General features: G+C 47.3%; 1 long non-coding RNA gene across 2 annotated transcripts; it reads left to right on the plus strand.

Annotated features, from left to right (window-relative positions):
* The first annotated feature begins 26,607 nt into the window (after window positions 1-26,607).
* On the plus strand, window positions 26,608-55,135 carry LOC139233988 (uncharacterized). Of its 2 annotated transcripts, none has more exons than XR_011588249.1 (3): window positions 26,608-26,888; window positions 53,973-54,129; window positions 54,378-55,135. It is a non-coding gene; the product is annotated as an uncharacterized lncRNA (long non-coding RNA). The 2 variants fall into 2 exon arrangements; XR_011588250.1 differs by lacking the exon at window positions 26,608-26,888 and adding an exon at window positions 53,459-53,841.
* The last annotated feature ends 16,954 nt before the right edge of the window (window positions 55,136-72,089 follow it).

Genomic DNA, 72,089 nt, shown 5'->3' on the forward strand with positions numbered 1-72,089 from the left:
AGGGTGGGGCTAACAAATCCAGAGTCCCCTGGATGTCAAGGGACATACAGGGTAAGATAAAGAATAAAAGGGAAGCTTATGACAGATACCGAGAACTCAATACTGCAGAAACTCTCGAGGAGTATACGAAGTGCAGGGATGTAATTAAAAAAGATATCAGGAAAGCAAAGAGAGAGCATGAAAGAATGTTGGCAAGTAAAATCAGGGAAAACCCAAAGATATTTTATAAATATATTAAGAGCAAGAGGATAACTAGAGAAAGAGTGGGACCTATTAGAGACCATAAAGGAAATCTGTGTGTGGAGGCAGAAGATGTGGGTATGCTTCTTAATGAATACTTTGTATTTGTTTTCACAAATGAAAGGGGTAATGCAGACTTTGCACTGTGGGAGGAGGAGTATGAAATATTAGACAAGATAAATATAGTGAGAGAGGAAGTATTAAGGGACTTAGCAGCTTTGAAAGTGGATAAATCCCCAGGCCTAGATGAAATGTATCCCAGGCTGTTAAGAGAAGCAAAAGAGGAAATAGCAGAGGCTCTGACAATCATTTTCCAGTCCTCTCTGGCTACAGGTGTGGTGCCAGAGGACTGGAGGACTACTACTGTGGTATCTTCATTTAAAAAGGGCGAAAGGGAGAATGGGATAGACCGGGTAATTACAGGCCAATGGCAAAATTATTGGAAAAAATCCTGAGGGACAGGATAAATCTTCATTTGGAAAGAGATGGATTAATCAAGGAAGTCAACATAGATTTGTTAAGGAAAGGTCATGTCTGACTAACTTGATTGAACTTTTCGAGGAGGTAACCAGAAGGTCGATGAGGGCAGTGCATATGATGTAGTGTATATGGACTTTAGCAAAGCTTTCAATAAGGTTCCACATGGCAGACTGGTCAAGAAAGTAAAAGCCTATGGGATCCAGGGCAACGTGGCAAGTTGGATCCAAAATTGGCTCAGAGGCAGGAAGCAAAGGGTAGTGGAAGCTGGGTATTTTTGTGACTGGAAGGCTGTATCCAGTGGGGTTCTGCAGTGCTCAGTTCTGGGTACCTTGTTTTTTGTGGTATATATCAATGACTTGGACTTGAATGTTGGGGGTATGATTAAGAAGTTTGCAGATGACACTAAAATAGGCTGTGCAGTTGATAATGAAAAGAAAGCTGCAGATTGCAGGAAGATATCAATGTACTGGTCAGGTGGGCAGAACAATGGCAAATGGAATTCAATCCAAATAAGTGTGAGGTAGTGCATTTGGGCAGGTCTAACAAGGCAAGGGAATACAAATTAAAAGGTACGACACTGAAAAGTGCAGCAGAATAAAGAGGCCTTGGAGTAAAGGTCCACAGATCCCTGAAGGTAGCAGGCTGGGTAGATAAAGTGGTTAAGAAATCATATGGAATACTTGCCTTTATAAGTTGAGGCATGGAATACAAGAGCAAGAACGTCATGCTTGAACTGTATAAAACACTGCATAGGCCACAGCTGGAGTACTGCATGCAGTTCTGGTCACCACATTACAGGAAAGGTGTGATTTCACTGGAAGGAGTGCAGAGAAGATTTACAAGAATGTTGCCTGGACTGGAGAATTTTGGCTATGAGGAAAGATTGGAGATGCTGGGTCTGTTTTCTTTGGAACAGAGGAGACTGAGGGGAGACCTGATTGAGGTGTATAAAATTATGAGGAGCCTGGATAGAGTTAGGGTTAGGATTAGGGTTAGCGTGGATAGGAAGGACCTGTTTCTCTTGGCAGAGGGGTCAACAACCAGGGGGCATAGATTTAAAGTAATTAGGGGGAGGTTTAGAGGAGATATGTGGAAATTTCTTCATTCAGAGGGTGATGGAGGTCTGGAACTCACTGCCTGAAAGTGTGATAGAGGCAGAAAGCCTTACCACATTTAAAAAACACTTGGATGTGCACTTGAAGTGCCGTAACCTACAGGGCTAGGGACAAAGAGCTGGAAGGTAGGATTAGTCTGGATAGCTCTTGGTCGGCTGGTGCGGACACGATGGGCCGAAATGGCCTCCTTCATGCTGTAAATTTCTATGATTCTGGGTGGCTTGCTGCATAGATGTGAAAAGTTTTTTAAGTATGTAGGGAGTGCTGCTGGAAGCTTACAAGAGGTTGAATGGCAAATGAAGGTCTTTGAGAAAACAGAATAATATGGTGAATACTCAACATCAGGCAACATCTGGGAGAGAAAAACAAGAATTCATGTCTCAGGTTGAGCTGAGCATTTCTAGCATTTTATGCTGTCATTCCAGATTTTTAGCATCAGCTCACGAGGAGGACACAGAAAAGGAGTACACAGAAGAGGAGGAAGCAGAAGAGGAGGAAGCAAAATATCCTTTGTGGCCGGGATATCTGGGATGGACTCAGAGATCACAACCCCAATTTCCCTTTCAACATTTGTCCCAAATCTTATCTTCCCTCTGTTACTGACATCAGAACATCGTCCTGGTCACGACGCTGAAATAAAAGCTACCACAAAGCAAACTTTCCAGTCCACCTATATACGTCTATCCATCCAATATAACAACAAGAAATCAATTCTGTTAGTGAGTGTCTTGTGTGTGCCTTTGCCTATCCTACTGATGTCACACAGTGCTACCCCAGTGGCTGAAGCATTGCTGGTGGAAGCCTGTTGACTTTCAGTGGGAGCACGGCAAATGTGCTTGCTGGTTGACCTTGAAGTGCTTGTGGCTGGGAGTCTCAAATAAATATTCTGTTTTTGTTCTTCTTCACTCTCCACTCCCTCTTCTTGGCCACCTATTGGCTGGGCAGGCTGCATCCTTGTGTGTGTGAAATGAGAAAGGCACAAGGGTGGAGTTGTGTTGATGGGAGGGCGGGAAAGCATGAGGTGCATGCCAGAAGAAGGACACCAGCCCTGCCGCTGGCCAAGGGCTCAGCCATGCCCCTGCCAAGAATGGCGTGCACCGTCTCCTCCAAGTGGGTGAGATGAGGCTAGGAATGGGAGATGTGCCTCGTGTTTGCTGCATATTGTTGATAAGTGAGTGATTGGAGGTGTGGATCATGCATTGAGCAATGTGTGAGGCTTGTGATATAGTTGGTAGGAGATGGCTTTTGAAGATGCATTCACTGGCCTTGACCAGTGGTCTGAGGTCATGAAGCTTCTTTGGGCACTGGAGCCAGGGGCCACACTGCTGGCAGTGACGGTCTCGGTGATGTAATCCCACATCATTCTTTCTGGAGGACCTCCTGGCCCCTGTGAGTAGAGGGCCAGTCTTGCAGTGTTGACCCCCTGAATAAAGCTGGAATGCTGCATGGATTGTGGATTGCTGAGCCATATGTGTTAGTGCTGAGGCATTATTCCAATTTTTTGAGGTTAGGAAGGGAATTCAGTTTTTAGAGCTGAATATTCACATTTGGAACTTATTTTTAATGTTAAATTTTTTTTTGAAGGCAGGATGGGCTTTAAACTGCATTATCTCACTTCATTTTAATTTGTATTGCTTCAGTGTGCACGGTTCCTTAATTCTCAGGCCTCTTCATTACACACAATTCCTTGTGTGTTCCACAGCCTCGATTCCAACATCACACTCCTCTGCCTGGCTGAACTTGTTCTTACATTGAACAACTTCTCCTTTGACTTCTCTCACTTCCTCCAAATTAAAGGTGTCACTATGGGAACCTGCATGGGTCCCAGCTATGCCTGCCTTTTCGTGGGATATGTAAAACATTCTTTGTTCCAGTCCTTCCCAGGTCCCCTCCCTCACCTCTTTTCCTCGTACATTAATGACTATCAGTGCAGTTTCCTGCTCTCGCCCGAAATGGAAAATTTCAGCAACTTTGCTTTAAATTTCCACCCCTCCCTCTTCTTCACATGGTCCATCCCCGACTCTTCCCTTTCCTTCATTGACTTCTCTGTCTCCATTTCTGGGGAAAGGCTAGCGACAAACATCCACTATAAGGTCACCAACTCCCATAGCTACCTGGACTACTCTTCCTCCCACCCCTTTTCCTGTAAGGACTCTCTTCCATTCTCCCAGTTTCTCTGTCTCAGCTGCATCTATTCTGATGATGCCACCTTCCATTCTAGTGCTTTCGATGTGTCTTTTTCCTCAGCCGAGGATTCCCTTCCACCATGGTTGACAGGGCCTTTGACTGTATCCGTTCCATTTCTGATCTCATCTCTTCCAGAACCATGACAGGGTTCCCCTTGTCCTCACCTTCCAAGCACCAGCCCCCACATTCAAAGGATCACTCGCTGCCATTTCCGCCACCTCCAGCGTGATCCCACCACCAAACAAGTTTTCCCCCACCTCTCCACTTTCAGCATTCCGAAGGGGCTGTTCCATCTGAGACACTCTGATCCACTCTTGCATCACCCCCAACATCCCCTCCCCTTCCCATGGCACTTTCCCCCCAACACCTGTCCTTTCAATTCCTCCCTTCTCACTATCCAGGGCCCCAAACACACCTTTCAGGTTAAACAGCGATTTACTTGTACTCCTTTCAATTTAGTTTACTGTATTCGCTGCTCACATTGGTGAAACAATTTTAATTCTCCGTTTACTCCCATTCTGATCTCTCTGTCCTCGTCTCCTCCACTCCTCCAATGAAGCTCGAGGAACAACACCCCATCTTTCAATTAGGCACTTTAAGTCTTTTGGACTCAACATTGAGTTCAACAATCTCAGGTCATAAACATTGTTCGCATGTTTTCAGACATGAAAATGCTGTTCATCTAATGACTCCTGCCTTCCAATCTATCACAGACCTTCCCTTTTGTTCTTTCCTCCCCTCCCCCTTTCCCTGCCTGTGCACTTGCTTAAACCTATTACATCTCTAAACTTTTCCAGTTCTGACAAAAGGTCACCAGCCTGAACCGTTGGTCTGGATTTTTCCGGTCCTTTGCGTTCCGGGTTTCGCCGTGGAGCAGTGTGAAATGGGGCACAAGGTCTTCTGCATTCGGTCGTGATCCTCGGGTCGGGTTTTGCAGCAGCGTTTAACAGAACCGCCGGGAAGAGCTGTGCTGGCCTTTCGTTGCAACACTGTCCAAGTTTTAACTCGAACCTGACCCATATGCCTGGAATCGCGCACCAACAGCTGTGAGGAAGGTAAAGTGCTGTAAAGGTAAGTGCGAGTGTTTGTTCTTTTAATGTTTTTAGCAATTTGTGTTGTGTGGCGTGGGCAATGTTTTGGGAATGTTTTAGTGTTTTTTTTAAAAAGGTCCCTGTTGTGTATGGAGAAAGAGTCAGACTCAACACTGTGAGCTCAAAGTGTGAACGTGGTCTTTTATTGCAGGTCTCCAGAGTGCCTCTCCAACCTGTGAAGCCTCCTTAAATACCTGTGCTCCCAAGGGATTATGGGATCCCTTGGGACTCCAGGGGATGAGCCTTCTGGTCGCTGTACAGAGTAAATACAAGTTCACATATATAATACTCCCCCCCCAAAGTCAATAGTGTAACTATGTACAATGTGAGTCGATCTGGGGCCCTTCTTGCCCTGGTTGATCGTCTCGGTGTGAAAGCTGGTGTTGTTGAATCATTTGTTGGGCCCTCGCAGAGCTGCTGTGCAGTTGGCTTTGCTGGGCTGCCTGGTGTGTTGGGCCCTGCAGGGCTGCTGTGGATGATGGATTCTGCTTAGTGGTCAACCGTGGTGCCGGTTGCCACTGGTGTGTATGCTGGGGGATCAAAAAAGGTAGGGTCCAAGGTGGATTGCTCAAGATAGTCTGTGAATCTGAGTTTGATTTGGTCCAAGTGTTTCCGGTGAATGAGTCCATTTGAAAGTTTGACCTGAAACACCCTGCTCCCCTCTTTGGCCATGACAATGCCAAGAAGCCACTTGTCCATAATTTAATACAAATACAGGATCATTAATTTCAATCTCGCGTGACATATTTGCGCTATCATTGTATGCACTTTGTTGAAGCCACCTGCTCTCTACCTGTTCATGTAGATCAGGGTGAACTAATGAGAGCCTTGTCTTAAGTGCTCTTTTCATGAGCAGTTCAGCAGGTGGGATCCCAATGAGTGAATGGAGTCTCATGCGGTAGCTAAGCAGGACTCGGGATAGGCGAGTTTGCACTGAACCTTCAGTTAAGCTTTTCAAGCCTTGCTTGATGGTTTGCACTGCTCTCTCTGCCTGACCATTGGACGCTGGTTTAAACGGGGCAGATGTGATATGTTTGATCCCATTAGGGGTCATGAATTCTTTGAACTCAGCACTGATAAAACATGGCCCGTTGTCGCTCACCAGTACATCAGGTAGGCCGTGTGTGGCAAACAAAACCCGCAGGCTTTCGGTAGTGGCAGCGGACGTGCTAGCCGACATTATCTCACATTCAATCCACTTGGAGTACACGTCTACAACCACAAGGACGGGCCTGCATAGTCGACGTGTATCCTACACCACAGTTTGGAGGGCCAAGACCATAAACTTAGTGGCGCCTCCCTGGGTACATTGCTTAACTGCGAGCATGTATTACATCTGTGAACGCAGGACTCTAAGTCCGCATCGATACCGGGCCACCACACGTGGGATCTGGCTATCGCTTTCATCATTATGATGCCTGGGTGGGTACTGTGGAGGCCATTGATGAAGGTGTCTCTGCCCTTCTTGGGGACCACTACTCGATTGCCCCACAGAAGGCAGTCTGCCTGAGTAGACATTTCATCTTTACGCCGCTGGAACGGCTTTATCTCTTCCTGCATTTCCACTGGGACACTGGACCAGCTCCTGTGAAGCACACAGCTTTTGACTAGAGATAATAAGGGGTCCTGGCTTGTCCAGATTTTGGTCTGCCGGGCAGTGATGGGTGATTGCTCACTCTGAAATGCTTCCATAACCATGGCTAGATCTGTGGGCTGCGCCATTTCTACCTCCGTGGTGGGCAATGGCAGCCTACTGAGAGCATCGATGCAGTTTTCTGTGTGTGGCCTGTGGGGGATGGCGTAATTATGTGCAGACAACGTGAGTGCCCATCTCTGGATGCAGGCCGATGCATTGATATTTATCCCTTTACTCTCGGAGAACAAGGATATAAGTGGCTTATGGTCAGTTTCCAATTCAAATTTTAGCCTAAACAGGCATTGATGCATTTTCTTTACCCCATAAACACACGCTAACGCTTCTTTCTCAATCATGCTGTAGGCTCTCTCAGCCTTAGACAGACTCCTAGATACATAAGCAACCGGTTGCATTTTCCCGAAATTATTAGCTTGTTGCAATACACACCCGACGTTATATGACGACGCATCACATGCTAGTACCAAACGCTTACATGAATCATACAACACAAGCAATTTGTTTGAGCATAACAATTTTCTCGCTTTTACAAAGGCATTTTCATTGCTTTTGCCTCAAACCCATTCATCCCCTTTCGTAGTAAGACATGTATTGGTTCTAGCAGGGTGCTGAGACCCGCTAAGAAGTTACCAAAGTAGTTCAGGAGTTCCAGAAACGACCGCAGCTCCATCACGTTCTGTGGCCTTGGCGCGTTCTCGATTGCCTCCGTCTTCGCGTTGGTGGGCCTGATGCCGTCCGCCGCAATCCTCCTTCCCAGGAACTCCACTTCAGGCACCAGGAAAATGCACTTTGAGCGCTTTAACCCGAGCCCCACGCGGTTGAGTTGACTAGGAACCTCCTCCAGGTTCAGCAGATGCTCGACTGTGTTCCGACCTGTGACCAAGATGTCGTCCTGGAAGACCACGGTGTGCGGGACCTACTTCAGTAAGCTTTCCCTGTTTCTCTGGAATATTGCCGCCACCGATTGGATTCCAAACCGGCATCTGTCATAAACAAAAAGACCTATGTGCATGTTGATGCAGGTGAGGGCCTTCGATGATTCCTCTAGTTCCTGCGTCATGTAGGCTGAAGTCAGATCCAACTTCGTGCACGTCATTCCTCCCGCCAGCGTGGCAAAGAAGTTGTTGGCCTTTGGTAGTGGGTATTGGTCCTGCAGGAAGAAACGATTGATAATTACTTTGTAATCGCCACAGATTCTGACGGTGCCGTCTCCCTTGAGGACTGGGACGATAGGACTGGCCCACCCGTTGAACTCGATCGAGGAAATTATGTCCTCTCTTTGCAGCCAGTCTAGCTCAATCTCTACCCTTTCTCTCATCATGTACAGTAATGTTCTCGCCTTTGATGGATAGGTCACGCCCCCGGAATTAGGTGGATCTGCACTTTTGCTCCTTGGAATTTCCTGATGCCTGGTTCGAACAGCGAAGGAAATTTGTTTAAGACCTGGGCACACGAAGTGTCGTCAGTGGGCGATAGCACTCGGACATTGTCCCAGTTCCAGCGTATCTTTCCCAACCAGCTCCTGCCGAGCAGTGTAGGACCATAGCCCGGTACCACCCAGAGTGGTAGCTTGTGCACCGCTCCATCGTAGGAGACCTTTACGGTAGCACTGCCAATTACAGGTATCAGTTCTTTCATTGAAGTTCTTAGTTTCATGCAAACTGGAGTTAAGACTGGCCTTGAGGCTTTGTTGCACCACAACCTTTCGAAAGTCTTTTTGCCCACGATGGACTGGCTCGCGCCCATGTCCCGCTCCATTGACACTGGGAGTCCATTTAGTTCAACATTCAGCATTATCGGGGGACAATTCGTGGTGAATGTGTGCACCCCATGTACCTCTGCCTCCTCGATCTGAGGCTCTGGTTTGTCGTGATCCTCCGTGGATCTGTCCTCCTCTACAACATGGTGGTTTGCAGGTTTAACAGGCTTTGCAGCTCGCCTGCACACTCGTTGGTGGTGTCCCATTGCTCCACAGCCCTTGCAAACGTACTCTTTGAATCGGCATGAACGGAAACGATGATCACCCCCGCAGCGCCAGCAAAGTGTTAATGGCCTTGCTTTCATCACCCTTGATGGTGGACTCTGAGACATCTGCGGATGTGTAGCTGCAGTTATATGTGACCTGCCCTGTACATTACGATTTGAAAACATCACTTTGTTCACAGTACTTGTAGCAGCACTGAGAGATTGGCTTTGTATTGTCACTGATGGCAATGAATGCCTGGGCTATCGCTATGGTCTTACTCAAGGTTGGGGTCTCTACAGTCAAAAGTTTGCGAAGTATGGTTTCATGGTCAATGCCAAGTATGAAAAAGTCTCTGAGCATGTGCCCCAAAATGTCCTTCAAATTCGCAATGTCCTGCAAGGCGTTTTTGCTCGGCGACATAACTCGCCACTTCCTGGCCTTCAGACCTTTTGTAGGTGTCGAACTGGTACCTTGCCATCAGAACGCTTTCCTTCGGGTTCAAATGCTCTCGCACCAGTGTGCACAAATCGTCATACGATTTCTCCATGGGTTTCACTAGAGTGAGCAGATTCTTCATGAGGCCATAGTGTCATGTATTCAACTATCATTGTAACCTATGTATAAGCTGACCTAAGTTGTACACCTTGAGAACATTGACCACAAGGGGGTGAACTTGTGGGAGACACTCCTAACCTGGACTCTCAGGTATAAAAGGGGAAGCTCCACCCACCTTCATCATTTGAGGTTTTGGTAATAAAGGTAACTGGTCACAGAGTGACCTTCTCTCAAGTATGGGCCTCGTCTGCATTTATACTGTATAATAAGGACATAGCATTGGTGACGAAAAACTGGGATTTAAACCACGTGAGCATGGCCACTAGCAGCACAGAAGAGAGGTACTGTGTTGGTGATGATTGGGACGACTTTATTGAGAGGCTACACCAAAGTTTTGTCACTAAGGAATGGTTGGGACAGGATTCGGCCGACAAACGCAGGGCTCATCTCCTGACGGTTTGCGGATCCAGAACGTACTCCCTGATGAAGGACAAGCTGGCGGACAAGACATTCTAAGAGCTCAGTAAGTTGATCGGGGAACACCTTAAACTGGCGAGCACATGGCGAGTCACCAGTTTTACAGGCACTGGCGGCAAGAAGGGCAAAGCGTTCCTGACTTCGAGGCAGATCTCCGCCGACTGGCGAGCCTATGTAAGTTCACAGATGCATGCAGAGCGGAGATGCTGCGAGACTTTTTTATTGAGGGCATCGGGCACGCTGGGGTTTTCAGGAAACTGATTGAGACCAAAGACTTGACCTTGGAAGCGGCGGCTCTGATAGCCCAGACATTTATCTCAGGGGAGGAAGAGACCAGAATGATGTATGACAAAAATCTTGGCTCAAATGCGGCAAACAACATTATTAACGCAGCACACAGTTCTCTAGGCAGACAAGGGCAATCGGACATGCCCCAGCATGTAGTCGAACCCAAAGGGGGACTTCAACAGAGACAATGGCTAGCTGAAAGGCGATTCATGCCATCGCAATGGACAATGTGGCCAGTAATGGGGCCATCAACACCTGTTAATGGTGCGCTTAAGGACAGTTACAGAGACAGTCAGACGATTGACTGGTAATGGACCTTTTGTTTCCAACAACGGGGCCTCCAGCTCATGCTGAAGGTGTGGAGGCAAACACCCAGCCAGAGCTTTCAGGTATCAGCAATATACCTGCAGAAACTGCAACATCAGCAGTCACTTGGCATGTGTGTGCAGGAAGCCTGCAGCCAGGTTGATGTGCGAGGAGGACGGGCCCGATGTAAGCCCTACGAGGCCAAAGGAATACTGGGGGAAATCGCTGGAAGCTGATGTTCAGCAAGTTCATGTGGAGCACATATACAGTTCATATACCAGGACGTCACCGATAATGATGAAAGTGCTCCTCAATGGCATCCCAGTATTAATGGAGCTAGACATGGGGGCCAACCAGTCCCTGATGAGTATCAAATAGTTCGAAAGGTTGTGGGTGTCCAATGCCAGGAGGCCAAAATTATTGCTGATTGACGCACAGCTACGGACATATACAAAGGAGATCATTCCGGTGCTAGGCAGTGCCACGGTAGTCGTGACCCACAAAGATTCGGAGAATAGGTTGCCACTCTGGATTGTCCCGGGGGACAGTCCCGCACTACTGGGGAAGAGTTGGCTTGCTGTCATGAACTGGAAATGAGGCGATGTCAATGCAATTTCTTCTGTGGAGCGAGTATCATGCTCACAGGTCCTGAACAAATTTGGCTCATTATTTCAACCCGGCATCAGCATTTTCATGGGGGCCAAGGTAGTGATTCACATAAACCCGAATGCCAGGCCAGTACACCACAAGGCCAGAGCAGTGCCGTACGTGATGTGGGAAAAGATAGAATGCGAATTGGACCGCCTGCTGAGGGAAGGCATTATCTCGCCAATCGAATTCAGTGACTGGGGTTGGGTGTGTGTTGCAGCATGTGAATGCCAATGGTCAGTTACAGCCGGAAGCTTATGCCTCCAGAAGTCTGTCCCAGGCAGAAAGGGGCTACAGGATGGTAGAAATGGAAACACTAGCATGTGTATATGCAGTAAAAAAAATGCGCCAGTACCTGTTTGGCAGGAAATTTGAGCTGGAGACAGATCACAAACCCCTAACGTCCCTTTTGGCCAACAACAAGGCAATAAATGCAAATGCATCGGCCCGCATACAGAGGTGGGCACTTACGTTAGTCGCCTATGATTACACAATTCGGCACAGATCGGGCACTGAAAACTGTGCCGATGCACTCAGCAGGCTCCCACTAGCCACCACTGAGGGGGCAACTGAGCATGATGCTGAGATGGTCATGGCTGTTGAAGCTTTCGAAAGCGAAGGCTCTCCTGTGACAGCCTGTCAGATTAAATAAAGACCCACTACTATCTTTAGTTAAGAAATGTGTCCTGAATGGGTACTGGGCAGCCACGTACGGGGCATGCCCTGAGGAATTTAAACCGTTTCTTAGGCGCAAGAATGAACTCTCGATTCAGGCCGATTGTCTACTGTGGGGAAACCGAGTAGTCATGCCCCAGAGGGACAGGGAGGTGTTTATCACAGAACTTCACAATGAGCTCCCGGGCATTGTCATGATGAAGGCAATAGCCAGGTCACACGTTTGGTGACCAGGGATAGATGCAGACCTGGAACTTTGTGTTCGCAGGTGCAACACGTGTGCTCAGCTGGGCAATGCACCCAGGGAAGCCCCCCCTTAACGCCTGGTCCTGGCCCGCCAAGCATGGTCACGCATCCATGTGGACTACGCAGGTCCTTTCATGGGGAAAATTTTTTGGTTGTAGTAGACGCCTACTCCAAATGGATTGAGTGTGCGATTTTAAATTCAAGCACATCCTCTGCCACGGTAGAAAGTCTACGGGCAATGTTCGCCGCCCATGGTCTACCGGATGTCTTGGTCAGCGACAATGGCCCGTGCTTCACAAGCACTGAATTCCAGGACTTCATGGCAGTCAATGGAATCAACCCTGTCAGAACGGCACCGTTCAAGCCGGCCTCAAATGGCCAGGCGGAACGAGCAGTGCAGATAATCAAACAGGGGATGCTCAGAATCCAAGGGGGTTCCCTACAAAGCCGCTTATCACGCCTCCTGTTGGCCAATAGATCCCGACCACACTCGCTCACTGGGGTTCCACCCGCAAGCTGCTAATGAAAAGGACTCTCAAAACCAGGTTATCCCTTATACACCCCACTATGAAAGAAATTGTTGAGAGCAGGCGTCAGTCACAATGTGACTACCATGACAGGAATACGAGGGCCGATGTATTGATGTCAATGACCCTGTTTTTGTCCTTAATTATGCTGCAGGGCCCAAATGGCTTGCAGGCACTGTGATTGCCAAAGAGGGGAATAGGGTTTTGGTAGTTAAACTTACCAATGGACAAATCTGCCGCAAACACGTGGATCAAACTAAAAGGAGGTTCAGCAACCCCATAGAAGAAGCAGAGGAAGAACACGATGTAGAGTTTACTCCATCACAGGTGACCGAACACCGGAACCAAGTGGAGGAGAGCCCAGTCACTGTGGGCAGTCCGGACAGGCCTGAGACACCGCAAACAGCAGACACTCAGGCCAGCACCCAACAATCGAAGCCCCAACTCAGGCGCTCTACAAGGGAGAGTAAACCACCAGAGAGATTTAACCTGTGATCCCAATAAGACTTTGGGGGGGGGGAGGTGATGTCATATATTCAATTATCATTGTAACCCATGTATAAGCTGACCTAAGTTGTACACCTTGAGAACATTGACCATAAAGGAGTGAACTTGTGGGAGACACTCCTTACCTGGACTCTCAGGTATAAAAGGGGAAGCTCCACTCACCTTCATCACTTGAGGTCTTGGTAATAAAGGTAACTGGTCACAGAGTGACCTTCTCTCAAGTATGGGCCTCATGTGCATTTATACTGTATAGTAAGGACATATCACATACATTGGTGCCCCATAGACGGTGAGGAGGATCGCCCTTCATTTGGCAGCGCTCTCTTCCCCATCTAGCTCGTTGGCCACGAAGTATTGGTCAAGTTGCTCCACAAAAGTTTCCCAATCATCTTCCTCCGAGAATTTCTCCAGGATGCCCACTGTTCACTGCATCTTTGGATTCGTTATCTGTATCTCATTGCCAATTGTTGTGTATGGAGAAAGAGTCAGACTGAACACCATGAGCTCAAAGTAAAGTGTGATCTTAGTCTTTTATTGCAGGTCTCCAGAGTGCCTCTCCAACCTGTGAAGCCTCCTTAAATACCTGTGCTCCCAAGGGATTATGGGATCCCTTGGGACTCCAGGGGATGAGCTCTCTGGTGGCTGTACAGAGTAAATACAAGTTTACATATATAACAGTCCCTGCCCCCCGCCAAGGTCTCTCGGAGCGCATACGGCCCGGCATTTAGTTCGCAAGTTTCCCATCTTTGCGCCTCGAAAGTTGTACAACGCCTCCTTTCGCACCGTGCACGCTGGCACAGGGCCGGATGGTGAAAATTCCTTACTAGGGCGCAACCTATTCCCGGTTGGCAACTTTCCCGCACCCCCTCCGTTTTCGCCCCGAAAACAGAAAAGCCTAAAATCCAGCCTGTTAACTTTGTTTATTTCTCTCTCTATAGACGCTCCTACAAGTGAAAACAGTTCCCCCCTATTTACTCTATCAAAACCTCCATAATCTATTAAATCTCCCCTTAACCGCCTCTGCTCCAAAGAGAACAATCTCAGCTTCTCCACGTGACTGAAGTTCCTCATCCCTGGGATCATTCTGATAAATCTCCTCTGCACCCTCTCCCAGGCCTTGACATCCTTCCTAAAGAGTGGTTCCCAGAATAGTAAACAATATTCCAGCTGAGGCCTAACCAGTGATTTATTAAAGTTTAGCATAACTTCCTTGCTTTTGTACTCTATTTATAAATCCCAGGACCCCTTTTGCTTTTTTAACAGCCTTCTCAACTTGTCCTGCCATCTTCAATGGAAATGAATCAGCAGGTGTAGGGTTCAGACACCCCGACGAGTGGCGACTAGAGCTCAAGCTCTAAATCCTGGGTTGACATTCAGCGAGGTACTTGTATCTGCTGGGTGTAGGTGGCCCCCTCCACTCATCAATGGGTTATGGGATCACTAAAACCCTTCTGCTACATAAGTCTAACTGCCCAATTGGCTGGTGTAATCTGATTATGGAAACTACTAGTGTGAAAGCCAGTAGCGGCAATATGCATTCTAATCAAGATGTGCTCCCAAAAATAAAATGCCATGTGCGCTCAGCCGATTTGCCAGTCATGAATCCAATCCCTCAACACATTAAGATCCGCCTGAAGCAGTAGAGCATCGTCTACAGTTCTAACAATTGCACAGATCTTAGAATCATCTGCAGATTATCAGATTGTGCCCCCAATAGCTACATCTAGATCATTAATAAAAATAGTAAACAACAACGGTCCCACAGGACACTATTGGTGACTGGTCTCCAAACAGATCCAAATCCATCTATAACTATTTTCTGCCTACGGTCTTCCAGCCAGTTTTCAATCCAGCTCAATATATTAGAGGCTTCGATTTTTAGAGAAATCTCTTGTGCAGTACCTTGTCAAAAGCTTTTTGGAAGTCTAAATAGACAATGTCTACTCAGCTTCCCTCAGCCAGCATCTTGGTGACTTCTGCAAAAAATATAATCAAACTTGTAAGATGTTACTTCACTTTTGGAAGCCATGTTGGGTGTCTCTAATATGTCGCTCTCTATCTAAATAATCATAGATTGTGTAGAGGTTCCTGGGCCTTCCTCCTACTGGGTTTGTTCCTGCCTATTATGTGCTTAATATACACGCATGGGTAATCATTCAAAGAACTGTATAAAGAATAAAATATAGCATTCATAGTTTGCACACCTACTTTATAAAAAATGCAGGGCAGTCCTAACTTGGTTACACTGATGAGGTTGCTACACTTTTAACGGACTTGGATCACATCTGTGTGTTGCTTTGAGCATTGACGTGCCTTGTACATTACAATGTTCTCCCAGCTGATTTATGCTAAGGCTAGCAACTCTTCTCTTTTTCCAAACTAGCCGTAGTAACACTTCCAGGAAACTTCAGGGCACATGGGGTACACTGAGGCTCTGTCCTCCACCAAAACATACTAGAATCAAAAAATTTTCAAATGGCAAAAAAAAACCTTTCCCCTTTAAGGCACTGCTGCACAATCTTAAATAGTGAAGCACAGGAGACACCACCCGAGAAGCAAGGAGCATCCAACAGCTATTGCTTGTAACCCCAGCAGCTGATTGGAAATATACTGACGTTGAACCTGGAGATTGTAACAAGGCCAATCCAATCTAACAGGACAAAACCCAGTGTGCCCACCTTAGTCTATGCTCAGACCGGAAAATCAATACACAATCTGGTTTTTGAGTAACCTTAACACCACACATTTCCTGCCCCTGCCCAGCTTTGAACTAGTTTAGTGTCAATTCCAGTTGGAGCTAATACCACAAAGGCAACAAGACAAGGCACTGAGAGATACAACACTGGAAATATTACCTACAGAAACAGGGAAGCATCAATAACTCTCTGACATAATTGTGCCAGCAGCTATAACACAAACCTGCTCAGGGACACAGTGCAAAACATTGATACCCTGCAATATATTCAAAAGAGCAATGAAGAAGTGCTTAGTCACTCGAGCTATCAGCACTATCCCAGGCAACAAAAAGAATTCTAATGGTTGCAGAATGAGACATTTAAAAACTTCCTGCTACTAACTCACAAACAGAAGACACACACAAAGACTGAGTGACATGGCAATACTCAACAGATCCTCACAGAACCGCTGCAAGATAAAAGATCAGTGCATCAGGTTTCAGCAACAGAACAAAAGAGACAGGTACCACAAGGATTCATCCTCTCAGTAAAGGCAGCAGGTGCATAGCCTGTCAATTAGGAGGAATACAAAAGAGATGGATAAATATTTGGTTAGGAACAGTACCCCAATATATTATAGAACTCATTAGGAGACAATGGGGCTCAAAATTCAATTAGGCACAAAAATGGGCACGGGAATAGCGATGTGCAACCAGCCTGCGCCCGTTCAAAGTAATGCAGGTAGCACACGGCCTTCGTACTGCCTGCTAATTGCCCAGAGCTGAGCACACTGCTGAGTAACTGAGCGCTGAGCAGGGGCCAAAGTTTGTGCGAGGCTCGCTCTATTTAAAACTAACCTCCAGCTTTTAAAGGCAGTCTGCACTTAAAAGTGAGGTGCATTCTGCATTCAGCAGCTTCTGGAACTGCTTGTGAGGGCAACTCTGTGGGTAATGGCTCAACAGGGCAGAGAAAAGGCACCAAGGTTCCCGGATGCAGCACCAGAGGCCATAGTGCAGGGGGTAGAAAGGGGGAGACAGCTCCTCTACCTGTAGAGGGCCATGAGGCCCTCGAGGCACACAGTGAGAAGGCAGTGGGAGCAGATAGCAGCCACTGGCAGCAGTCTTGGCCCGAGGTCCTGGATCCAGTGGCGAAACAAGTTCAATGACCTCACATGAGTGGTCAAGGTAAGTGAATGCATCTTCAAAAGTCGTCTCCCACCAACTGCACCACTAGCCTCGCACACTGCTCAATGCACCACACAACCATCACTCACCTAACAACAACAACTTGTAGCGCCATTAACATAGTAAAACGTCCCAAGGCACTTCACAGGAATATTAAGAGACAAAAAATGTGACAACGAGCTACTAAGCAGAAATTAGGGCAGGTGACCAAAACCTTGGTTAAAGAGGTAGGTTTTAAGGAGCATCTTAAAGGAGGAAAGAGAGGTAGAGAGATGGAGAGGTTTAGGGAGGGAATTCCAGAGCTTAGGGCCTAGGCAAAAGAAGGCACGGCCATCAATGGTTGAGCGATTATAATCAGGGATGCTCAAAAGGGCAGAATTAGAGGAGCGCAGCTATCTCGGAGTGGGGGTGGGGGTGTTGTGGGGCTGAAGGAGATCACAGAGATAGGAAGGGGCGAGGCCATGGAGGGATTTTAAAACAAGGATGAGAATTTTGAAATCGAGGCGTTGCTTAACCGGGAGCCAATGTAGGTCAGCGAGCATAGGGGTGATGGGTGAGCGGGACTTGGTGCAAGTTAGGACATGGCCAACCGAGTTTAGATCACCTCAAGTTTACGTACAGTAAAACGTGGGAGGCCAGCCAGGAGTGCGCTGGAATAGTCAAGTCTAGAGGTAACAAAGGCATGGGTGAGGGTTTCAGCAGTGGATGAGCTGAGGCAAAGGCAGAGACGGTCGATGTTAGGGAGGTGGAAATAGGTGGTCTTAGGTATGCTGCGGATATGTGGTTGAAAGCTAATTTCAGGGTCAAATATGACACCAAGGTTGCGAACAGTATGGTTCAGCCTCAGACAAAAGTTGGGGAGAAGGATGGTGTCAGTGGATAGGGAACAGAGTTTGTGGTGGGGACCGAAAACAATGGCTTTGGTCTCCCCAATATTTAATTGGAGAAAATTTCCATTCATCCAGAACTCAATATCAAACAAGCAGTCTGACAATTTGGAGACCGTGGAGGGGTCAAAAGTAGTGGTAGTGAGGTAGAGCTGCGTGTCATCAGCGTACATGTGGAAACTGACGCTGTGTTTCCGGATGATGTCACCAAGGGGCAACATGCAGATGATAAAGAGGAGGGGTCCAAGGATAGATCCTTGGGGGACACCAGAGGTAATGATGCGGGGCAGGAAGGGAAGCCATTGCAGGTGATTCTCTGCCTATGATTAGATAGAAAAAAATAGAATTAGGCGAGTGCAGTCCCACCCAGCTGGACGATGGTGGAGAGGCGTTGGAGAAGGATGGAGTGGTCAACCATGTCAAAGGCTGAGGACAAGTCAAGAAGGACGAGGAGGGATAGTTTGCCTTTGTCACAGTCATAAAGGATGTAATTTGTGACTTTGATGAGAGAAGCGGAATCCAGATTGAAGGGATTCAAACATGGAATTGCGAGAAAGATGGGCACAATTTGGGAGACGACAACACGTTCAAGGACTTTGGAGAGGAAAGGGAGGTTGGAGATGGGGTGGTAGTTTGCAGGGATGGGTGGGTCAAAGGTTGTTTTTTTGAGGAGAGGAGAGGAGTGATTATGGCAGATTTGAGGAAGAGGGGGACAGTACCTGAGGAGAGATCGGAGAGAAACTGGAGAAAGGTGCGAGGTCAGGGCTAGGACAGGGGGAATCCTAAGAGGAAGTTTTGCCCAGTAGGCTAGGGAAAGGAAGGGAGGAGGCAGAGGAACGAATCATAAAGATAAAGAAGTCCATGAGCTCATCACACATATTGTCGGGGGTGAGGGTGGAGACTGGGGAGAGGGGTTAAGAAGACAGTTAACAATGGAGAATCGAAGCTGGGGTTTATCTTTTCATTCCAGAATGATTCTGGAATAGTGAGCAATTTTGGCAGACGAGAGCAGGACCCGGTAATGTGGTTCAGCCAGATCTGGCAGGGAATGGCTCAACCAGTTGTCCACCACATCCATTCAAGTCTGCGTCTCTTGGACTTAAGGGAGCGAAGATGAAGGCCATACCAGGAGGAACGACCAGGGTGAGAGAGAGTAATTGTTTAATAGGGACTAGGGACTAACAATCTCTATCAATCACGACTCATACTTTACATTCATAGCTTCACCACACACTTACCACTGCTGCAAGCCTCACACTCACATTTCACACACACTGCCAGCTATTCAACCATGACAAGCACATCACCCAAGCAAGGCAAAGTGGCTCATAACCGCAGGCAGGGGATGGGAAAGCCTGCGTATCCTGACCCAGCTGGAGGAGACCATACTCGACATTGTTGGAGGGGACGTCCCCTTTAACCGAAGGGGAGGGGCGTTGAAACACATCAGCAGAGGACTGATTTACTTGAGCTTTGTGGGTTAAAAGCAGACGATTGTCCACAGGCCATAGCTTGGAAGCTCCATATTGGCATATACTGATGGTTGATTACATAGGATTTCATAGGATATACAGCACAGAAACAGCCATTCAGTCCAACCAGTACATGCAGGTGTTTATGCTCCACTCGAGCCTCCACATCTAACCCTATCAGCATAACCTTCTACTCCCTTCTCCCTCATATGCTTATCTAGCTTCCCTTGCAATGCATCTATACTATTCGCTTCAACCACTCCCTGCGATAGTGAGTTCTACATTCTCACCACACTCTGGGTCAAGAAGTTCCTTCTGAATTCCCTATTTAATTTCTTGGTGCCTATCTTATATTGATGGCCTTTAGTTTTGCTCTTCCCCACAAATGGAAACATTCTCTCTGTATCTGCTCTATCAAAACCTTTCATAATCTTAAAGACCTCTATTAGGTCATCCCTCTTCCAGCCTGTTCATCCTTTCCTGATAGGTATTCACTCGCATTTCTGGTATCATCCTTGTAAATCTTTTTTGCACCCTCTCCAGTGCCTGTGCATCCTTTTTATAATATGGTGAGCAGAATTGTACACAGTATTCCAAGTGTGCTCTAACCAAGGTTCGATACAAGTTGAGCATAACTTCTCTACTTTACAATTCTATCCCTCTAGAAATAAACTCTAGGGCTTGGTTTGCTTTTTTATGGCCCTGTTAACCTGTGTCGCTACTTTCAGTGATTTGTGTATTTGTACTCTGAGATCCCTTTGCTTTTCTACCCAACAAATTCATATTTTTCCAAGCAATATGTGAACTCCCTATTTTTCTTATCAAAATGCACTACCTCACATTTGTTGTATTTAATTTGCCAATTATATGCCCATTCTGCAAGCTTATTCATGTCTTCTTGTAATTTGTTGCCATTCTCCTCAGTATTGACTATCCCCCCAATTTGGTGTCATCTGTAAATTTAGAAATTGTGTTTTTGATACCAAAGTCTAAATTGTTAATATAAATTGTGAACAACAGTGGTCCCAACACTGATTCCTGTAGAACACCACTTCCCACTTTCTGCCAGTCTGAATAGCTACCCGTTATCTCAGACTCCATTTTCTGTCTTGAAGCCAGATAGCTATCCATTCTGCTATTTGTCCCGTCTCCGCATGCTCTGACCTTATTCATTAGTGTATTATGTGGTACCTTATCGAAGGTCTTTTGATAATCTAGATAACTTGCATCTACTACATTACCCCTGCCTATTCTCTCTGTTCCCGCTTCAAAAAATTCATGCGGTTGGTCAAGCAAGACTTTCACTTTTTGAAATCTATGCTGACTATTCATTATTATATTTTTGTTTCTAGATTTCTATTTTCTCCTTCAGTAGCGATTCCATTATTTTTCCTGCCACTGATGTTAAGTTGACTGGGCTATACTCCCCTGGTCATGTTCTATCTCCCTTCTTAAATATAGGTATTATATTAGCTATCCGCCAATCCTCTGGCACTACACCTTGTTCTAATGAATTATTAAATGTGTTGTGATGCCTCCGCTATTTCTTCCCTAGATTCTTTTAAAATGTGCGGATATAATCTGTCTGGACCAGGAGTTTTATCCTCTTTGAGTTTGATTTGTTTATTTAATATTTCTACTCTTTTTATGTTAAATGCAGTTATCTCAAATATTTGAAAAACTCCAATGTTTGGAAAACTCATCAGTCTTACTGCAGCTAACTCTGGATGGATTAGAATGCAATGCACACACATTTTGACTGCACTATTTTCAATATTTAAAAAATCAACTGCCATTCCACTGACTTACTCTACCAATGTGAATTAAATCAAGGGGCGAGTGTAATTCCAGTTGAATGTGTGGCATATAATTATTCAGAATTTGCATAATGTCTAAAGTTAAATAGGAACAGGAAGAGGCTAAAGAGGCTATTCAGGGCCTCAAGCCTGCTCTGTCATTCCATTAGATCATGGCTGATCTGTGCCTTAACTCAATTTACCCACCTTGGCTCCATACCCCTTAATAACCTTACCTAAAAACAACTATCGAGCTCAGTCTTGAAAGCTCCAATTGGCCCCCAGCATCCACAGCCTTTTGGTGGAGAGAGTTCCAGATGTCCACTACTCTTTGTGTGGAAACGTGCTTCCTGACTTCCCTCCTAAATGACCTAGCTCTAATTCTAAGATGATGTCCCCAAATTCTTGATTCCCCCATCAGATGAAAGCCTCCCTGTATCTACCTTATTGAATCCTTATAACATTTTAAACATCTTGATCAGATCAACCCTCAATCTTCTATACTCAAGGGAATACAAGCTATGTTTGTGCAACCTGTCTGCATAATTTAACCCCCTGGTATCATTCTGGTAACTGCGCTGCACCCACTCTAAAGCCAATATAATGTTCCTGAAGTGTGTTGGCCAGAACTGGTTCTACCTCCGTCCAATAATTGACCTAATCAATGTTTTTACTCCAAGTGGTGTGAAATCCATGTTGGAGTTTGTGAACAAGTGTAAATACTAACCAACTACTAGACTACCATTTCTGTGTGGCTTTAAATCAGCAAAAAAGCTAAACGCTAGGCAAAATATCACCCTCTGTATATTTCATTTGGATTTTGTTTTAATTGCCAGAAACATTTATAAAATTGTTTCTTGCATTTTTGCAGTTTTATTGCTGGAATTTCCCAATCTAGGTGTTACAGAAAGTGGCACAGAAATGAACAAATCATAGCACTAACTGCTGTGCTGATACCCTTAGGATTTATCATATGTCTGCTGCAGATGTTTCATTCTCTGTGAGATAGAAAGCACCTTCAATTACCTCATGAAACTGCGCAATGTTAGTGCCTGTAATTGAAAATGAATTTATGAGACAGCATCTCATAAAATGAATGTTCTTTCAGACTGGATTAAAGGTGAGCAGCGAGTCTCACAGGAAACACACAGAGGATTGAGATGGCACCTGAGGGATTGTGAAATGGCACTAATGATTAGTGAAGTAATGGCATGACTAATGGTGGCATGACACTGTATGAATTCACATTCTGCCTGGATAATAGATTGATAATAGGCAAAATCTAGGCTGATACTCCTGAGGGAGTGTTGCATTGTTGGAGGTACCATGTTTCGGATGAGACATTAAACCGAGGCCCCGTCTGCTGTCTCATGTGGACGTAAAAGATCCCATGGCACTATTTTGAAGAAAAGCAGGGAGTTCGACCGGTGTCCTGGCCAATATTTATCCCTCAACCAATATCATAGAAGGTTATTGCACAAGATAAAAGTTCACGGGGTTGGGGGTAATATATTAGCATGGATAGAGGATTGGCTAACTAACAGAAAACAGAGCGTCAGGATAAATGGTTCATTCTCGGGTTGAAAATCAGTAACTAGTGGGGTGCCGCAGGGATCAGTGCTGGCACCCCAACTATTTACAATCTATATTAACGACCTGGAAGAAGGGACTGAGTGTAACGTAGCCAAGTTTGCTGATGATACAAAGATGGGAGGAAAAACAATGTGTGAGGAGGAAACAAAAAATCTGCAAAAGGACATAGACAGGCTAAGTGAGTGGGCAAAAATTTGGCAGATGGAGTATAATGTTGGAAAATGTGAGGTCATGCACTTTGGCAGAAAAAAGCAAAGAGCAAGTTATTATTTAAATGGAGAAAGATTGCAAAGTGCTGTAGTGCAGCGGGACTTGGGGGTACTTGTGCATGAAACACAAAAGGTTAGGATGCAGGTACAGCAAGTGATCAGGAAGGCCAATGGAATCTTGGCCTTTATTGCAAAGGGGATGGAGTATAAAAGCAGAGAAGTCTTGCTACAGTTATACAGGGTATTGGTGAGGCCACACCTGGAATACTGCGTGCAGTTTTGGTTTCCATATTTACGAAAGAATATACTTGCTTTGGAGGCAGTTCAGAGAAGGTTCACTAGGTTGATTCCGGAGATGAGGGGGTTGACTTATGAGGAAAGGTTGAGTAGATTGGGTCTCTACTCATTGGAATTCAGAAGAATGAGAGGAGATCTTATCGAAACATATACGATTATGAGGGGGCTTGACAAAGTGGATGCAGAGAGGATGATAGGGGAGACTAGAACTAGAGGGCATGATCTTAGAATAAGGGGCTGCCAATTTAAAACTGAGATGAGGAAAAATTTCTTCTCTCAGAGGGTTGTAAATCTGTGGAAATTGCTGCCTCAGAGAGCTGTGGAAGCTGGGACATTGAATAACTTTAAGACAGAAATAGACAGTTTCTTAAACGATAAGGGAGTAAGGGGTTATGGGGAGCGGGCAGGGAAGTGGACCTGAGTCCATGATCGGATCAGCCATGATCGTATTAAATGGCGGAGAAGGCTCGAGGGGCCGTATAGCCTATTCCTGCTCCTATTTCTTATGTTCTTATTAAATGACATTATCTGTCAATTGGGGCATTTTAGCCTCGGTTGCAGCCCACCTAGAAGAAGATACTCCGACAATAAAAACTGTGAGGGAGATAATGGGAAATCACCTCAGGTACTCTTCCTTAGTAAGTGGCTCAAGAATCTCATGTGTGAGACTTGAGTTAGGATCCGCCCTGGGGCAGTACACAACAACCGGACCTCGTTGTGTCTTACTGTTTATATGTATCATTCACCGAGAAATGAATTTTTTGGTTATATACACTCGCTCGACAGCATGGTATTTTCCACGAGTCAAAAGAGTTATGAGAATGTGGTGGGTAGGCAGGCAATGTGACCTACAGTAGTCGATACCATAATTTGGGGTTAATTGTTAATCCTAAACTTACTGGGGTAGAGTTTCTGCTTTGGCTGCAATCGGCCAACATTCCACCCCGCAGTCAGCCCAGCAGCCTCCTAACATCCAGCCATCACCAGCTGCTGGCTAAACCACACCCAGCCACCATCTTTCCACCAGCAATGGAGAATTATTGGGCTAGTGGAAGTTACAGAGATTGGGAGGGCAAGTTCATGAAGTAATTTTAACACTAGGACTAAAAATTGGATATGGCCACAAACCGGTCAGTGTCATGGCCCAATGATATTAAGCTGCGCCAGGTCAAAATGGTCTCGGTAGCACGCAAAGTTCATTCTCAGTCCACATTAACATGATTATAGTCTTGATCTCAGTGCTAAAACCGCTGCTCATTGGCTCAACAGGTGGGCCAATATCAGGTCCACTCTAATTCCCAGTCATGTTTGGTACAGGCTTTGTTCAGTACCTAAAGGGGAGATGCATTGATGCTATAGCACCTCATTGTCAATCCAGTTCCAACTCCACCTGGAAGCAGACAGTAGAGGAAGCAGATGGCTGAGCCCCAGCGCCGAGAGAGAGCCCTCAGATTCTCCGACTCGGCTCTTGAGGCACCGATGGTGGCCATGGAGAGGAGATGGGATGTCCTCTTCCTGCAGACTGGCAGGAAGCCCTTGCCCCAGACATCCCAAAGGCTCTGGCGGGAGTTAGCCTGTGGTCTAAAGGTAGGCGATCCGGTGCCGCAAGAGGTTTAGTAACCTCACCCGACACGCCAACCCACAGGTGCAAAATCTCATTGGATCAAAAATCTCACCAAACACTGCAGCACCCCACAAAGCAAGACTCACAGGGACTGAAATTGCCCCCTGCCCGAAATGGGGCACATGCACCCCATTTCAATGGTTTTTACTGCCGCGGTGGTTGAGGTCGCCTCTTGAGCGAAATTACACTCTTTGTTGTCTTTTTTTATTCGGATCCGGAAGTCATTCTTAATGGGGACGGTGACGACATGAGATGGGTGGATACACGACGGTGACACCACTAGAGAAGCGGAAGTTGGGAGCGGTGCGGAGAGGCCATCGCGATAATGTCATCAAGGTGCCACGTCACCACGGCTCTCCCCTTCACTTAAAGGGGAGAGCCTCCGTGATCTTTAAACTTCGGTCCATTGGGCCACTAGGGGTTTTGGCTAGGCTGTCTGTTAGTGGCCCGGCCAAACCTGGGGACGTAATTGTTGGGCCGACAAGGCAGTCTGCCGACAAAAAAAAACATGACGGCAGTGGCAGTGCGCCCTCCCCTTTAAGGGAAGCCGCACCACCAGTGCAGAAGGCCACAACCTCACTGGACCACCAAGAATAAACAGGTTTTGAGGCCGCCAGGTGGGCCAAAGATTTTCATGGCAGAATTTTGCCGTTGGGGGTGTAGATCAGTGGTGCGCACTGTCATGACGCACTTAACACGGATCGACAGCACCGGAGCGGTAGGAGGGGGGCGCGGAGTGGGTCACCGCTGGGATAACATGGGAGTGGAATTTTAATAATGGCGGTCATTACACGAAAAGTCGTCGGTCATTGCACTCTGCAGTGTGGCCGCCACTTTGCAGTGTTAAGAGGCCTTAAGAAAAGGGGCAATTTCGGACCCACAAAGTCAACAGAAATTGTTTTTGTTTAGTGATTCTCCCTCTGCGACTTCAATGGGTAAGATCACGTTCCCTGGTCTGTGCTGATCCCCTGATGGTTTACTGGGTAAACCTGGCGTGCAAGCAGGCTGACAGTGGTGATGTCAGCACCTCTTAAAGGGACATATCCATCTTACAGGTAAGTTTGGATTTAAGCTTTTGGACTAGGTTTTTTAAATTTAATTTAAGTAGTGGCTTGCTGCAATAGATGTAAAAACTTTTTGAAGTGGCTTGTAACGAGGAGGAGCTCAACAAGCTGGCAAAAGTTCTCGAGGTCCCGGGAGGCAGTGGAGCTGCTGGTACATATTTTAATTAGTATAAGCCAGTGGTTCTCAAACCTTTTTGATTGAAGGACCCATTTTCAAATGGATTAGTAATCAAGGACCCCGCCCCCGCCCAAATCTAAATTATAATACTATATAATACTCATAATATGAATAAAAACAGAAAATGCTGGAAATCTCAGCAGGTCAGGCAGCATCTGTGGAGGAAGCAGAGTTAACGTTTCGAGTTGATGACCCTTCATCATAATATGAAATAATGCTTTTAATAAAAGTGATATTTACTTACAGGCATCAGATGGGTGTGCCTACTTCTCACACCAATTCTGGCTACTCCGCAGCAACAGGTGGCCACTAGTAGCCACTTAGTGCTGGAGAATTTTTAAAGCTGTCAGCAGGCTGGCCATCATCTACATAATTTTGTCGAGCGCCAACAACGGCAGCGCTGCCGGCCACCCGAAAATGGCGGCCGCCGCAGGACCTGGAAAAGCGGCAGCCTCTATTGTTTTCCCTGAATCTGACGGTAACGGATAGCACTAAACCCCAAATTTTTAGCCCAATGAGATTTTTAATTTGAGGTGTTGGTGGACAGATTGGCAATGTAGATCAGTGAGGACAGGATCATAAAACAGAAAACCATCCTCCTAACTCCAGGTGACATGTCTCGGGCAGATCAAAAATAGTTTCAGTCAGTACACTCGGTACCTGAAAGTTACAATAAAATGTTATGGTATTTAATTCACCAACTGCCTGTGCACAGGTGCAAAACCTCACTTGATCAACAACCTCACCAAACACCACAGCATCCCACAAAGCAAGACTCACAAAATCAACAGAAACTGTCTTTGTTTAGTGACTCTCCCTCTGCGACTTCAATATGTAAGGTCACGATCCTGGGTCTGTGCTGACCCCCTGATGGTTTAAACCTGGCGTGCAAGCAGGCTGACAGTGGTGATGTCAGCACCTCTTAAAGGGACATATCCATCTTACAGGTAAGTTTGAATTTAAGCTTTTGGACTGTTTTTTTTTGATTTAATTGAAGTAGTGGCTTGCTGCACTAGATGTTAAAAGCAACAACAACAACTACTTGTATTTATATGGCATCTTTAATAAGAACATAAGAAACAGGAACAGGAGTAGGCCATACAGCCCCTCGAGCCTGCTCCGCCATTCAATAAGATCATGGCTGATCTGATCATGGACTCAGCTTCACTTCCCCGCCCGCTCCCCATAACCCTTTATCCCCTTATTGTTTAAGAAACTGTCTATTTCTGTCTTAAATTTATTCAATGTCCCAGCTTCCACAGCTCTTTGAGGCAGCGAATTCCACAACCCTCTGAGAGAAGAAATTTCTCCTCATCTCATAGAAACATAGAAACATAGAAACATAGAAAATAGGTGCAGGAGTAGGCCATTCGGCCCTTCTAGCCTGCACCGCCATTCAATGAGTTCATAGCTGAACATGCAACTTCAGGACCCCATTCCTGCTTTCTCGCCATACCCCTTGATCCCCCTAGTAGCAAGGACTTCATCTAACTCCTTTTTGAATATATTTAGTGAATTGGCCTCAACAACTTTCTGTGGTAGAGAATTCCACAGGTTCACCACTCTCTGGGTGAAGTAGTTCCTCCTCATCTCGGTCCTAAATGGCTTACCCCTTATCCTTAGACTGTGTCCCCTGATTCTCAGTTTTAAATGGGTGGCCCCTTATTCTAAGATCATATCACTCTGTGATAAGACATCCTCTCTGCATCCACCTTGTCAAGCCCCCTCATAATCTTATATGTTTCGATAAGATCATCTCTCATTCTTCTGAATTCCAATGAGTAGAGGCCCAACCTGTAAAGTCCTGTCCCCTCAGTACAGATTCACACGAGGCATGTAGTGAAGTCAAGGTCACTCTGGACCTGCACCTTTATTTCACAGCTCTGGAATGCTGCACTTGCCTGAGACCTGTCCTTATATACCTGTCTCTTGCAAGTGCACCCCTGGTGGTAAGGTATGCTGGTGGTTACAGGTCATATCTTATTACAGTCATGTATAGCATGTTAGGATACAGTTATATATAATAATGTAAGATACATGACATCACCCTCCCCCAAGGTCTTATTGTCTTAATAGGTTCAGTCTCTCAGGTGGTCTACGCTCTCGCGTGGAGCGTCTGAGTTGTGGTTCAGTTGTTTGCCTTGGTGTCTGTTTTTCTTTGGGTGTGGTTGCTGGTATCTCGCCTGGGCTGTCTGTTTCGATTGGTGTGATTGTTGTTGACTCGCCTGGGCTGTCTGTTGGGATTGCCCTTTCCTCAGGTTGTTCCCTCTGTCTGTCCACCAGGTGTGGAGCGAGTTCCACATTGTAGTCTGCCTCTGGTTCCGCAGTGTTGTTGGTAAATCTGCTTTTGACTTGGTCTACATGCCTCCGGCAGATTTTTCCATTGTCCATTTGTACTATCAGTAGCCTGTTTCCTTCCTTGTCCATTACTGTCCCTGCAAGCCATTTGGGACCCCTGCCATAGTTTAGTACAAACACTTTGTCCCCTATCTCATTCCATCTCCCCCTCGAATTTCTGTCATGGTACTCAGTCAGCTTACGGCGCTTTGCCGCAACGATTTCGTGCATATCTGGGAGGATTAATGAGAGCCTTGTTTTTAAAGTCCTTTTCATCAATAGTTGCGCGGGGGGGGGGGGGTGGGGGGGGGAGGAATCCCAGTCAGTGAGTGCGGACGAGATCTGTATGTCAGCAGCAGTCACGACAGGCGACCTTGCAGCGTGGGACCTTGGATTTTAAGCATGCCTTGTTTAATGATTTGCACTGCTCTCTCCGCCTGGCCGTTGGAGGCTGGCTTGAATGGTGCCGTCTTGACGTGATTTATGCCGTGGTCAATTATAAAGTCTTGGAATTCTGCGCTGGTGAAGCACGGACCATTGTCACTGACCAATATGTCAGGGATTCCGTGCGTTGCAAACATGGTTGCGAGGCTCTCCACAGTGGTGGAGGTGGTGCTCGAGTTTAAAATGGTGCATTCGATCCACTTTGAAAATGCATCTACAACTACGAGGAACATTTTGCCCATGAATGGCCCCGCAAAGTCTACGTGCACCCGTGACCATGGTTTGGTAGGCCAGGGCCAGGGGCTCAGTGGAGCCTCCCTGGGGGCATTGCTGAGTTGGGCACAAATGGTGCACCTTCGGACGCAGGGCTCTAAGTCCGCGTCAATACCAGGCTACCAGACGTGGGATCTGGCTATGGCCTTCATGAGAACGATCCCCGGGTGCTCGCGGTGGAGCTCCCGGACAAATGCCTCTCTGCCTCGCAGAGGCATGATTACTCGGCTGCCCCACATCTGGCAGTCTGCTTGTAGTGATAGCTCATGCATGCGCCTGTGAAAGGGTTTTAATTCCTCGGGGCAGGCATCGCGAGCCTCTGCCCAGTCACCGGTTAGGACACATCTTTTTACTAAGGATAACGTGGGGTCGCTGGCCGTCCAGGATCTGATTTGGCGAGCCGTCATGGGCGAACCTGTGGACTCAAAGGCATTGATTGCCATGACTATCTCTGTTCATCAGACCCTTCCGTCGTCGCCAGGGGTAGCCTGCTGAGCGCGTTGGCACAGTTGTCTGTGCCTGGTCTGTGCCTTATGGTAATCGTAGGACACCAGCATGACTGCCCACCGTTGAATTCGCGCCAAGGCGTTGGCGTTTATTGCCTTGCTCTCGGATAGGAGAGACGTGAGGGGCTTGTGGTCGGTTTCTAACGCGAACTTGGCCTTGAAAAGGTATTGGTGCATCTTTTTGACACCGTACACGCAAGCGAGCGCCTCCTTCTCTACCATTCCGTACCCGCGCTCCGCCCACGAAAGTGACCTGGAGGCATAAGCTATGGGTTGTAATTTGCCCGCACTATTGACATGTTGCAAAACGCACCCGACCCCATACGCTGACGCATCGCATGTGAGAACTAGCTTTTTACCTGGGTCAAAGAAAGTCAAAACACTGTTGGAACACAGAAGGTTGCGTGCCTTATTGAAGGCGCGTTCCTGGGCGTCCCCCCAAAACCATTTGCACCCCTTCCTGAGTATCATGTGGAGAGGCTCCAGCAGTGTGCTTAAGTTCTGCATAAAGTTCCCAAAGTAATTGAGTAGCCTGAAAAAGGCGCGCAGTTCTGAGACATTCCGGGGCCTGGGTGCCAGGCGAATTGCTTCTGTTTTGGACTCTGTTGGGCGGATTCCATCAGCGGCAATCCTTCTGCCCAAAAATTCAACCTCGGGTGCGAGAAACAGGCACTTGGATTTCTTGACTCGTAGGCCTACCCGATCCAACCGCTTTAGTACTTCCTCCAAATTACGGAGATGGGAGTCAGTGTCCCTGCCCGTGATAAGTATGTCGTCTTGAAATACAACCGTCCCCGGGATGGACTTGAGCAGACTCTCCATGTTGCGCTGGAATATGGCAGCTGCCGACCTGATGCCGAATGGGCATCGATTGTACATGAAAAGGCCTCGATGTGTGTTGATGGTGGTGAGTAGCTTGGATTTCTCGGCCAATTCTTGCGTCATACACGCAGATGTGAGGTCTAATTTTGAGAAAAGTTTACCTCCAGCCAATGTGGCAAATAAGTCCTCCGCTCTGGGCAGCGGGTACTGGTCCTGTAGGGAGACACTGTTTATGGTAGATTTGTAGTCCCCACAGATTCGTACGGATCCATCAGGCTTCATGACTGGGACGATGGGACTTGCCCAGTCGCTAAATTCCACAGGTGATATAATGCCTTCTCGCAGAAGCCTATCTAGTTCGTGTTCAATCTTTTCCCTCATCACATAAGGTACAGCTCTGGCCTTGTGATGGACCAGTCTAGCATCCTGTGTGATGTAGATTTTGACTTTGGCCCTTTGAAAGTGCCCACACCTGGCTGAAAGAGATGTTCAAATCGCTTTATAATTGTTGAGCAGGAGGGGCCTTCCTCCAATGACATGGCATGGACATCATCCCAATTCCAGTTTAGTTTTGCCAGCCAGCTTCTCCACAGCAGTGCTGGGGGGTCTCCATGGACAATCCACAGGGGAAGTCGGTTCACTGTCCCTTTGTATGTGACAGAGAACATGGCGCTGCCGAGGACGGGTATGATTTCTTTGGTATAGGTCCTTAGTTTGGTGTCGACCCTTGTGAGTTTTGGTCTGTCTCTTTTATGCGGCCACAGTTGTTCAAATTGTTGAGCGCCCATGAGAGATTGACTCGCTCCCGTATCCAGCTCCATGTTGACAGATATCCCGTTGAGTAGGACCCTCATCATTATAGGAGGCATCCTGTTGTAGGAGCAGCGACCATTGATCGTGTTGACCCGCTGTACATCGGTGTCCCGGGTACTGTCCCCAACATCTTCTGGTCCGCTTTCCAACCCATCCGATTCGTATACCAGCCGAGCTGCCGTTTTTTTGCACATGCGGGCCAAATGCCCTGTATATTCACAAAATCTGCAAACAGCCTGCTGAAATCGACATCCCCTTGATGAGTGCCCACCCCCACACCTCCAGCACAGACCTGTTCCATTGTTCAAAGTGTTTCCAAAGAATGAGCTGCGTCTGGCTGATCTCTCTTGAGCTTCTCTCAGTTTGTAGTTGATTGCTCGCATTGTGGGTTGATGAGGTGTAAACGGCCGTTCCTGTGGCCCTTGATGGCTTCTGCCTGCTGTCGAGAGCCTGTTCTCCCGGTTTTGTCTGTGTGTGGGGGTAGCAGCTTGTTTAGCGCTGTGAACTTCTTGTTCCGATATTTTGTTAGTTGCATTGTAAATCAATCTCGTTTTTTCTTCCCCGACCAAGAATGTCTGTGAAACCAGTGCTGCTGCCTCTAAGGTCAGGTTCTTGGTCTCTATGAGCTTTCGGAATATGCCTGCGTGGCCTATTTCTTCAATGAAAAAGTCTCTCAGCATTTCTCTCCTCAGTTCATCGGAGAACTCACATAAACTAGCCAACCTCCGAAGTTCCGCCAAAAAGTCGGGTATGCTCTGGCCCACACAGCGTCTGTAGTTGTAGAACCTGTGGTGGGCCATGTGTAGGCTGCTCGCTGGCTTCAGGTGGTCTCTTACTAGTGTGCTCAATTCTTCAAACGACTTGCTTGCTGGTTTCTCGGGTGCCAACAGATCCTTCATTAAAGCGTATGTTTTCGAGCCACAGTTGGTCAAGAGATGGGCTCTTCTCTTGTCTGCCTTATCGTCGCCTAACCAGTCTTTGGTTACAAAGCTTTGCTGGAGCCTTTCTATAAAGTCCTCCCAATTGTCTCCCACATTGTACTTTTCATCTGATCCGTTGTTCGCCATTCTGTGGATTCTGTAATCCCGTAACTCGTCGCCACTGTAAAGTCCTTTCCTCTCAGTACAGATTCACACGAGGCATATAGTGAAGTCAAGGTCACTCTGGACCTGCACCTTTATTTCACAGTTCTGGAATGCTGCACTTGCCTGAGACCTGCTCTTATATACATGTCTCTTGCAAGTGCACCCCTGGTGGTACGGTATGCTGGTGGTTACAGGTCATATCTTATTACAGTCATGTATAGCATGTTAGGATACAGTTGTATATAATAATATAAGATACATGACACAACATACTCAACCTTTCCTCATAAATCAACCCCCTCATCCCCGGAATCAACCTAGTGAACCTTCTCTGAACTAGTAAAACGTCCCAAGGCGCTTCACAGGAGTTATAAGACAAAACAAATACATTTGACACCGAGCCACATAAAAAGAAATTACGGCAGATGACCAAAAACTTGGGCTTTTACGTAGGGTAGAATGTGGGAGGCCAGCCAGGAGTCCTTTGGAGTAGTCAAGTCTAGAGGTAAAAAAGGCATGGATGAGGGTTTCAGCAGCAGATGAGCTGAGGCAAGGGTGGAGACGGGCGATGTTACAGAAGTGGAAATAATCGGTTTTAGTTATGCCGCGGATGTGTGGCCAGAAGCTCATTTCAGGGTCAAATACGACACCTAGGTTGCCAACAGTCTGGTTCATCTTCAGACAGATGCTAGGGAGAGGGATGGAGTAGGTGGTTAGGGAACGCAGTTTCTGGCGAGGACCAAAGACAATGGGCTAAAAATTCACTGACCTTGCGACAGGGTTTTTGGCGATGTTTTGCCGTTTTTGCCAAAAAACGGTGTGGCGGGAAATTCGGTGAAATCTTGTGGCTGCGCTTTTCAAATACCGCTGGAGAAAGGAGCGCTGCCGCGCAAGACTCAAAATATCGCTTTCACCAAAAATTTGGCTCTGAGCACACCCACAATAAGGACAGAAAAAAACACCAAGGAAAAAGACACATTGCAGCCCTTGGCGGTAAGTGTGAAGACCTGCAAAAAAGGTAAGTTAAAGATTTTAGTTTTTAATTCTTTTGCAGCAATTCACTAGTTAAGTGTCTTGTGATTTGTTTTGTGATGTTTTATTTTTTGTGTTTTGCAATTTTGTTTTTGTGTTTTCCCCCTTCCCTAGGCCCAACTCACAGCGGTATCGGCCTCCGAGTAAAGTTGCAGAAAATTCGAGGATTTGCTCCATGAATCCTTGTGCAACGCCGATTTTTACCGCTGCGCAAATTGAAGCTCGAATTTACTGCCTCATAGCCATAGCATTGCCATAACAATGATTTGGGTGAAAAAATACAATTATTGCCGAGAACCGAATTTCTAGCCCAATGGCTTCGACCTTCCCAATATTTAATTGGAGAAAATTTCTGCTCATCCAGTACTGGATGTTGGACAAGCAGTCTGACAATTTAGAGACCAGGGAGGGGTCGAGATAAGTAGTGGTGAGGTAGAGCTGGGTGTCGTCAGCTAACATGTGGAAACTACCGCCATGTTTGCGGATGACGTAGCCAAGGGGCAGCAAAAGATTTTCAATGTGTAGGGAATGCTGCTGGACGCTTGCAAGGCCGCGGATGGTTAAAAAAAAAGGCCTCTGAAAAGACAGAAAATGTTGCAAATACTCAGCAGGTCAGGCAAAGCTATGGAGAGATACAGAGTTCACATCTCAGGGTTGAGATGCTGCCTCACCAGCTGAGTCAGATTTACAGCATCTGTTTGTAGAGGGAAGAGGAAGACACAGAAGAGGAAGAAGCAGAAACATAGAAAATAGGTGCAGGAATAGGCCATTCATCCCTTCAAGCCTGATCATGCAACTCCAGTACCCCATTCCTACTTTCTCTCCATACCCCTTGATACCTTTAGCCGTAAAGGCCACATCTAACCCCCTTTTGAATATATCTAACGAACTGGCCTCAACAACTTTCTGTGGTAGAGAATTCCACAGGTTCATAATTCTCTGAGTGAAGAAGTTTCTCCTCATCTCAGTCCTAAATGGCTTACCCCTTATCCTTAGACTGTGACCCCTGGTTCTGGACTTCCCCAACATTAGGAACATTCTTCCTGCATCTAACCTGTCCAATCCCGTCAGAATTTTATATGTTTCTATGAGATCCCCTCTCATTCTTCTAAATTCCAATGAATATAAGCCTAGTCGATCCAGACTTTCTTCATATGTCAGTCATGCCATCCCGGGAATCAGTCTGGTGAACCTTTGCTGCACTCCCTCAGCAGCAAGAATGTCCTTCCTCAGATTAGGAGACCAAAACTATACACAATATTCAAGGTGTGGCCTCACCAAGGCCTGTACAACTGCAGTAAGACCTCCCTGCTTCTATACTCAAATCCTCTCGCTGTGAAGGCCAACATGTCATTTGCCTTCTTCACCGCCTGCTGTACCTGCATGCCAACTTTCAATGACTGATGTACCATGACACCCAGGTCTCGTTGCACCCCACCTTTTCCTAATCTGTCACCATTCAGATAATATTCTGCCTTCCTGTTTTTGCCACCAAAGTGGATAACCTCACATTTATCCACATTATACTGCATCTGCCATGCATTTGCCACTCACCTAAACTGTCCAAGTCACCCTGCAGCCTCTTAGCATCCTTCTCACAGCTCACACTGCCACTCAGCTTAGTGTCATCTGCAAACTTGGAGATATTGCATTCAATTCCTTCATCTAAATCATTAATGTATATTGTAAATAGCTAGGGTCCCAGCACTGAACCTTGTGGTACCTTACCAGTACCCTGCCATTCTGAAAAGGACCCGTTTATTCCTACTCTTTGCTTCCTGTCTGCCAACCAGTTCTCTATCCATGTCAATACATTACCCCAATAGCATGTGCTTTAATTTTGCACACTAATCTCTTGTGTGCGACCTTGTCAAAAGCCTTTTGAAAGTCCAAACACACCACATCCACTGGTTCTCCCTTGTACATCCGCAAAAAATTCTAGAAGATTTGTCAAGCATGATTTCCCTTCCATAAATCCATGCTGACTTGAACTAATCCTGACACTGTTTTCCAAATGCGCTGCTATACCATCTTTAATAATTGATTCCAACATTTTCCCCACTATCGATGTCAGGCTAACCGGTCTATAATTCCCTGTTTTCTCTCTCCCTCCTTTTTTAAAAAGTGGGGTTACATTAGCTACCCTCCAAGAACTGATCCAGAGGCTATAGAATGTTGGAAAATGACCACCTATGCATCCATTGTTTCTAGGGCCACTTCCTTAAGTACTCTGGGATGCAGACTATCAGGCCCGGGGATTTATCGGCCTTCAATCCCATCAATTTCCCTAACACAATTTCCTGACTAATAAGGATTTCCTTCAGTTCCTCCTTCTCGCTAGACCCTCGGTCCCCTAGTATTTCCGGAAGGTTATTTGTGTCTTCCTTAGTGAAGACAGGACCAAAGTATTTGTTCAATTGGTCTGCCATTTCTTTGTTCCCCATTATAAATTCACCTGATTCTGACTGCAAGGGACCTACATTTGTCTTCACTAATCTTTTTCTCTTCACATATCTATAAGAGCTTTTGCAATCAGTTTTTATGTTCCCTGCAATCTTACTCTCATACTCTGTTTTCCACCTCCTAATTAAATCCTTTGTCCTCCTCTGCTGAATTCTAAATTTCTCCCAGTCCTCAGGTTTACTGCTTTTTCTGGCCAATTTATATGCCTCATCCTTCGATTTAACACTATTCCTAATTTCCCTTGTTAGCCAAGGTTGTGCCACTTTCCCCGTTTTATTTTTACATCAGACAGGGATGTACAATTGTTGAAGTTCATCCATGTGATCTTTAAATGTCTGCCATTGCCTATCTACCGTCAACCCTTTAAGTATCATTCGCCAGTCTATCCTAGCCAATTCACGTCTCATACCATCGAAGTTACCTTTCTTTATGTTCAGGAGCCTAGTCTCTGAATTAACTGTGTCACTCTCCATCTTAATGAAGAATTCTACCATATGATGGTGACTCTTCCCCAAGGGGCCTCGCACAACAAGATTGCTAATTAATCCTCTCTCATTACACAACACTCAGTCTAGGATGGCCAGCTCTCTATTTGGTTCCTTGTTATATCGATCTAGAAAATCATCCCTTATACACGCCAGGAAACCCTCCTCTGCTGTATTGCTACCAGTTTGGTTAGCTAAATCTATGGGCTAGACTTTCCACTTCACATCGCCCATCTAAGGCCCATCTATGTCCTAAAACGGATCTCTATCGCCCATTTTGAGCAAAAAGTGGAAACTAGGCCCAAAATATCGGCAGAAAAATAGGCCCCCAAGTTTCCACTTTGATCGCTGAGATGATCGCCCAAATGATCGCCCACACAAGGCCCATCCCAAGTTTCAGCACTTAGCATGCACTTCGCTGGGCCGATGCAAGGCCCAAAAGAGTGCTTAAAAATAGTTGCTTTTTCAGGGCCTTAGAGGGAAATGGGCACTACAGACACCATTTTTAGCCTCTGAGGAAGGGTGGAGAATTGTTCAGAGTTATTTAGAGAGTAAAATTGATGCAAATTGTACTCAGAAATTTGGGACAGGAAATATAAATAGGTATTATCACCTTATTTATGCTAAATAGATTTCATATATTGGAATTATTTAGTAAATAGCTTTTACATAGTGAAGTTATTTAATGATATTCCGTGGGGAAACAGAATAAACAAACAAATCTGCATGAAGAACCGTACGTTGTAAAACTTATGTAAATAAGAGAGAAGGAACAAAAGTTGTAGAAATGTTTTTTTATTAACAAACAAATTTTTTTTTAAGAACTAATGAACAACACCCTCTCTCCAAACCCCCACCCCCCACACCAACCCACCCTTCCCTCAAAATCCCCAAAACGTTAGAAGAAGAAGAAATTGAACATTTTAAAGAACAAGCGGCCATTTAAGTAATGATAACAAGTGACCATTTCAGTCATGCTAACAAGTGACCATTTCAGTGATGATTACAAGTGACCATTTCAGTCATGACAACAAGTGACCATTTCAGTCATGAAAACAAGTGACCATTTAAGTCATGCTAACAAGTGACCATTTCAGTAACGATAACAAGTGACCATTTCAGAAAGAATGGAAAGTGAACAGTTAAGTAATGATAACAAGTGAACAAGTGAACAATGAACTTTTAAATACAATTGGCCAATTTAGTAACAATAACAATAACAAGAGTATAATAAATTGATAACAACAAGTGAACATTTTAAAACAAGTGAACTATAGAGAAGCACTCCCCCCTCCCTACCTGCGGCCACGTTTCCCACCAGATCCTGTCCCACCCAGTGTTCGCACCCCACCCGCCCGTTTTGGTCTACGCAGACCGTCACCAAGACGTTGTACAGACTGGGATCTCAAGACTTCCTGCTGTGGTGGAGGTGACGGAGAGGAAGCATAAGCCTGAGGCTCTACTTCCGAGTCCGGAGGAACTGTGTCCTCCGTACTCGCTTGCGTGCTCGGGGTGTCGCTGCGAGCAGACACGACACCTTGGGGTGCAGCGCCGTGTCCAACCAGCAACGCATGCCGTAGGGAATTGGTTGCGGCTGTCTGCTGCCGAATAGCCTCCAAGGTCTCCCTTGCAATCAGTGACTGCTCAGAAGAGCAGTTGGAGAAGTTATGGCAGAACTCGCTCCAGGATGCTGGAAACTGGCTCCAGTTCGCAGAGAATCCCTCGAATCCCTGGATAAGGTCGTGACCAATCGCGACCGTCTCCCTGCACAGGGAAATCAAGCTCTCTGTCTGGCCCTCCAAGGCAGGCGATTGTTCGCCACGCTGACCGGACCTCCGTGGGGTCGGCGTTTGCAATCTGACGCGCCTTGGCGTCGCCACCAGCACACCGCTTGGGTCCCGGTGCTTCTTCCATCTCAACCGAGATGACCACAGGTTGTTCCCCCCCACCCCCCCACCCCTCCCGCAAAAAAAACCTCTTCTTCTTCCAGCTTCTCCTCCTCCTCCTCCTCCTCCTGCTGAAGCACAACAGCAGGAGTCTGCAGTGGCTCCTCTTCTTCAGCCTCCTGCCATGTTGGAGACGGTTCAGTGGTAATGGACTCCACTGATTTGACAACCACTTGACCTTTAATTTGATAAACAACGTTTAACAATTCAAATCATTGCATTACAATTTTTCTCGAACTCAAAACATTGCAATGCTTTCCATTACCCCATATGCACAGGTGATCACAAGATTTAACTTGACCTAACATGACCTCATTCGAACATCTATAGTACATCACCATTATATATCAGATTATATTATAATTGCATAACATCACATTGTAATTGCATAACATTGCATAACATCAAATTACATTTTAATTGCATAACATTACATGCGTAACTACGATATTTTCAGTATTTACTAATGATTCACACATTGCACAATGTACATTTCTCATTACTCACATGTCTCAAGGGTAGGTTCAGCCACACCACAGGATGTGACCGAACGGCTTTCTGGCCCCACCTAGGCCACTGCGAGCTCCTCATAGGCACTTAAACAGTGCATCATGGCATAGCCCCCGCCCGTCCTGCATTGCTCACGATTATTGATACAATAACATTGCACGGCATAAGCAATTGGATCAGGCAATTTAAGACATTGAAGACATTTAAGACTGACAGATTTAAATGTTCTATTACAAATTAGCATTATGTTGCATATTTCACACGACAACATTTAACTTTATGATGGGTTGCATAAATTTATTCATAATTTAGTTATGTTTAAATGTAACCAAATAACATTGCAGATTCTAGTTACTATTTAGATCATTAAATAATACATAAATATAAATTTCAACTTACTCTCACAGCTGCCAGTAGGCTGTTCCAACGTTTGCGGCACTGGTCCGGTGTGCGCATTTCATTAGAGGCCGAAGTGACCACGTTGGCAATGTCAGACCAAATCCTCCGATATGCACGGGGTGGAGGTTTCCCATGCCCACCCCGTGTCAGATCCTCCCACCTGGTGCTGACAGCATTCACGAGGGCTTCATTGGCCTCTTCGCTGAAGGGCTTGGCCCTACGCCTCCAAAATGATGCCTCCATGTCGATTAATATCAGATTATTCAGACCACAAATGCTTTCTCCTCTCTCTCTCTCTCTCGCCAACCCTCATAGAGCTTCTGAGCATGTGTGATAACCCCTGACCTTCCAAAACGCGGGAAGGAGCATCAACCTGAAAAAAATAATCAACCTGCACATGCGCAGTAATGCGTTGCTAGGGAAGCTTTTTTTTCATTCACTTCTGTTTTCTTTGGGCGATCGTGAGATCGTCTAGAAAACACATTGCCCATTTGACATCGCTGGGGTAAGGCCGAGTGGAAAATCGCGGAAAAAAAAATATGCCTTGAGCCGGCAATTAGCACGGGCGATAGGTCCCGCAGCGCTGGAACAAGGCCCATTTTTTTCAGCCTTAGCCAGAAAGTGGAAAGTCTAGCCCTATATGTAGATTAAAGTCACCCATGATAACTGCTGTACCTTTATTGCACACGTTCCTAATTTCCTGTTTGACGCCATTCCCAACCTCACTACTATTGTTTGGTGGTCTGTACACAACTCCCACTAGCGTTTTCTGCCCTTTGGTGTTCCGCACCTCTACCCATCCAAGCTAATGTCCTTCCTTACTATTGCGTTAATCTCCTCTTTAACCAGTAACGCTACCCCGCCTCCTTTTCCTTTCTGTCTATCCTTCCTGAATATTGAATACCCCTGGATGTTGAGTTCCCAGTCTTGGTCACCCTGGAGCCATGTCTCCGTAATCCCAATTATATCATATCCGTTAACAGCTGTCTGCACAGTTAATTCATCCACCTTATTACGAATGCTCCTCGCATTGAGACACAGAGCCTTCAGGCTTGCTTTTTTAGCAGAAGAGGAAGAAACAGAAGGTGAGGAAGCAGAAGGAAGGATGCAATCCAGACTGCCTGTTCTGGCTGGGACATCTGGGATGGAATTATCCGCCTGTGGTACCAGTGACCATAACCCCAATTCCCCCTTCCACATTTGTCCTACACTTTACCTTCCCTCTGTTACTGATCATCCCCGCGTCTCCTTAGCCACAATGCTGAAATAAAAGCCACCACAAAGCAAACCTTCCAATCCAACTTTATACATCTATGTATCCAATATGGCATCAGAAAATCAACTCATCACCCTTAATGGCCTGCACCGTCTCCTCCAAGGGGATGAGGTAAGGTTAGGGATTGGAGATATGCCTTGTGATTGGTGCAGATTGTTGGTAGTTGAGTGATTGGTAGTGGGTTGAACAGTGTGTGAGGCTAGTGGTGCAGTTGGTAGGAGACGGCTTTTGAAGGTGCATTATCATCCTCCTCCTCCAACATCTCATCTCATTGGCTGGACAGGCTGCATTTCTTGGGTGTGTGAAATGAGCAAGGTACAAAGATGGAGTTGTGGCAAGGGGAGAGTGGGAAAGCAAGAGGTGCATGCCACAAGGAGGATAACGTATGAGGATACCAGCATCTTGTATCCTTTCAGCCCCACCTTGGCCAAAAGAATGGCCTGCACTGTCTCCTCCAAGGGGGTGAGGTAAGGTTAGGAATTGGAGATATGCCTTGTGATTGGTGCAGATTGTTGGTAGGTGAGTGAGTGACTGGTGGTGGGTTGAGCAGTGTGTGAGGCTAGTGGTGCAGTTCGTAGGAGACGGCTTTTGAAAATGCATTCACTGACCTTGACCACTACCCGATCTATTTGCAACACTGGCAGGAGGGAAAACGTTCACAAAGCTGGACTTGACCTTGGCCTACATGACGCAGGAGCTGGAGGAATCATCGAAAGGCCTCACCTGCATCAACACGCACAAAGGTCTCTTTATTTACAACAGATGCCGTTAGGGATTTGATCGGCCACGGCGATATTCCAGAGGAACATGGAAAGCTTGCTGAAGTCCTGCTCACCGTAGTCTTCCAGGATGATATCTTGGTTGCAGGTCGGGACACCGTCGAGCACCTGCAGAACCTGGAGGAGGTTCTTAGTTGGCTTTAGCTCAGGCTAAAACGCTCGAAGTGTGTTTTCCTGGCGCCTGAAGTGGAGTTCCTGGGGAGAAGAATCACAGCGGACGGCATCAGGCCTACCGATTCGAAGATGGAGGCAATCAAGAACGCGCCAAGACCACAGAAGGTGATGGAGCTGCAGTCGTTTCTAGGACTCCTGAACTATTTTGGTAACTTTTTGTCAGGTCTTAGCACATTGTTAGAACCCCTGCACTCTTTACTGCGTAAAGGAGATGAATGGGTATGGGGTAAAAACCAAGAAAATGCCATTGAGAAAGCTAGGAAGCTGTTATGTTCGAACAAATTGCTTGTGTTGTACGATCCATGTACTAGCATGTGATGCGTCGTTGTACGGGGTCAGGTGTGTATTGCAACAAGCTAATGAATTTGGGAAATTGCAACCCGTTGCTTATGCATCCAGAAATCTGTCTAAGGCTGAGAGGGCCTACAGTATGATCAAAAAAGAAGCGTTAGCGTATGTTTACGGGGTAAAGAAAATGCATCAATATCTGTTCTGTAGTGTCCTTACACCTTACTATAGAATCACACGAGGCAAGTACTGCAGACAAGGTCACTACGTGACCTGGACCTTTATTCCCAGGACCAAGAAGTGATGACCCTGCATGGGACCTCCCTTTATATACCTGGATGACCAGGCGACGAGTGTCTCCCATAAGTTCACCCCCTGTGGTCAAGGTGTGCATTACTCAGGTGTATACAGTGTACAGTGTTGTTACATAAAGGTTACAGTTATGTGAAGGTTACAAACATGACATCACCTCCCCCCAATGTCTTTGGGTCAAAGATTTGAGTCTTTCAGGTGTAGTGGCTCCAACGATGTGCTTAAGTTCGGCAGAAAGTTCCCGAAGTAATTCAATAGTCCCAGAAATTACCGCAACTCCGATGTGTTGCCGGGCCTGGATGCACGACGGATCGCCTCCGTTTTGGATTCGCTAGGCCGGATCCCATCTGCGGCAACCCTCCTGCCCAAAACTCGACCTCTGGGGCCAAAAACACACATTTGGACTTCTTTAGTCGCAAGCCTACCCGGTCCAGTCGGCGTAGCACCTCCTCCAGGTTGTGGAGGTGTTCCTTGGTGTCTTGACTCGTGATTAGGATGTCATCTTGGAATATGATTGTCCAGGGATGGATTTAAGCAAGCTTTCCATGTTCCTCTGGAAGATAGCGGCCACTGAACGAATGCCAAACGGACACCTGTTGTAAACGAATAGCCCCTTGTGCGTAGTGATGGTGGTCAGAAGCTTGGATTCTTCAGTCAGTTCCTGAGTCATGTAGGCTGAAGTGAGGTCCAACTTGGTGAACAGCTTGCCACCTGCCAGCGTGGCAAAAAGATCCTCCGCTCTCGGAAGAGGGTATTAGTCCTGTAGTGACACTTGATTGATGGTGACCTTGTAGTCGCCACAAATCCTGACCGAGCCATCTGCTTTAAGGACAGGAATGATGGGGCTTGCCCAGTCACTGAATTCAATGGGCGAAATTATGCCCTCTCTTAGAAGCCTGTCCAACTCACTCTCAATTCTCTCCTGCATCACATACGGCACGGCTCTGGCTTTGTGGTGCACTGGTCTGGCTTCTAGGGGGGATGTGTATCACTACTTTGGTGCCCTTAAAGGTCCCGACACCTGGTTGAAAAAGTGGCTCAAATTTCTGTAGGACCTGTGAGCATGAACTTCGCTCCACAGATGAAATGGTATGCACATCTCCCCATTTCCAGTTCATCTCGGTTAGCCAGCTCCTCCCCAAGAGTGCGGGACCATTCCCCGGGGCAATCCAGAGTGGCAGCTGGTTCTCCGATCCATTGTGTGTGACCACCAAGTTTGCACTGCCTACTACTGGGATGATCTCTCTGGTGTACGTCCGTAGCTGCATGTCAATGTTTGGGCCTGTTAGCTTTGAGTGGCCATAATTTTTCAAATTGTTGGGCACTCAAGTGACTGGCTGGCTCCTGTGTCCAGCTCCATGCATACCGGGATGCCATTTAATAGAACTTTCATCATCATAGGTGGCGTTTTGGTGTACGAGCTGTGGACGTCTGCCACATGAACCCGCTGGACTTCAGCGTCCATAGCTTTGCCCCAAGCATCACCCTGCCTTGCAGACCCCTCGTCTGGTTCCTCTGCCTTGTAAACTAGCCTCGCTACGGGCTTTCTGCACCTTCTGGCCAGATGTCCACTGAAGTTACAGTTTCTACAGAGAAATTGTTGAAACCTACAGGTTTTCGCAGCATATCTGCCACTGCACCTCCAGCATGAGCTGAGATTGTTGTGAACAAAGGAACTGTTAACAGGCATTCCTCTCTGATTGTCTCTTTGATTACTCCTGAGCACTCTGTTGCTGAGTGTCAATGGTCCCATCCGGGACGCATTGTCCCTTGTGATGGCGTGAATTGCCGATCCCCCTGCCATTGTCTCTGTTGCTGGCCCACCCTAGAGCTTGTTGCTGCCTGGGCAGTGTCGAATTACCCTTGCCTTCCTGCGGAGTTCTGAATCTCGTTTACAATGTTAACTCCCTTGTCCATCGCCACGATGGAACCAGGGCTGCGCATGTAAATTATCTTGGTCTCCTCTTCCCCTGCCATAAAGGTCTGGGCTATCAGCGTTGCCCTTTCCAAAGTCAAGTCCTTGGTCTCAATAAGCTTCCTGAAAATCCCGGCATGACCAATGCCCTCAATGAAGAAATCCCTTAACATCTCCCCCCTGCAGACGCCTGTGAACTTACAGAGGCTGGCCAAACGCCGAAGGTCCGCAACGAAGTCCGATATGCTTTGTCCCTCCCGACGCCGGTGTGTATAGAACTGGTGCCAGGCCATGTGTATACTGCTCGCCGGTTTGAGGTGCTCACCGATCAGAGTGCTGAGCTCTTCAAAGGACTTGTCCACGGGCTTCTCGGGTGTGAGCAGGTCTTTCATCAGCGCATAAGTCTTGGATCCACAGCTGGTCAGTAGAAGCGCCCTCCGCTTGCCAGCTGCTTCCTCTCCCAGCCAGTCCTTCGTGACAAAGCTCTGCAGAAGCCTCTCAACGAAATCGTCCCACTCCTCACCAACACAATACCATTCCTCTGTGCTACCGGTGGCCATCCTCGTGGGTCGTTGATTGCCGTTTCTCGTCGCCAAATGTAGTGTCCTTGCACCTTACTATAGAATCACACGAGGCATGTACTGCAGACAAGGTCACTACGTGACCTAAACCTTTATTCCCAGGACCAAGAAGTGCTGACCCTGCATGGGATCTCCCTTTATATACCTGGATGACCAGGTGAGGAGTGTCTCCCACAAGTTCACCCCTTGTGGTCAAGGTGTGCATTACTCAGGTGTATACAGTGTACAATGTTGTTACATAAAGGTTACAGCTACGTGAAGATTACAAACATGACATGTTTGGGCTCAAATTTGAATTGGAAACCGCTTATATCCCTCTTTTCTAAAAGCAAGGGGATAAATACGAATGCTTCGGCCCGCATCCAGAGATGGGCACTCACGTTGTCCGCATACAACTACGCCATTCGCCACAGGCCAGGCACGGAAAACTGTGCCAATGCTCTCAGTCGGCTGCCATTGCCCACCGCCAGGGTGGAGATGGCACAGCCTGCAGATTTAGTTTATGGTAATGGAAGCATTCGAGAGTAAGCAATCACCTGTTACAGCCCAACAGATTAGAATCTGGACGAACCAGGACCCTTTACTGTCCTTAGTAAAAAACTGTGTGCTCCACGGGAGTTGGTCTAGTGTCCCGTTAGAGATGCAGGAAGAAATAAAGCCACACCAGCGGCGCAAAGGTGAAATGTCTATACAGGCAGACTGCCTCCTATGGGGTAATCGAGTAGTGGTGTCAAAAAAGGGCAGGGACACTTTCATCAGTGATCTCCACAGCACCCATCCAGGCATCGGAATGATGAAAGTGATAACCAGATCCCACGTGTGGTGGCCCGGTATCGATGCAGACTTAGAGTCCTGTATGCACAAATATAATACATATTCACAGTTAAGCAATGCACCCAGGGAGGCGCCACTAAGTTTATGGTCCTGGCCCTCCAAACCATGGCCCAGGGTCCATGTCGACGATGCAGGCCCATTCTTGGGAAAAATTTTCTTAGTGGTTGTACTCCAAATGGATTGAATGTGTGATAAGGTCGGCAAGCACGGCCGCTGCCAGCATTGAAAACCTATGGGCCGTGTTTGCCACGCACAGCCTGCCTGCTATTCTTGTAAGTGACAATGGGCCGTGCTTTACCAGTGTCGAGTTCAAGGAGGTCATAACCCGCAATGGGATCAAATATGTAACATCTGCCTCGTTTAAACCAGCGTCCAACGGTCAGGCAGAATGAGCAGTTCAAACAATCAAGTAGAGCTTGAAAACGGTAACTGAAGGATCATTGCAGACTCTCTTATCCCGAGTCCTGCTTAGTTATCGCACAAGACCCCACTCGCTCACTGGGGTCCCTCCCGCTGAACTGCTCATGAAAAGGGCACTTAAGACAAGGCTCTCATTATTACATCCTGATCTACATGAACAAGTAGAGAGCAGGCGGCTTCAACAGAATACATATCATGATCGTGCAAATGTGTCATGCGAAATTGAGATAAATGATCCTGTATTTCTGTTGAACTATAGACAAGATCCCAAGTGGCTTCCTGGCACTGTTTTGGCCAAAGAGGGGAGTAGGGTGTTTGTGGTCAAACTCTCAAATGGACTCACCTGCTGGAAACACTTGGACCAAACCAAACTCAGATTTACGGACTATCCAGAACAACCCACAATCGACTCCACCTTTTTCGACCCTCCAACACACACACAAGTGGCAACTGACCCAGCGGTTAACTATGAAGCAGAACCCATCACTCGCAGCAGCCCAGCAGGACTCACCACCCCCAGCAGCCCAGCTGCGCAGCAGCCCAGCGAGAGCCCAACAAACGACTCACCAAAACCAGCATTTGCACCGCGACGATCAACCAGGGAAAGGAAGGCTCCAGATCGACTCACATTGTAAATAGTTACACTATTGACTTTGGCAGTGGAGGGGCGGGGAGTGTTGTTATGCATGTAAACCTGTAAATATCATGTCTAATCACCAGAGGGCTTATCCTGCAGTCTCAAGGGATCCCACAATCCCTTGGGAGCACCTGCATATAAGGAGGCCTCACAGGCTGGAGAGGCACTCTGAGATCTATAATAAAGGACTACGGTCACACCTTACTTTGAGCTTACAGTATCTATTCTGACACTTTATTCAAGACATAACACCGCTGATCGCTCAATTGACCATCACCGCACTGCTTCCCCCCCCCCCTAAGTGCGTCATCACTGCGCGCACCGCCGAAATGCCGGGCCAGAAGCGACATTGCCCTTTAAAAGTCGTCTGACCACTCGGTGGTGCCAAGAGTTGGTTTTATCGGGTGGTGCATAGTTACTGATGCACACCGCCAGAGTGCCTTAAAGGTGTGTTGGTTTCTGTTGAATTTGTATTGGCGACTTTTTCCCGTTGTTTGAGAAGCAGTGCAAAGATACAGTGCGCGATTGTTTGCGAGTGCTGAAGGCGCCTCCACCTGCAGAACAGGGAGGCAACTCCATGGAGGCTGGGCTTGGGGAGAGCTTTGAAATGGGGGCAGTGCTGGCAGGCCAATGCGATGGGTCCAACGGCTGCAGAGGCAGCGGGCAAGGGCCGCAGCTATCATGGAGGCCCAGCATAGAGAGGGCTAGGGAGATGGCGTCAGAGGGGAGGCCAGAGAGATACCACAGGAAGGCCCTCAGCAAGAGCGTCCCCTAAGGAGTAGAGTGAGGTACGCGGAACCCCCACACCAATACTGGGCCAGCATGGCAGGAGGCAGCCTGCAGTGGAGGCAGATGCTGGGCAGCAGCAGCCTGCAGAGGTAGAGGAGGCAGCAGAGCAGCAGGGAGAAGCCAATGAGGCACAGCAGGGAGCAAGATGGCTGTACAGACATGGGGGCGCAAGGCCATATCGACAAAGCCACCAATTCTCAAACAAGGATCTAAATGATGATCAGTGCCTGCGCAGACTATAATTCCGCAAGGACATAGTGACGGAGCTCTGCAATCTCCTGCAGGCAGACTTGGAATTGCAAATACGGGTGAGGACAGCCCTGAGCGTGGCCGCCAAGGTTACTATCGCCCTGAACTTTTATGCGACTGGGTCCTTCCATGCTGCCACTGCGGACATCTGCAACATCTCCCAGTCTGTAGCCCATACATCGATACAAGAGGTCACAGATGCTCTGTATAGGAGGAGGGCCGATTACATCTCCTTCCCTATGACCAGGGACAAGCAGTTGGAGCGGCAGACTGCATTCCTGCACATTGCGGGCTTCCCCAGGGTCCAGGGGGGGTTGGTCATTGATTGCACCTATGCACCTATGCATCCCAACACACCCGAGCAAGTCCGAAACCACAACGGTTCTCTCCCTCAATGTCAACCAGTTTGCGACCACAACTGCAAAATTATGCAAGTGGATCCCGGTACCCTGGCAGCAGCCATGATTCATACTGCGGTGGAGCGGTGTGCCACGCCTCTTCACTGGTCCCAATGAAGATTGCAGCTGGCTCCTTGGTCTCAAGGTCTATGCACTGAGCACTTGGCTCATGACTCCTCTTTGCAATCCTGGAACTGCTGCGCAGCAGGCATATAATGACAGTCTCTCGGCCACCAGGACCATCACCGAGCACACAATTGGGATTCTCAAGCAGAGATTCCGTTGCCTGGATCGCTCAGGTCGTGTGCTGCAGTACTTGCCTGAGCATGTCTCCATATTTGTGGTGGTATGCCGCATGCTCCACAACCTGGCCATCATGAGGGCACAGCCATTGGAGAACGAGGCAGCAGTGGCACCTGTGGAGAAGGAGGCACCTGAGGAGGAGCAGGATGTGGGTGGGCAGCAATGCAGGAGGCGGCGTTGCCATCGTGACTCTGCATAGGAAGCACAAAGCCATCTCTTAGCTGCGCGTTTCACATAACTGAATGCCTAGTCGAGCCTCCATCCGGCCATGCCCATGGCAACCTGTGGGCTCTCTCACACATCATTCCCGCAGTCAAATGAGAGACCCCATCAGAAATTACAAACACAAAATAAAGATTTATTCGAACCCAAGCAATCGGTTGCAAAAATATTCACATAATTAGTTTTCAGCCATGTGCAACTCCTTATTCCCCCTCTTACACAGACCTATCCTTACACTAGGCCGCAGTGTCTCCCCTGTGGCTTTGGGAAGGCTGCTGTGTGTGTGTGGAGGAAGCTACAGATGTCCTTTTCGGACGCCCTCGACCAGCTCTGGCCCTGGAAGGTCCGGCTGCAGACTGGGCCGCATCCTCCTGTGCGCCTTCAGTCGGAAGTGGCTGAGTTGTTTCCATGGATGGCAGCAATTGTGGAGTGGCAGGTCTCGGCTCAGGCGGCTGTGAACCAGAGAGCCCACATCTGTAACCTGGTCCGAGGAGCCAATACCCACCCCCCCGGGGTGGCACCCCACTGCCCCCACCAAGCTGCTGGAGCCACAGGTCGGCGGGGTGGGGTGGCACCGATAGGCCCCCGGTGGAACGTGGTGGACCCAGCTGCAATGGCAGCAGTCAGATCTCGCGTAGCCTCCAGCTGAGACTGCATGAGAGCAGTCACACTCTGGGAACCTTCAGAGACAACAACAGTCAGACGCTCCATGACCTGTTGCCCAGAGTGCATGGGAGCATTCTGAGCTTCCAGGGCAGTGACCATCCTGTCCAAGAAGCACAGCCACGCTCATTCCCTCGCGCCTGTGTTGCAATGGCAGCTGCTACCTCGGCCAAGAGACGTGTGATCGTAGCTGGATCCGCACAGTCACTCTGGGATTCCACCGTCAGCTGCACACTGACAATGAAGGTCCCCATGGTGTGCACAGAGCTGTCCACAATGTGTGAGGCAGACTCCTCCACGCTCCTCACCACTTGCGACAGCCTCTCGGGCACCCCTTGCATTGCCACCAAGAGCTCAGGATTGCATGACCTTCACCCTTTGTTATAAGCCCCAACATCGATGGGCTCGTCTGAGTCCTCCTCAGCAGGACTCATTGTGCACTCGCCCCCCGGAGAGATGCCCTGGTGCTTCACCCAGTGCAGACCTATCTCCTAAACCTAAGGTACCCGATCGTGGACTCTCAGTATCTGAGTTGGTGCGTGGCACTGTCTGAAGCGGTGTTGCTGACAGAGCTCTCCCCCTCTCCATCTCCTTCATCCGACATCCAACCAACATCATCCAGGGCATCAAGTCTCTGTTCCTGACTGTGGCTGCCAGTTGCGTCAAGGGTCTCTGTGTCACTCATGCTGACACTCGGGGTATCATCTGCAATCATAAATAGGAGAAGGGGTGCCATGAGGGTGAGGTGCTGCATAACATGCAGCAAGCAGCTTGCACACAAGCATTAACAATAGTCAGGTAGGCTATTGCACTGTCAGGGAGAGATGGCATTGCACAAAGGCCTTCACATACCCATGCTGCCCCCAACGCCATTGGAGCAGCCACAGGGATTCCAATGTGCGTGCCCACTAGCCGCTGCACTCTCTCCTCCAGATCAGTGAGCTGGACATTTGGCTAATGGTGGCTAATATAAAAGGCAATCCAAAGGTCTTCTATAGGCATATTAACAGTAACAGGGTTGTCAGAGGAGCAGGTGGGACTGATTAAGGACAAAAATGGATATCTATTGCTGGTGGCAACAGGCATGGCTATGGTACTAGATGAGCACTTTGCATCGGTATTTACCAAGAAAGAGGACTTTGCCAAAGCTACGATAAACATGGAAGTTGTCAAGATACTGAATGAGATTAAAAATAAAGAGGTACTAGAAAGGCTGGCAGTACTTAAAAGTGGATAGGTTACTCGGTCCGGATGCGATGCATCCTGGGTTGCTGAGGAAAGTATGAGTAGAAATTGCGGGGGTGCTGGCCATAATTTTCCAATCCACCTTAAATATAGGACTGGAGGATTGCAAATGTTACACCCTTTGTTCAAAATTACAGGCCAGTCAATGGTGGGGAAACTGTTAGAAACAATGGGCTCAATTTTGGCCATGACTTGCTCCAATTTTTTTGGAGTAAGTAGGTTTTTCTGGCGTAAGTTAAAAAATGCCATTTTCCCCAATCAACTTGCTCCAGTTAGGTACGATTTTTTTTAGTTCAATTTTTTTTTTCAAAAGCGGGCATTCCCAGCCACTTACGCCAGTTTTGGCCATTTAGGCAATTCTGGCCAGTTAAAAGTTACTCCAAATCTACTTAGGTCAGCATATGTGGCCAGCTCTGAAAAATCTTGCGGGCAGTTAAGAAATCGGCGCAGTAAGTAAGGACCTGCATCCAAGCACAAATCGTGTTTGACTAACTTGATTGAATTGTTTGATTAAGTAACCGAGAGGGTGGATGAGGGCAGTGCAGTTGATGTTGTGTATATGCACTTTCAAAAGGCATTTGATAAAGTACCATATATTAGGCTTGTTAGCATAATTGAAGCCTATGGGATAAAAGGTGAAGTAGCAGCATGGTTGCAGAATTGGCTATGGGATAGAAAACAGAGAGTTGTGGTGAATGACTGTTTTTCGGACTGGAGGGAGGTATGCAGTGGTGTATGCAGGAGCGTGAAGAAGAGTGTTCAAAGATCAGGCCCTCAAATCTAGCACCAAGCTTATGGTCTACAGGGCTGCAGTGATACCCGCCCTCCTATATGGCTCAGAGACGTGGACCATATACAGTAGACACCTCAAATCGCTGGAGAAATACCACCAGCGATGCCTCCGCAAGATCCTGCAAATCCCCTGGGAGGACAAGCACCAATGTCAATGTTCTCGATCGGGCCAACATCCCCAGCATCGAAGCACTGGCCACACTCGACCAGCTCCGTTGGGCGGGCCACATTGTTCACATGCCCGACACAAGACTCCCAGAGCAAGTGCTCTACTTGGAACTCCTACATGGCAAGCAAGCCCCAGGTATGCAGAGGAAACGTTCCAAGGACACCCTCAAAGCCTCCTTGATAAAGTGCAACATCCCCACTGACATCTGGCAGTTTCTGGCCAAAGATCGCCCTAAGTAGAGGAAGAGCATCCGGGAGGGCGCTGAGCACCTCGAGTCTCGTCGCCGAGAGCATGCAGAAAAAAAGCGCAGGCAGCGGAAGGAGCGTGCGGTAAACCAGACTCCCCATCCACCCTTTCACCCAACGACTGTCTGTCCCACCTGCGACAGAGACTGTAATTCCCGTATTGGACTGTTCAGTCACCTGAGAACTCACTTTTGGAGTGGAAGCAAGTCTTCCTCGATTTCGAGGGACTGCCTATGATAATGATCCCCAGGGTTCAGTACTAGGACCACTGCTGTTTTTAATATACATTACTACTTGGACTTGGGGGTACACGGCACAATTTCAAAATTTGCAGATGACACGATACTTGAAAGTGTAATAAACCGTGAGGAAGATAGTGACAGACTTCAAGACACTGGTACACATGGCAGATGAAATTCAATGCAGAAAAGCGTGAGGTGATACATTTTGGTAGAAAGAATGAGGAGAAACAATTTTATAGGGGGTGCAAGAAGGGAAAGACCTGGGGTGTTTGTGCACAAATCTTTGAAGTTGACAGGACAGGTTAACAAAGCATATGGAATCCAAAGCTTTATAAATAGAGGCAAAGAATACAAAAGCCAGGAAGTTATGCTGAACCTATTTAACCACTAGTTGGGCTCCAGCTGGAGTATTATGTCTAATTCTAGATACCACACTTTAGGAAGGATGTGAAGGCTTTACAGAAGAATGGTTCCAAGGATGAGGGATTACAGTTACGTGAATAGATTGGAGAATCTGAGGTTGCTCTCCTTAGAGAGGAGATTTGATAGGGGTGTTTAAAATCATGAATGGTTTAGATCGAGTAAATGTCGAGAAACTGTTTCCAGTGGCTGAAGATCGATAACCAGAGGTCACAGATTTAAGGCAATTGGCAAAAGAACCGGAGACGACATGAGAAAAAATGTTTTTATGCAATGATTGGTTAGGATTTGGAATGCACTGCCTAATAGGGTGGTGGATACATATTCAATTGTAGCCTTCAAAACGAGGAGAAAAAATTGCAGGGAAATGGGGAAAGAGCTGGGCAATGGGACTAACTGGATTGCTCAGATATAGACTCGATGGGCCTAATAGCCTCCTTCTGTGCTGTACTATTCTATGATTCTACAAGATTCTCCTTAAAGCTACCTTTGACTAAGCTTTTGGTCATCTACCCTAACATCTCCTTGTGTGGCTCGGTGGCAAATTTTGTATGATAATGTTCCTGTGAAGCGTCTTGGGTTGTTTTCTATGTTAAAGGCGCTATTTAAATGCAAGTTGCTGTTTTTGTTGTTGGTTTAGTATTTGCTTAAAAACTCTTATGTCTGTAGCTTCTTCCAGTTCTGGTGAAAGCTTTCTCCACAGATGCTGCCTGACCTGCTGAGTATTTCCAGTATTTACTGTTTTTATTTCTGTTTTAGTGATGTGGGTTGAGGACACTGGGGAGAATTCCCCTGCTCCTCTTCAGAATAATGCCGTGGGATCTTTTACATCCACCTGAGAGGGTAGACAGAGTTTTGCTTTGACTTCTCATCTGAAAGATGACACTTCTAGCAGTGCAGCACTCCCTCTGTACTGTACTGGAGTGTCAGCCTAGATTTTGTGATTTATTACAGAGGAAATATACCAGGGATTTCAAGCCAGTAATCTAGGGCCAGAAATTCATAGCCGCCCATTTCTCGGCGGCCACCGGGCGGGAGGTCCGTTTTTGGCACTTGCCGCTGCCGGGTCCCGTTGGGAGCCGCTTTGGTCGTCGTTGCCTGGACGACAGCGGAAAGCAGTAGTCGGCGAGCGAGAGTGGGACTCGGCGGCAAACATCATCAGAATGCGTCAAGCGGAGGCCTCTCCACTCGGTTTTTTTTGGAGGGCCTCCACTGCGCATACATGGGATTTAGCCGTTTTTTTTTGTAGTTTTGTGCAGCCTGTTGTAGTCCTTTTGTGGCCCTTGCACGCTAATTGAGTAAGTGCTCAGGGCCATAAAAGGACACCAATCAGTTTTACCTGCGAGGGGAGAGGAGAGGAGAGGAGAGAGACAGAGAAGAAAGCAGAGGATACAGAGAAGAGGATACAGAGAAGAGGAGAGAGGAGAGGAGAGAAAGAGGTGAGGAGAGAGAAGGGAGAGAGACATAGAGGAGAGAAGGAGAGAGAGAGAGGAGAGCTGGAGGTTAGAGAGCAGAGGTGGCATTGGAGAGGGGCCAGTCTGAGTTAAAGAGGGGGCAGTGTGACAAATTTATAACCAGACTGTTCAGCAGCCATTCCTCTCATCATAAAGGATGAGTGGCCAGAAAGCATTAATGAAGACTGCCAGATCCAGGCACAGAGCTCTGTGGTTCAATGAGTAGGAGTTGGAGGAGCTAGTGACAGAGGTGGAGCGCAGGTATGGCGAACTCACCCGGGATGGGCATGGCAAGCCTCCACCAGCCCAATACCGACGTCTTTGGATGGACATATGTCAGATGGTCCGTGCAATGGGCAACGTGGAGCGGCAGCTAAAGTGAGCACAAATTTATTCTGCCTCTCCTGTCCAAGGTCAAAAAGGTTGTGCGCGCGATGTGTGTGTGTGTAGGAGTGTGTGGGGGGCGGAATGAACAAAGGGGGTAAAGGCTACAACGTTTCTTCGTGCAGAGAAAACAAGCAGCCAAACAGGCAAGCCTGTGTGCGACCGGAGGGGGCCCACAAGATGTGGTGGAATTGACCAGGCTGGAGGAGCGTGTGTTGGCATTGGTGGGACATCACCGCATTCCAAGCACAAACGTTTCTGCCGATCCGGTGCTACCGCAGGGTAAGGCTACAATCATCTCTGGTGTCAGTGACGGTCATGGCATGAAAGTACTTGCAATGTTAAGGCACTCGCGGTTGAACACAGACTTTGTCGCCCATTATGGACAGAAAGGAATGCGAATTCTTGCTGGCATTATGTGAGATGGAACTGCTCACATCTCATTTTCACCACCCCCACTGCACCTCCCCGCTCCCCCCCTCCCCTCCACCCGCCCAACTACAGACTGAAATTTTGTCCTCTACTTGCAGATGCTGACTTGGACACCATCGACCTCTGGCCTTCACAGATGCCCAGCATCTGCCACTCCGATGTTCTCCACACCCGAGGACACTGGATCCTTCATGCACCCCCAGCCCACATCACCTACGTCCAGCGCTCCCACCTCTGCCACCCAGAGCCAGGAAGAAGAGGAGAGAAAGAGGGAAGAGCCCATATTTGTGCCCTTCACCTGGAGGATCCGGAAGCACCTGACATCAGCCCCCTGCCAAGTCAGCCAAGTTTCCGCAGAACCTCGGCGTCAGGCTCAGATTTCCTGGGGTTTCTAATAGACTCCACTCAAGCAAGCTGAAGCAAGCGCAGAGTCCATGGCACAAAGAGAAGCATGGCCCCAGCATCCAGCAGCATCAAGCAACCACCTGCAGATGCAGGACGGCTCGCTCTATTGAACCAGATGGTCCAGCTATCAACCACCGGTGTGGAGGTGGGTCACGAGATGCAGCAGACCATGGCTGGGATAGCTGTCAGTATCGCCACATTCACTCAGCAGCACGATGAAAGGATGGAACACCTCCTCACAGTGTTGGAGTGCACATCAGAAAGCGTCAAGGTCATGAGGCAGAAGATGGCTTCTGCACGCGTGCTGCAGGCCCCCGACCTCACACCCTCAAGGCACACAGATGCGGAGGAGATCCCGGCGCCTTCGGTCCCGCGCCCAACGTTGTCACCGAGATGCACATGTCTACATACATCGCGCTGCTCTCCTGCACAACCTCCTGAACCAGAGGCAGTGAGGGAAAGGGGGGGGGGGGGCACTCCGTCATGTAGGCGTGGGGAGGACGAGGAAAGCAGGCATAGCCGCAAGGGGGGGAGAAGAGAGGTGGTGATGCCGGATAGAGGGGTGGGTGTTGCTTCCTTGTCTAAATGTATGTATATGTGATAATATTATGTAACATTTGTCATTGTGCACTTGTAAATACTCTCACATTGTTGACCCTCTGTTTGTGCGTGTGCCATTTTAACGTCATATGTGTGATGCTTTGCGCCAACCACACATCTGTCCCTCAGGTCATCTGCTTCATCAGGAATATCTTCCCATCCACATCTGACTGCAGTGTATAATGGGTCCTGTCATCAGGCCATCGCAAGACGACCCCCATGAATGCAAGAAGGCTGCCATTCAATTACTCTAGTTTACCAAGTTACAGGACAGACCTTAAGGCTTGCACTTCAACCCTCTTTTTGCGAGGCCAAAGATGGAGGAGTGCCACCCCTGAGATGACATGGTTACATGCAGTTACATTGCAGTACATTGTGCTGCAATTAATGAATCAGCTTGCATGTACAACATGTGAAATGCTGAACACTTGTCAGTCACTCATAATTTTTCCTTTGCCATTGGCCTTCTCAATAAAGGACTTTCAACAAGGTGCAACAAAAAAGCTTCCATTAGTTTACACACATTTCAGTCGGTTTTATCACATCCAATTTAAACATCACCATCAGCAAGAAAGTAATGCAACATTGACCTAACTTCTTTCCAGCAGTCCCACTGATATGGTGCAGAATCCAACTGGCTACCGTGCCACGAGCACTCCCACCCAGCCGATGTGCCAGAGCTGCACCAATGCACTCCATCTCTCCCTCCCTCCCATCCACCCGATGTGCGATTGCTGCCCGCTCACACCGCTGCCTCCCTCCCTCCTTCCCGATTGATGCCGCTTACACTGCTCCCTCCCTCCCGATTGATGCCGAAATAGTGTGCCGCCCTCCCGCCCTCCCGATTGGTGCCGAAATAGTGCTGCCTCTTTCCCGATCTCCTAATTGACGCCACTCACACTGCTCCCGCCCTCCCTCCTTCCCGCCCTCCCGATTGGTGCCAAAATAGTGCTGCCACTCTCCCGATTCAAGCTGCTAATAATGCTGCCTCCCGCCCGATGTGCAATTGCTGGCCCACTGCCGCCCAGCTCAGACCTGCTTTTCCACAGCGGTCCTTCTGGCGGGCGGCAGGTCAGCAGGAGTGCAGCAAAAGTGATCAAAATGGGGATTATCTGACATCCGGCATGGGCGAGCGGGACACTGCGACTTGGGCAGAACCCTTCCCCACCAATCTTCTGTAGGGCGGATCCTTGATGGGAGATGGGCGGTTCCAGAGGAATCAACCAGAAAATAGCCATTTCGGGTGGAACTTCGGCGGCAGCGGGCGGGACATCGATGAATTTCAGGCCCCTAATGTCGGGATTCAAATGATTGCTGTTGAGCTTTGTTCTCACAGTTTATGATGCTGTCTAATCTGCTGGATTGCTTTCATACTGCAATGGTTTCATTTATTTCATACACTGAATATGGAAGCAGTAAAACTATGCAAATATCCAAACGTTCATGGCTGATAGACATATAGTAGTATGGCCCTATGATTAACGGCTGTACTAAAGGTTATTGCTTTTGGACTCATTTCCAGTTGTCCATTATTTTCTATATAAAGTGTAGAAAACAAAAAATTTACACAATCAAGCAGTTTATTTTCCAGTGCCATTGCTGGAGAATGTGGTTGGAATCAATCAATCAATCATCATAGGCAATCCCTCGAATTGAGGATGATTTACTTCCACGTCAAAAAGTTCACAGGTGTTTCGATGAAGGACCTAAAATTCCAGTCCCGAACTAAATCTTGAAGGGTGGAAGACAGTGCGTGGGGACAGTCTGTGCGGTCCCCGGCCTGTGAGCACCATCGGAGCAGGCCGGGGAGAGGAAGCAGCGTGGCAGCCTGGCCCAGCAGTCTGCGTGGCACCCGGCCTGCAAGTACCATTGTGGTTGGAATAGAGAGTTGCTGGCAGCGTAAGCATCACTATTATGCAAAAGGACTGCAGAAGCTGCCACTCTACAGGATTATATTTTCTTCTTTGGTAATAACACTTAAAAAAAGGTTTAATGACAAACAAAATTGTGAATTTGTATCATTTTTAAACAGGTGATTTCATGCAAAAGTATTTAGTTAGCAGAACTGGCAAAATATCAAGCACTCAGTGCTCATATACTACTGATCCTTTCACACTTTTCAGGAGCTAATGAACTTTTTAACCAGCACAAATGATGAAATGTTCTTAAATCGAACAGTTGTGTATACTTGTTTTGTCAACTGAATAACAAAACTAGTTAGTCTAACATCTGTGGTTGGGAAGATGTTGGAGTCCAATATTAAAGAAGCAGTAGCAGGACATTTGGAAAAGCAAAATTCAGTCAGGCAGAATCAGCATGGATTTATGAAGGGGAAGTCATGTTTGACAAATTTGCTGGCATTCTTTGAGGATGTAACGAACAGAGTGGATAAAGGGGAACCAGCGGATGTGGTGTATTTGGATTTCCAAAAGGCATTTGACAAGTGCCACATAAAAGCTTACTGCACAAGATAGAAGTTCAAAGGGTTGGAGTTAATATATTAGCATGGATAGAGGATTGGCTAACTAACAGAAAAGAGAGTAGGGATAAATGGTTCATTCTCAGGTTGGCAATCAGTAACCAGTGAGGTGCCGCAGAGATCAGTACTGGGACCCCCAACTATTTACAATCTATATTAACGACTTGGGGGAAGGGACCGTGTGTAACGTAGCCAAGTTTGCTGATGGAGGAAAAGCAATGTGTGAACACAAAAAATCTGCAAAAGGACATAGACAGGCTAAGTGAGTGCGCAAAAATTTGGCAGATGGAGTATAATGTTGGAAAGTGTGAGGTCATGCAGAAAAAAAATCAAAGAGCAAGTTATTATTTAAATGGAGAAAGATTGCAAAGTGCTGCAGTACAGCAGGACCTGGGGGTACTTGTGCATGAAACACAAAAAGTTAGTATGCAGGTACAGCAAGTGATCAGGAAGGCCAATTGAATCTTGGCCTTTATTGCAAAGGGGATGGAGTATAAAAGCAGGGAAGTCTTGCTACAGTTGTACAGGGTATTGGTGAGGCCACACCTGGAATACTGCGTGCAGTTTTGATTTCCATATTTACGAAAGGATATACTTGCTTTGGAGGCAGTTCAGAGAAGGTTCACAAGGTTGATTCCAGAGATGAGGGGGTTGACTTATGAGGAAAGGTTGAGTAGGTTGGGCCTCTGCTCATTGGAATCCAGAAGAATGAGAGGTGATCTTATTGAAACATATGAGATTATGAGGGGGCTTGACAAGGTGGATGCAGAGAGGATGTTTCCACTGATAGGAGAGACTAGAACTAGAGGGCATAATCTTAGAATATGGGGCCGCCCATTTAAAATTATGATGAGGAGAAATTTCTTCTCTCAGAGGGTTGTGGATCTGTGAAATTCGCTGCCTCAGAGAGCTGTGGAAGCTGGGACATTGAATATATTCAAAGACAGAAATAGACAGTTTCTTAAACGATAAGGGAATAAGGAATTATGGAGAGCAGGCAGGGACGTGGACCTGAGTCCATGATCGGATCAGCCATGATCGTATTAAATGGCGGAGCAGGCTCGAGGGGCCGTATGGCCTAATCCTGCTTCTATTTCTTATGTTCTTATGAAGTCAGCTTTACTGACTAGACCTTGTCCTTGCGGACTCCATAGTGGAGAAATGGCAGGATCTTTCTAGTGGGAGAGAAGAGCCCCCACCCCCATACCAACCCCTGCCCAGTAAGGCAAGATGCCTAGATATACATAACAAACTATGTGAATATTGTTTCAGTACTTGGAGAATGTGTTGCGAGCTCCAGAAGAAGTTGCAAGACTTGAGAAAGAGGACAAATATAAACAAGCCTATTGCTGTGGAGCAGCACCATTAGACATTCATGGGCATGAAGGAAAGACAAAGGGCTAGAAATGTGGGTTTTAGCGATTTCGCCCGTTTTTGGGCGATAACTGTGGTGGGTTTCTTTAGTGCCAGGGTAGCGCTATTGCTGGACGTCGCAAAATTTGGCAAACGGTGACCAGAGATAGCGATAGCGCAAAATCCGGCCTTGCACGAGTTAATTTGTGCGCCGGAGCCGAAATTTGCGGTCGAAAAATAAAGACACAAACGGACCTTATGCGCATGCGCGAATTTGTTTTATTATGGTTTTTTTCCACAATTTTTTTCTTCTCCCCACAATTCTAGTCGGCTGTCAGGGTACGCCCGCACATGCGCAGTACATCCAGGGCTAAACAGCTATTTTTTACAGAGCAAGCAGCCACGATGGAAGGGGACCTCAGCAGGCAGAGAGCTCAAAAGTTCAATTATGAGGCAAGCGAGGCCCTCATCGTAGCTATGCAAAGCAGATGGGGGGAATTTAATAGGAAGGGTGTTGGTAAACTCCTCCCAGCTGTACGAAGGCGTCTGGACCTGCGTGGCCGAGGCGGCTTCCTCAGTCGATAATATCAAGAGGGACCATAAGCAGTGTCGGAAAAAGTTCAATGACCATTGCAGAGTCGTCAGAGTAAGTGATATTTTTATTCATGCACTCGTTCATTACTTAAATTGTAAATCTGACACATGTTGGCACAGTATAGGTAGGCTTAGTGTTGCACCTTATTTGTCATGAATGATCATTACACAACGAGTACGACTGCTTTTTGACATCTTAAAAGATGTTTCTGCGCTTCGATGTCTTCCTCATGATGCACGTGCAACTACCAGGACCATTAAACAGAGGACTGTATTAAATGAACACAGTATGGTATAAGTGCTTTGATGGTTATGTGTGTGCCACAAGAGCAAAAGGGCCCTCTGATAACCTTTCCAATTGTCATCTATGCAGGGAAAGTTGTTGCACAACCGCCGGGAGCAACGGCGCACAGGGGCTGGTCCACCCCAGACATTGCCATTGACGGACCTGGAGGAGCAAGTGGCAGCAATAATCGGTGCCTCAAGGAGGTCAACTACCCTTGGGGGTGCTGATTCCCTGATCAAAACTGAGGGTAAGTTCTGCAAAATCCCCAGGCTGGGTTTGGGCAATGTGATGTAATGTCTGTGGGCTAGGGTTGGGGCAATGTCATGCAGTATCTGTGGGCTAGGGTTGGAGCAATATGATGTAGTGTCTGTGGGCTACATATAATGCAGTAGCTCCGGTCCTTCAAATGAGCCTGTGTTATGTGACCTTCCTCATGTCACCCTGTCCTCTCCCCTGCTGCTAACCACTCGTCTGTTGTTTTCTATTTCCAGATGAGGAGGTGCCACATCCGCCAATGGAACCCTCCACCCCAGCCCAACATGTGGGGGTGGAGGAGGGGAACGACGAAGATACTGAGGACGAGGAAACTCCACTGGAGGAGGAAACTCATGAAACTGTTCCGGGGGTGGTGGGCCCAATGCAATCTACACCTCTTTTAGCTGTGGCCAGTAGCTCTGACCAGGAAGACAGATTCTCGGGCTTTGGCCAATCTGAGGCCCCGGGTCCAAGTGGCATGCAGCCACGCACTCCCAGGGTTGAATCCCATATACTGTCTCTCTGGCGAGTGAGTCGGCAAAGCCAGTCTGCTGACAGACAGGCAGTCGCACACCTGGACGTGGTGGGGCTGTCCAGGGAGAGCATCCAGCTCAGCCGACAGTTCCTGGAAGTCTTGGGTGCTTTGCCCGTAAGCATTGTGGCACTATCCGCGGACATGAGGCAGGGCATGTTGCAGAATGTCGCTGCAACACGCGAGATGACCAAGGCTGTCAATGGCATTGCGCAATTGATGGTCTCGACCTTTGGCACTGCAGTCCCCAGTGTCACAGCACCCAGACCCACATCACCTGTGAGTGCTCAGAAACCGGGCCTTCCATACCCCGAGCTTCTCCAGGGGATCCACGCATGGCGTCTCCATTGTCTATCCCCCTTTTTCAGCAGGACTCTGGTCGCATTGCTGCATGATGTCTAGGTACCACCTTGGGTACAGTCATGACGTGAGGGAGGTGGGGTTAGGATGAGGGAGGGAGGAGGAGGGGCCACAGGTAAAAGACGTTCAGTGCAGGGGTTGTTCTTTCATTGTTTGTTGCTGTTTTGCTTTTGTTGCTATTTTCGAAAAGTTTTAAAAGTTTTCCAATTCTGTTAAGCTATAAAAGATCACAATAATGTTTAAATTTTATTCTAGTTTCCAAATTACGTTTACAATGTTTAATAAATCTTATTCAAGTTACTGTATGTTGAATAAATTCTTTTGTTCACCTTAAAATTCCTGTCTCATTTGCAGAATAAGAGAGGGAATAGTCATCATGGTGGGATAGAGTGGGCGGACAAAGGTGAAACATACCGTTCACTGTTCAAGCAAAGCGATGAATTAAGAGCTGCTGATGTAAGGCTTTTGCAGTGGCGAAAGCTTCATGAGGCCTGCCCTGTGGTGGTGATGGCATGGGTTCATCGCCAGGCTCCTCGTCCTCCTCATCCTCCTTGTGGTCCTCCTCCTCCTCATGGTTCTCCACCTCATCCGCTTCCCCCTCCCTCCTCTCCTCTCTCCTGAGGTGGTCCTGCAGTCCCCAGTGGAAAATGCTGTCCCCTCATGATGGCTAAGTTGTGTAGCATGCAGCACACCACAATTAACTCAGAGACCTGCTGAGGGGAGTATTGCAGGGTGCCTCCAGAATGGTCCAGGCATCGGAAGTGCTGCTTGAGCTCTCCAATTGTCTTTTCGACAATGTTGTGTGTGGCTATATGGCTGTCATTATAGCGATGCTCGGCTTGTGTCTGAGGGTTCTGGAGTGGGGCTCATGAGCCAGGTGGCGAGGCCGTAACCTTTGTCCCCCAGCATCCAGCTCTGGCCTTGTGGCTGACGCTCGAACAGGTATGAAACACTGCTCTCACACAAGATGAAAGCATCATGGATGCTCCCTGGAAATTGGGCATTTACTGCCATGACGCGCTGAGTATGGTCGCAGACGATCTGTACGTTCAGGGAGTGGAATCCTCTTCGGTTTCGGTAAACCTCTGGATCCTCGAAAGGTGCTTGCAGGGCCATGTGCGTACAATCAATGGCAGCCTGGACCTTGGGGAAGACAGCAATTCGTGCAAAATCTACAACCCTCTCATTCTATGCCTCCTTGGTCATTGAGAAGTTTATAAAGTCCATCCTGCATGCGTAGTGCAGTAGTCACCTGGCGAATGCAGTGATGTGTAGCGTACTGCGAGATGGAGCATATGTCCCCCTGCTGATGTCTGAAAAGAGCCGGAGGCATAGAAGGCAAGTGCCGCAGTCACCTTCACCTCGACGGGCAGTGCAGTCCTGTTGGCGTGGTAGGCTGTAGGTCTGCCTTTATCAGCTGGCATATCTCTGTGACCACCTCTTTTCAGAAGAGCAGCCTTCGAATGCACTATGCCTCAGACAGCTGCAGGTATGAGCTCTGGCCCCTGTAAACTCGTGGAGGGTAAGGCCTCCTCCCCATACGTCGGCGAGCTTTTCGATTACATTCAAAATGCTCTTGAATAAGCTTTCTTCCATCTCGATGCTGCATTGAAAAAGCAGCCAGGAATAGTGGCAGAGATATTATAGCCCCCATTCTTTTAAATGTCCTTAAATATCCTTAAAAGCGAACTATGAACTCACATAAAGCTCACTAAAATGCAGCCTTCCCTTCAAATCCTTTTATGCAATGAACTTCTGCCCCATTTTTCAAGATGGCACCGTTGGTGTTGAGTGCTCCCTGGATTCGACCTAATAAGACATGATTTTTCCGGGCGTGTTTTTGGGTGGGCACTAAAAATGGCGATATCGGTGACTTTTCCACCCCTGTTGCATGCCAACTGACGTCATAAAAATGGCTAAAAAAAGAGGCAGGTGATAATTTTTAGCGCCGTTGCAAAACCGCTGCCGAATTTTCTGCCCGGGCGCTAAATTTTGTGATTCGTTTAGCGCCAAAAAAAATTACTTTTTCAGCTTTGCCATGGCGATAAGCGGGCACAAACCTGCTGAATTTCTAACCCAAAGTGCTGTGCTGACACAATAATAATAATAACTTTTATTTGTATAGCTTCTTTAACGTAGTAAAACGTCCCAAGGCGCTTCACAACAGTGTTACAGACAAACATAAATTTGACACCGAGCCACAGAAGAAATTAAGCCAGATGATCAATAGCTTGTTTAAAGAGGTAAGTTTTAACGAGCGCCTTAAAGGGGAAAAAGAGGTACAGAGGCATAGAGAGGGAGTTCCAGAGCTTAGGGCCAAGCAGCTGAAGGCACGTCCATCGATGGTTGAGCAGTTATAATGAGGGATGTTCAAGAAGCCAGAATTTGAGGAGCGCAGACAGCTTCTGGGATTGTGAAAATGTTAAGGATGCAGCACTTCTGAAAATAGCAGCCTTACCCAAGTTCCATTGCACATGTCATGATGACAATGAAGATATACCGTAGGAAGGACTTTTCATGGCCCAGATCGCAGAGGAACGGACATGTACTGAACTAGAAAAGACCATTCTGGTCCATACCACACTCTGCATTTTAGGAAATACATCCCACAATACCTGTCTTAACCCTCTATCAATTTTTTCTCCAGATATTTACTCAACTGTCTCTTAAACTTGTTGGTATAATCAGTTCCCACTGTCTCACTCAGCACTTCAGTCCATAAATTCACTACTCTCTATTTAAATACTTAAATCAAAACTGTTTTTTCACCCTCCCACTTCGAGAATTAAGGTTATGCTCTCTTGTAAAATCTGTAACTATGTTGAACATATTTGTGTTTATCTTGTCTATGCTATTTAGAATCTTCTAAGAGCATAGATCTCCTTCCAAGATCAGCCCTGAGCCTTCTCTTCCCCACTCTAAATATTTGCAGCTTCTGCACCCTCTCCTCATAACCCATGTGCCTAATTATAGCTAACATTCTGTCTTGATCCACACTCTTTTTATGTTTAAAGACAAAATGCATACATCATAGAAGCGCATGGTGTGGGCAGGTGGTTGGCTTTGCCATGAGACAACTCCTACAGAACTGTTGATTTATTTGGCAAGAATGTTCTCCTGACCCCTCAAAGCCTCTCCAGCTTCTTCGAATTGTCAGAAGTGTGATGAAACATTCATCTGTGAAGGAATTCCACCTTATAACTTCTTTAAAAATAAGACACTACCTTATAACTTCTTTAAAAATTCTACTTTATAACTTCTTTAAAAATAAGACAAGCCAGATTTAGAAATCCTAGCTATGAAGGAATTCTGGCCTTCAGGGACTGACCCTAGATAAGTTACTTTATTAACTTCTTGAAACAGGACAATTGTTGAAATAAACAGTCAGTTTGAATGGCTTAATCTGGATTGTTCATCATAAACAAATGGCAGCTGCCCTCTTGACTGCAGATGGCAATTTGAACAATGAATACATACAAACACACCAGTTAGTTCAGTTGAATTAGCAAAATGTCAAGTACCTCGCATAAACAAGACTAAATTCTTGGGCAGATATTGGATAACTCCTTAAAAATACTTCTTAGGCAGTCCCTCGGATTCGAGGATGACTTGCTTCCTTGCTAAAAATTAGTTTTCAGGTGACTGAAGAACCCAATGCGTGACCTACAGTCTCTGTCACAGGTGGGGCAGATGGTGGTTGGAGGAACGGGTGGATGGGGTGCCTGAGAAGAGAGTTGGTGCAATGACACAGCCTTGTTTGACACTGGTCTAAAAGTGAATTGGGTCTGTGGTGGATCGTTGGTCAGGATCACGGCTTGCATATCATCGTGAAGCAGGCGGGGGATCATGACAAACTTTTGAGGGCAACCGAAACGGAGGAGGACACTCCATAATCCCTCACGGTTGACAGCGTCGAAGGCCTTTGTGAGGTCAAACAAGGGTTGGTGCTGTACCCTGCATTTCTCTTGTAATTGCCGTGCGGTGAGGATCATGTCCATTGTGCCCCTTAGTGGGCGGAATCCGCATTGCGACTCTGGGAGGAGTTCTTCAGCCACAGGGAGAAAACGATTGTGGAGGATTCTTGCGATGACCTTACCTGTGGTCGACAGCAGAGAAATTCCTCTGTAGTTACCGCAGTCGGACTTATCACCTTTCTTGAAGATGGTCACTATTACGGCGTCCCTGAGATCTCCTGGCATGCTCTTCTCCTTCCAGATAAGAGAAATGACATCATGTATTCGTGCCAATAGTGCTTCTCCGCCTTGTTTTAATGCTTCGGCGGGGATTTCATCTGCTTCTGATGCCTTGTTGTTCTTTAGCTGTCGGATGGCCTTTTCTACCTTATGCCGGGCTGGGGTTGTGCTGAGATGGCGGCAGGTAGCATGCTACAGGATGGAGTCGAGGACATTCGCATCGAAGACAGAGCCTCGGTTAAGGAGGTCTTCAAAGTGCTCCTTCCAGCAGGCACAAACTGCCTCTCTGTCCTTGATGAGCACCTCTTCGTTCTTGGCCAGCATTGGGGTGGGGCCTTGGGTGCTTGGGCCGTAGGTGTTCTTGACTGCGCTAAAGAATCCTTGCACGCATGGTTGTCGGCTAACTGCTGGATCTCCTGCACTTTCTTCACCCACCATCTGTTCTTTAGGTCGCAGGTTTTTTGTTGGACCTCAGCCGTCAGCCATCTGCAGAGCAGCTTTCTTGCTCTCGAGTTGTGTTGCTGTTTCAAGTTCAGAAAAGCCTTGCTCTTATGGTTTATCAGCTCCTGGATCTCCTGGTCGTTCTCGTCAAACCAGTCTTGGTGTTTCCTGGTCGAGTGACCGAGTGTCTCTTCGCAGGTGCTAATTATGGAGGTCTTGAGGGTGCTGTGGACATCTGCGTCTCTGGGTCACCGGGAGTCATCAGCTTGGCAGTGAGGCGCTGGCTAAATAGAGCTTTCTTATCAGGGTTTTTGAGTGGCCCATCGTGCGGCATTGTTTCTGTCGCCGTCACTGCTTTGGGGCTACATTGATGCTGATGACAGAACGGATTAGGCAGTCGTCCGTCAAGCCATCATCAGCTCCTATCATGGCGTGGGTGATACACACATCCTTGCGGTCCCTTGCTTCGACGATGACATAGTCGAGCCGATGCCAATGCTAGGGGCGAGGGTGTTGGCATGAAGCCTTGTACTTGTCTCTCTGATGAAACAAGGTGTTGGTTATTGTCATGTGTGTAACCATCATGCAACGGTAATCTTCATGTAACTGTAACCTTCATGCAACTCCTGTACACTGTACTTATACCCTAGAAATGCACACCCTGACCACAGGGGGTGAACTTGTGGGAGACACTCCTCACCTGGGTTTCCAGGTATAAAAGGGGAGGTCCCACCCAGGGTCAGCACTCCTTGGTCCTGGGAATAAAGGTTAAGGTCACAAGGTGATAGGAAGGGACAATATGTATGAATATAAAGGGGCTGCAGGAGGGGTCAAAACTAAAAATCATGGTTTAAAAACTAGTATTAAAACACTCGACCTAAACGCACGCAGCATTCGAAATAAAGTAAATGAGTTGACAGCACAAATCATTACCAATGGGTATGATTTGGTGGCCATTACAGAAACGTGGTTGCAGGGTGGCCAAGACTGGGAATTAAACATACAGGGAAATCTTACAATTCAGAAAGATAGACAAGAAGGGAAAGGAGGTGGGGTAGCTCTGTGAATAAAGGATGATATCAGGGCAGTTGTGAGAGATGATATTGGCTCTAATGAACAAAATGTTGAATCATTGTGGGTGGAGATTAAAGATAGTAAGGGGAAAAAGTCACTGTTGGGCGTAGTTTATAGGCCCCCAAATAATAACTTCATGGTGGGGCGGACAATAATAAAGGAAATAATGGAGGCATGTGAAAAAGGAACGGCAGTAATCATGGGGGATTTTAACCTACATATCGATTGGTTAAATCAAATCGCATGGGGTAGCCTTGAGGAGGAATTCATAGAATGCATACGGGATTGTTTCTTAGAACAGTATGTGACAGAACCTACAAGGGAGCAAGCTATCTTAGATCTGGTCCTGTGTAATGAGACAGGAATAATAAACGATCTCCTAGTAAAAGATCCTCTCGGAATGAGTGATCACAGTATGGTTGAATTTATAATACAGATTGAGGGTGAGGAAGTAGTGTCTCCAACGAGCGTACTATGCTTAAACAAAGGGGACTACAGTGGGATGAGGGCAGAGTTGGCTAAAGTAGACTGGAAACACAGACTAAATGGTGGCACAATTGAGGCACAGTGGAGGACTTTTAAGGAGCTCTTTCATAGTGCTCAACAAAAATATATTCCAGTGAAAAAGAAGGGCGGTAAGAGAAGGGATAACCAGCCGTGAATAACCAAGGAAATAAAGGAGAGTATCAAATTAAAAACCAATGAGTATAAGGTGGCCAAGGTTGGAGAGAAACTAGAAGATCGGGAAAATTTTAAATGACAGCAAAGAATGACTAAGAAAGCAATAAAGAAAGGAAAGCTAGATTACGAAAGTAAACTTGCGCAAAACATAAAAACAGATAGTAAAAGCTTTTACCGATATATAAAACGGAAAAGAGTGACTAAAGTAAATGTTGGTCCCTTAGAAGATGAGAAGGGGGATTTAATAATGGGAAATGTGGAAATGGCTGAGACCTTATTTTGCTTTGGTCTTCACAGTGGAAGACACAAAAACCATGCAAAAGATTGCTGGTCACGGGAATGTGGGAAGGGAGGACCTTGAGATAATCACTATCACTAGGGGGGTAGTGCTGGACAGGCTAATGGGACTCAAGGTAGACAAGTCCCCTGGTCCTGATGAAATGCATCCCAGGATATTAAAAGAGATGGCGGAAGTTATAGCAGATGCATTCGTTATAATCTACCAAAATTCTCTAGACTCTGGGGAGGTACCAGCGGATTGGAAAGCAGCTAATGTAATGCCTCTGTTTAAAAAAGGAGGCAGACAAAAGGCAGGTAACTATAGGCCGGTTAGTTTAACATCTGTAGTGGGGAAAATGCTTGAAGCTATCATTAAGGAAGAAATAGCGGGACATCTAGATAGGAATAGTGCAATCAAGCAGACACAACATGGATTCATGAAGGGAAAATCATGTTCAACTAATTTACTGGAATTCTTTGAGGATATAACGAGCATGGTGGATAGAGGTGTACTGATGGATGTGGTGTATTTAGATTTCCAAAAGACATTCGATAAGGTGCCACCCAAAAGGTTACTGCAGAAGATAAAGGTACACGGAGTCAGAGGAAATGTATTAGCATGGATCGAGAATTGGCTGGCTAACAGAAAGCAAAGAGTCAGGATAAATGGGTCCTTTTCAGGTTGGAAATCGGTGGTTCGTGGTATGTCACAGGGATCGGTGCTGGGACCACAACTGTTTACAATATACATAGATGACTTGGAAGAGGGGACAGAGTGTAGTGTAACAAAATTTGCAGATGACACAAAGATTAGTGGGAAAGCGGGTTGTGTAGAGGACTCAGAGAGGCTGCAAAGACATTTAGATAGGTTAAGCGAATGGGCTAAGGTTTGGCAGATGGCATACAATGTCGGAAAATGTGAGTTCACCCACCTTGGAAAAAAAAACAGTAAAAGGGAATATTATTTGAATGGGGAGAAATTACAACATGCTGCGGTGCAGAGGGACCTGGGGGTCCTTGTGCATGAATCCCAAAAAGTTAGTTTGCAGGTGCAGCAGGTAATCAGGAAGGCGAATGGAATGCTGGCCTTTATTGCGAGAGGGATGGAGTACAAAAGCAGGGAGGTCCTGCTGCAACTGTACAGGGTATTGGTGAGGCCGCACCTGGAGTACTGCATGCAGTTTTGGTCACCTTACTTAAGGAAGGATATACTAGCTTTGGAGCGGGTACAGAGACGATTCACTGGGCTGATTCCGGAGATGAGGGGGTTACCTTATGATGATAGATTGAGTAGACTGGGTCTTTACTCGTTGGAGTTCAGAAGGATGAGGGGTAATCTTATAGAAACATTTAAAATAATGAAAGGGATAGACAAGTTAGAGGCAGAGAGGTTGCTTCCACTGGTCGGGGAGACTAGAACTAGGGGGCACAGCCTCAAAATACGGGGGAGCCAATTTAAAACCGAGTTGAGAAGGAATTTCTTCTCCCAGAGGGTTTGATAAATTGTGGAATTCTCTGCCCAAGGAAGCAGTTGAGGCTAGCTCATTGAATGTATTCAAATCACAGATCGATAGATTTTTAACCAATAAGGGAATTAAGGGTTATGGGGAGTGGGCGGGTAAGTGGAGCTGAGTCCACGGCCAGATCAGCCATGATCTTGTTGAATGGCGGGGCAGGCTCGAGGGGCTAGATGGCCTACTCCTGTTCCTAATTCTTATGTTCTATGTTCTTATGTCACGTAGTGACTGTGTCTATAGTACATGCCTCGTGTGAGTTTGTAGTACGGTGCAGGGACGCCATGTTTGGCGACGAGAAACGGGATTCACCGAACCACAGAGGATCGTTACTGTGTGGCTGAGGACTGGGACGACTTTGTGGAAAGACTCCAGCAGAGCTTTGTCACGAAGGACTGGCTGGGAGCGACAGCGGCTGACAAGCGGAGGACGCATCGACTGACCAGCTGAGGACCACAGATTTATGCGTTGATGAAAGACCTGCTTGCACCCCAAAAGTTCGCGGACAAGTCCTTTGAAGAGCTCAGCCAGTTGATCAGTGAGCATCTCGAACCGGCGAGTAGCGTACACATGGCCCAGCACCGGTTCTACACACACCGGCGTCGGGAGGGACAATGCATCTCAGACTTCGTTGCGGACTTGCGGCGCTTGGCCAGTCTATGTAAGTTCACAGACGCCTGCAGTGGGGAGATGTTATGGGACTTTTTCATTGAGGGCATTAATCACGCCGGGATTTTCAGGAAGCTCATAGAGGCCAAGGACTTGACTTTAGAAGGGGCGGCGTTGATAGCTCAGACCTTCATGGCAGGGGAAGAGGAGACCAAGCAAGTTTGCGCACGCAGCACTGGTCCCAATGTGGCGATGGACCAGGTTGTTAACATTGTGAACGCGGCCAGGAACCCCGCAGGCAGGCAAGGGCATTTCAAAACCGCCCAGGCTGCAACAGACACTAGGGTGGGCCCGCAACAGGGACAATGGAAAGGGGATCGGCAATTCACGCCATCTCGAGGAACAATGTGTCCCGTGATGGGACCATTAACACCCACCATCAGAGTGCTTAGAAACAACCAAATGGGCAATCAGAGAGGAATGCCTAGTAACAGTCCCTTTGTTAACAACAATCTCAGCTCATGCTGGAGATGCGGGGGTAGACTACTGCGAAAAGCTGCAGGTTCCAGCAATATACCTGTAGGATTTGTAACATCAGTGGACACTTGGCCAGGATGTGCAAAACGGCTGTGGCGAGGAAGCAGACGAGGGGTCTGCAATGCAGGATGATGCCTGGGGAAAAGCCATGGATGCTGAAGTTCAGTGGGTTCACGTGGCTGACCTCCACAGCTCATACACTAAAACGCCACCCATGATGATGAAAGTTTTATTGAATGGCATCCCAGTGCGCATGGAGCTGGATACGGGAGCTAGCCAGTCACTTATGAGCGCCCAACAATTTGAGAGACTATGGCCACACAGAGCTAGCAGGCCCAAACTGGAATGCATTGACACGCAGCTAAGGATGTACACCAAAAGAGATCATACCAGTGCTAGGCAGTGCAAACTTGGTGGTAACACATAATGGATCACAGAACCGGCTGCCACTCTGGATCGTCCCGGGGAATGGCCCCGCGCTCTTGGGGAGCAGTTGGCTACCGAGATGAATTGGAAATGGGAAGATGTGCACGCCATTTCATCTGTGGAGCGAAGTTCATGCTCACAGGTCCTACAAAACTTCGGGTCACTGTTTCAACCCGGTGTCAGAACGTTCAAGGGCACTAAAGTAGTGATACGCATCACTCCGGACGCCAGACCAGTGCACCACAAAGCCAGAGCGGTGCTGTATGTGATGCGTAAGAAAATTGAAAGTGAATTGGACAGGCTGCTCAGAGAGGGCATAATTTCAGCCGTTGAATTCAGCGACTGGGCAAGTCCCATCGTTCCTGTCCTTAAAGCAGATGGTTCGGTCAGGATTTGTGGCGACTACAAAGCCACCATCAACCGAGTGTCGCTGCAAGACCAATACCTGCTCCCGAGAGCGGAGGACCTTTTTGCCACGCTGCAGGTGGCAAGCTGTTCACGAAGCTGGACCTCACTTCGGCCGACATGACTCAGGAATTGGCTGAAGAATCCAAGCTTCTGATCACCATCACGACGCACAAGGGATTAGAAACATAGAAACATAGAAAATAGGTGCAGGAGTAAGCCATTTGGCCCTTTGAGCCTGCACCGCCATTCAATGAATTCATGGCTGAACATGCAACTTCAGTACCCCATTCCTGCTTTCTCGCCATACCCCTTGATCCCCCTAGTAGTAAGGACTACATCTAACTCCTTTTTGAATATATTTAGTGAATTGGCCTCAACAACTTTCTGTGGTAAAGAATTCCACAGGTTCACCACTCTCTGGGTGAAGAAGTTTCTCCTCATCTCGGTCCTAAATGGCTTTCCCCTTATCCTTAGACTGTGATCCGTGGTTCTGGACTTCCCCAACATTGGGAACATTCTTCCTGCATCTAACCTGTCTAAACCCGTCAGAATTTTAAACGTTTCTATGAGATCCCCTCTCATTCTTCTGAACTCCAGTAAATACAAGCCCAGTTGATCCAGTCTTTCTTGATATGTCAGTCCCGCCATCCCGGGAATCAGTCTGGTGAACCTTCGCTGCACTCCCTCAATAGCAAGAATATCCTTCAAGTTAGGAGACCAAAACTGTACATAATACTCCGGATGTGGCCTCACCAAGGCCCTGTACAACTGTAGTAACACATTC

Source organism: Pristiophorus japonicus, chromosome 21 (genome assembly GCF_044704955.1).
Source record: "Pristiophorus japonicus isolate sPriJap1 chromosome 21, sPriJap1.hap1, whole genome shotgun sequence".
NCBI classification, from domain to species: domain Eukaryota; kingdom Metazoa; phylum Chordata; class Chondrichthyes; family Pristiophoridae; genus Pristiophorus; species Pristiophorus japonicus.